Raw genomic sequence first — 62,762 nt, forward strand, 5'->3', positions numbered from 1 at the left:
AAACGGAATCGAATGGAATTGGAACGGCACGGCCACCCCGGGCGCAATGATGAGCGAAAAATTGACATGCATGTAATTAGTGACATAAGGACATCTGCATCTGGATCGCAGGATAGGCCAACGACTGCTGTTTGCCTGATGACCTCTACACACACACGCACACGCACACGCATACAGATGCCTATATGCATGCATGCATATATCAATTATGCCGTTTACGTCCTCGCTAACGGCCAGCTCTGACTTTTCGTTTGGGTAAAAATTAATTTTCGGTTATGCAATCAAAAATCAATAACGAACTCAGAAGCACCTACACATGGTTGGTCTGTTGCCAGAGCACAGAGTAAAATTGTTTCATTCCAGCATTCCATATTATTTATATTGTAACTATTGAATAGATTTCAGCTCACATCAACTTAATTCAATATATTCTGATTATTTAACTTGAGCTCATTAAATGTTCCATTCCAGCATTCCATTTAAGTGTTTCACTCTATTCTATTCTCATTTGCTTTTGCTTATATTTTGATAACTTTCACAAATACTTAACTTTATATGCAAAAATATACCTATTTAAGCCTTTTAAAGCTGTTCCATTTCCACATTCCATGTCAAGCGACACAGTTTGCCTACTTTCCACACATACTTGCTGTTCTAGTTCAGCATTTTAAGCTAGAAGATGCTATATTTGCAGATATTTGCTGTTCCATTCCAGCATTCCATATCAAAATATTCAATCGATTTCACACGCTTAAGATTATTATGAATATTTTATGGTTTTATTTTTAGTACAGTATTGAAAATATTCTCTCTGTTCCATTTCATTCCATTCCAATTCTTGATCTGACTCTAATTAGCTATGTTTTCAACGTTCTATATCTTAGATTGATGACTCAAACACTAGCTACTTTTCTGTGTTCCATTCCAGTATTCCTCTAGATAAATTATTAGCCAAACTTAAATCATCATTCATCCCATTTATGGCGGAACACTTGAATCTCTCCAAATGGAATGGAATGTACGAATGAACGTAATGCCAAGGCTTATGGCCAGAGAGCTGCAACCGCACTGTGGCGTAGCGCATATCAATATTTAAGCGAAAATGATGACAGTTACAACAACAACGACAACAACAACAACAACGAAAACGAGACAACAAGCAGGAGGCGCTGTGTCCAGCTGTCCAATGGACCACGCAACCAACAACTCAGTCCAGTTCGCCTGTCTCGTCAGCATCCGCGCTTGACGTCGACGTCGACGTCGCCGTCGCCGTCACTTGTCACATTCACGTTGACTCCTCTGACACGTCGACAAATTGTCAACAAGGCTGCCGCAGCGTTTACCCCATGAAAGAAAACCAAAGCAAAAAAACACAAAACAAAACAAAAATGAAAGAAAACTCGTGAAAAAAAAAATTGGGAGAAATTTCAGTTTTTGGGAAAAGGTGTAGGGACCAGAGCGGGGCTGGCTGTTGCTCTACGACCGAAAATGGTCATTCAGCCAGAGGCTGTCCTCTATTAGCTGCAGCTCCAACCAGCATTTGCACGCCGGATGACGCAACATTTTATGCCGCTCAGTGGATTTGCAACACTTAACAGCAGCAGCAGCAGCAGCAACGGCAGCAGAAGTGACACTGGTCTAGTCCTGGCTGCAACTGGCGTTGGCGTCTGCCACATTTATCAACGCCTCGTTCAGCAGCAGCAGCAGCAGCAGCTGTAGTCGTAGCCGGGGTTAGCCGGGCAGCCACAGCGACTGGCGCCAGCGCAGCTATTCAAGCAGCCTGCCTATAAAAATGTGCAGTTTGAATTTTGCTCGCTGTTTGCTGCTGCTGCTGCTGCGGCTGCTGCTGCTGCTGCGAAAAATGCAATTCAGCACGATTTGCATTTTCCGGGCGAAGGGCGTAGGGCGGAGGGCGGGACTCGACTACAATGCTGTTGGCCATGAACCGCTGCTGCTACTTGGACCACACTTCAGCAACAACTGAATGGCGCGTGCCGAGTGGAGAGCGGTCCCAACTAACATTGTCCTCTCCAACAACGATCAATGTGCATCATCGGACTAACATAAAAAAGAAAAACTGTGATTAAGTCAGCCATTAATGCAATTTGAAGCGAGCAATTAGTTCGTGTTTCGCTGTTATCCTCCGGCTAAAGTTCGATTGCTTTCACTTGCATGTCATAGCTGGCAGCAGCATCAACCTGAACTTGCTCAATAACTATTTGTCAGCTTAAAGAAATAGTGGAATGCAACCAACAACAGCTTGAGGCTGCTTTATGAACTAGACGATTTTCCTGATTCCAGATTTTTTCGTGTTCCTAGTTTCCAGTCTTAAATTTGTTCATTTTCGTTGCTACTCTTAAGTTTTTAGTTTTCAGTTTCTACCTTTGCGTTTCCAGTTTCCAGCTTTCATTTTATAGTTTCAAGTTTCTAATTTCTAGCTTTGAGTTTTTAGCTTTCAATTTTCAGCTTCCAGTTTCCAGTTTCTAGCTTTGAGTTTCCAGCTTCCCTTTTTCAGTTATTTATTTTCCAGTTTCCAGATTCCGTTTTCTAGTTTCCAGTTTCCAGCTTTCCTTTTATAGTTTCAAGTTTCTAATTTCTAGCTTTGAGTTTTTAGCTTTCAGTTTTCAGCTTCCAGTTTCCAGTTTCTAGCTTTAAGTTTCTAGTTTCCAGCTTGCGTTTTCCAGTTTTTTATTTTCCAGTTTCCAGATTCCAATTTAGAAGATTGCAGTTTCTATTTTCTTGTTTCCTGCTTCCAGTTTCCAGCTTTCGTTTTCCAGTTTCCAGTTTCTAGTCTTAAATTCCTTCTTTCCAGTTTCAAAGTCATAAAAGAATTTTAAGTACTAAAGCTAAAATACTCTTTCTTAGTTTGGATAAAGTGAGCAATAGACATGCGCCTTCCACGCCAATTTCTTTAATGATCAATCTCCAGCTCTATTGAGCTTAATCTCGAGGACATCTCAATTGGCTTGATCGTGGCTAAGGTTAATGCAATTGAATCTGAGTCAGAGCTAAGCATTGTTTTCTTTTGCTCTTTTCTTGGATAAATAATTAAGTGGACGGCGTAATGGCGAGTCCTTGCGAGTCCTTTCTGGCCGGGGCAGACAGCGCGATGTGCAATATTTTATCGCGTTGCGATTCTGCGCCCGTCACATTAATAAAAGCACAAAATGCAGGCAAATTTCCAGGCGAATGTGTTCCAAGTGCCTTTTACAGTTATACATTTTAGCACACACACCCGAGCACACACACACACACATGTACATGCAGGCAGTCTGCGGAGCTCGCAGTGTGCGCTTGCTACTTCAGGCATGCCACACGGCAATGGGGAAAGTGTCAAGTTAATGCCAACAACAAGCAGCAAAGCCAAAGGCAACACCATAGCAGACATGCCGCCTTTGACTGCCAGTGGGCGTGGCAGTGAAGAGCAGCTACCCAAGCATCTAATGACTGCGTTGACGTCGCATTTGCTGCGCAAAAAAACGCAACACACAGCGATAGAGATAGAGCGAGGAAGAAAGAGAGGGAGGAGTTAGTTACTCGCATAGATACAGTTAGAACTTTTTGCACTTGGCAAAAGTTTTAGGCTTGAATTCGTGAAATAGAGTTAACTCGAGAGTTGTTAGAGATTTGATACTTACACTAGCTAACACAAAACAGAAATATCTAACTGCGATAGATCATATATGTAAATCGAGTCAAGGTAGCAGAGCACCTTAAGTCTCAATTGATTTGTTCGATAAGAGCTCAAGTCTTAAGCCAAGAGCGAGCTCAGTTTTTGAATGGCTTCATTGAGCTTCCCTTGTTAGCCAACTCATAAGTCATTTAAGGCCTCTAAACTGATCTTATAAAACTATTCCATAAACTGTTATGATGACTAGGAAAATGGATTTTGTGACTCAAGCAACAGCTATAGCTGAAGAGGTCTGCTGCAACACGATCCAAGCTATAGCATATTAAACGCATATTTCGCTCAGTGCATGCTTAGTTTATAATGATGCTGCTGCTGCTGCTGCTGCTGCTGTCGTTTAGTTGCTAAGACGATGCCGACAGTTGGACCCAAGTCTTTAGACAACTCAAGCGAACTGAAGTTGAGTCACGGCCCTGCACTGACAATGATATGTGCCCGAGCTGAGAGTACTAAGCACTCACCTACAACCCCACACACACGCACACACACACAATGACAATTGCTGTCAAGGCCACACACACACACGCGAGCACATACAGGTTGACATGCAAACGCTAAGCGAAACAGCAACAAAAGTCGCTAGAGAGAGAGAGAGAGAGAGCGAGTGGGGGCAAGGGGATCACAGTGGAGACACTTTGCACCGGAAATATTGTTGACAGTTGTGGCATATTATCATACGGCGGTGTCCCAGGCACGCGTCACATAATTGCTCAACATTTGTAGCAGCCACACACACCACACACCCCGCACTCGCTCACAGAGACAAACTTGAGAAGAAAGTGGAGCGTACTTCCACATCGTTATGACTGCTCCACTCATTTTGCCAATTATTGTTTGCAAATGTCAATGCCTGAGCGAGAGTCTGGTATTTATTTAAAAATAATGCTTAAAGTGCTCACAGAGACAGAGGCTCAACCAACTCAGCAAAGTCATTCGACGCATGACAAGTTATATACCTGGACTTGAGTGGAGCCATGCCCTAGGCAAGGTTCTATAGAGACTATAGACTTAGCCTTTAGCATTAAACAAATTGTAGTAGGCTTGCCAGCATTCTCAACGAGAAAGTTCAAACGCTTCTAGCAAATTCAGTTACTAACTTACAGAGCTCAAGGCAACACCAAAAAACACGTTGCAAGTTCGAAAATAAATATATATATCTATATATATATACATATATATAAAGATAGATATATATATATATATATATATAGATATATATATATATAGATATATATACATATACATATACACATATATATATATATATATATACATATATATATCATCGAGGGCGGCAAATTTGTAGACTTAGAAATCGGCCAAGAGATGGCGCTAGAACAACTTTGCGGCATAAATAAGGCGCAGTTCATGAAGCCGTCTAACGATGCCAACGAGGCCTATGCAGACATAGAGATCAATAGATTTCTAACGGTGTTCGACAACCCCTACTCCTTGTTCGCGCCGCCATTCGATAATCCCAAGCAGCGGCTCGCCAAGCTGCTGAGGCGCGGCAACATGAAGCTGGAGATGTCGCATGGGACGACAACGCTGGGCTTCAAGTACAAGGGCGGCATTCTGCTGTGCGCCGATTCACGTGGCACCAATGGCAACTTCATCGCCTCGCAGAATATGCGTAAAGTGATACACGTGGACAGGAGAATCCTGGGCACGATAGCCGGCGGCGCTGCCGATTGTGTCTACTGGGATCGCGTGCTCTCAGTGGAATGCCGCCTCCACGAGCTGAACTACGGCCGTCCGATGTCGGTCATCTCGGCAGCGCGCATCCTCAGCAACATTGCCTACAAGTTCAAAGGAATGGGCCTATGCATGGGCATGATGCTAGCCGGCTACGACTTCGATGGACCGAAGCTCGTCTACGTGGACTCCGACGGACAGTGCGTCGAGGGCCATCTCTTCTCGGTGGGCAGTGGCTGCAACTGTGCCTTGGGTATCCTCGACTCGTTCTACAAATATGACATGGGCGATGAAGAGGCCTACAGACTGGCCATGCGCAGCATCTATCATGCCACCTATCTGGATACTTATACGGGCGGACTGGTGCGTCTCTACCACATGAAGCCGGATAATTGGTCGACCGTAACCGTCAAGGATTGCAGGGACTTGAGGGAAATCTTTGCACCAGTCAACACAAATGAATCAATCGAAGAGTTTTCCAAATTCATCAGGGAGGACTTCGTTCCCGACTCCGACGAGGAGCACGGTGGAGGTGAGGCGAAGGACACTCCCGCGCCGATACCGATACAAAAGAAAACAAAATAGGTTTCCAATTTTATATTTTTGTTAGTTGATCCAAATTTACAGATAGGTACAGTCCAGTCCCAGAAGGCAAGGACTGACATGGTTTCACGCTTTGTTCAGATTCTCATTCAACGAGTCTCTAAAATAATTCGAGCTAGCAGAGTTTTTATGGCTTATATATTTGACTTTATCCCAAATAAATATTTGTACTTTTATAAACAAACGTAAATCTCTATCAACTCAAGTATTCAAATTCTATGATATTACGGCTATCTAGAGCGTAAGTCTTAGTTCCATATTTTCTGTGGCATTTAAGCTGCGCTTTGGGAGAACGAAATAAACTGATCGATTCTTATCGATACTAGGAAAATGAGCTATCGAGTTAGCATGATAAATTTGTACCGAAGCTTCATTTGCAATATTGCTATATTGTTAGCTTTCCAACTAGATAAGATTTCACAATCCAGCTTAATTTTAAAATGCATTACAGATATTTTCTTTATCAAAAGTTTCATAGCTTAATTAAATAAGCTTTTGTTAAGCTTAAGCAAAGCTCAGCAGCAGCTTGCACAAGCAAAAGCTGCGCGTTAGCGCCATCTGGCAGCCAACTTGCAAACTTGCCAACTTGGTTCAAGTCTTCGCTAGACTCCAATGCAAAGCACACAAATTCAAATAGCAGGGAAATTAGTGAAAAGGATTTTCTAGCTGAAATGTCCTTGTGCTCAAATCGAACTGCTAAAGCAAGCCAAGCTATTAATTGGTCGAGTCATACAATTCAAATATACAAAAAGATATATATATATATATATGTTCATATATATATATATATATATTTAAATATATATATTTATATACATTAATATTGATAAACAAATATAGATTCAGTCGTATGCAGCAAGCCAGCAGCAGGAAGAACAAGCGCGCGCAACATCGAGCAACGCACGCACACACACATATATATGTATGAGTATATATGTATGTCTGCATGTGTAGTATATATGTACAGGAATATATCGAGCGAATCGGTAAAAGATGTCGATACTGAGCCGACAGGGCCTCATATTGGATACGCTCAAGCATAAGATACAGTTGGCCAAGCATGATCTGGATCGCTATAAGGAGGACTATAGCCACTGCCAGCAGAGGCTGCAGCGAGAGCTGCAGCGTCGCGGCCAATTGGAGGAGAGCTACATGGAGCTGCAGCAGCGCAATGTGCAGCTGGAGGATGAGCTGAAGCTGGCGCTGAACCGCGTGGCCAGACACCAGGCGACGGTGAGCGAGACCCGCGGCGCTCTCAACGAAAGCGATCGGCTGCGCAAGGCGCTGGAGCAGCGCGATCAGCTGCAGTCGGAGAAGATCGAGCTGCTCGTCTGGGAGCTGGCCAAGTTGGAGCGTCAGGCGAAGGAGGCCGACCGCACGGCCCAGTACAGCGGCCAGCGAGCCGAGCAGCTCTGCCGGCGCCTGACGAGCAGCGAACAGCAGCTGGAGGAGAGTCGCGCCAGCCAGGCCCTGCTGCAATCGGAGCTGGACGCAGCGGCCCAGAACTTGCACTGCGTGGAGCGGGCATTCGAGCATTCAACGCAGCAGGTGCAAGACTTCGATCGGCAGGTGACCAAGCTGAAGCAGCAACTGCAGGAGAGTGAACGACGCGCCCACCAGGCTGAGCTCACGGCCGAGCAGCTGCAGCTGACCTCCGATCAGCTGGAGCGGCGGCTCGAGGAGCGTTTCGAGTATCGCTTGCGCCAGCGGCTCCACAAGCTGGACCTGCAGCTCGTGGCCAAAGAGAACGCCTAAACAACGCCCCCAACATCACGTCGCCCCCCAAATTCTACAAGTTTAGTTTAGCCCAATTAGCGCTTAAGCCATTTGTTCTACGATATATTTAGCTTTTACAATAAAACTAAACAAAAAATAGAAGCAATGAAACAACAAAGAGTTGTGATCGACTATCAATGCATTGACTATCGATGAGTTCGACTTGAGCAACGTTCTTGGAATGGAATGTGAGAGAGTTATTTGGCGACTTTCTGGTATTTATCTGTAGAATAATTTGCCTCAATCTCTTATTGATACTGGAATTTCGACATAAAAAAAATTGTTTCTTGAATTAAAAATCGATCATAATCGATATTTTAGCATAAGCCTTGTACTTATTCTGTATATCGAATCGTTATCATATTTTGATGATGATCTGTTACCATATCTAGTATCTGACTAGCTCAAGCACTTAAGCTTCATGCTTGTAGAAGGAAGACATGACTTAAGCATAACGATGAACTCCTGATGGATCAAGGAGCTTTCGACTCTTCCCAATGTCAACACGATCGGGCATGGGAACTTAGTAAGAAACACTTGTGCCCTAGAGAGAATTAATCTGAAAAGAGTTTTCAGAGCAGCAGTCGCTCTTCGGAGTTTTGAATCGCAATCGAATCACACAAGAAACATATATCTATATATAACTTCATGTTCAAGCCAAATAAAGTCAATTAAAATTTTAGTTTGAAATTTGAGTTTTGAAACACAAAAAAATCATTTTGACATTTGAAAAGTCAGTTTCGGCAAAAGATAAAGAAATAAATCTATAAAAATCGGGAAGATTTTCTTTTAAATTAAAATTATATTATATTATATAAAAATTATATTGTATAAAAATTATATTATAAAAAATTATATTATAAAAAATTATATTATAAAAATTATATTATATAAAATTTATTTTGTTTTGTTTTTTCTAGAATTTCCATAAAGTCTGGAAACTTGTCTTGCTTGCTACAAAAGTTGAATTGAAACTGAGTCAAACTAAATCTGACATGAAAATGATTTAAGCTACCTGAGAGTCAGTTAGAATCTCTGTTAGAAAAAGAGCCAAAGAGTTGCTTAGAAACTTATTGTATAATAAACACATTTCGATGACTTCTTATATTTGCTTAAATAAAAAAAAAAAAAAAAAACAATACAAAAGCAAATGGAAAATGATTTGCATATCAAAGCAAATTTGATTGCTAAGAAATTACAGCTAATCTAATGATAGAAGAATGTAGAAAAAATATAGAGAAAAGATATTTAGCAAACATATAGAACAGACAACTAGAACCGATGCTGAAAATGAAGCGAATTTCGATTTGAGATTTGTTCACGTTGACAGCCTTCAGATTGCCAGAGCTGCGCTGGAACATTGTTGACTCCGATTAGGCTAGCTTATGAACTCTGGCGTGGCTGTATTTGAAAGTGTATCTGGTCGGCGTTGCGGAACTTCAGCGAGATGCCCTCAACGAACTGCAGCTGTTCCAGTTGCTGATCGCTGCTGAAGTCGAAGTTGGCTATCAGCTTGACCAGAAAGACCTTCATGATGAAGAAGCTGTAGCGGCGACCTGTGCCACGAGCAATTGCGTTGTTCAGCGTTGAGCACTTAATGCCAATGGCCAATCAGACTTACCTATGCAGGTGCGCAGGCCCTTGGAGAAGGGCAAGAAGCTGTAGGAGTGTCGGCGCTGTGTGTGCTTTGATTGGTGCTGCTGCTGCTGCTGCTCCTGCTCCTGCTCCTCCTCCCTCTGCTGCAGCTCCTGCTGATGTTGCAGAAAGCGTTGCGGCTCGAATTGCATGGACTTCTCGCCCCACCAGGCGGCATCGCGCTGCATGCTGAACGTGTCCAGCGCAATGATCGTGTTCTGCGGCACAATCGCATCGCGACCCGCCAGCTGAAAGTCGCGACTCACATGCCGCAAGTTCATCGGCACCGTCGCCAGCAGCCGCAGCGCCTCGTTCACGAATGCATCCAAATAGCGCAGCTGCTGCAGATGCTCCACGCCCACATAGCTGACGTCGTTGCCATGCGGCATGACGCTCTCAATTTCCGCGCGCAGCCGCTGCTGGCAGTCGCCCTTGTGCGTGGCCAAACAGAGCAGAGCGATCATGATGCTGTTCGAGACGGTCTCGAAGGACTGCAAGTGAGAGAGAAAGGAATATGTTTAAAAAGCGAGAAAGAGATGAAGATATAGAACATAAAAAGAGATGCCAGATAGATGTGGACATAGTGAAGCTTTCGACTACAGATACCCTATATATCATTGAAAAGCGACAAAAAGAAATATGAATTCACTAGATGTAAGATATATGTCGAAGAGGAATATCAAATATAGATGAAGAGCTGGAGGATGGGTAATAAAACTGAGTTAGATCAGAAAAGCTTTAGACTATATCAAAAAATAAAATATATAAAAAAAGAGGAGAGAGAGAGAAATGTATAAAAAAGAATTACGATAGCTCTACATATATGTATCCAATACATATATGCATAGGGTATGTTCTGGGTATATTCAATATGCCAAAGAATATGGAAAAGAGCATAGAAAAGAGGGAGACAGAGAGAGACAGAGACTTAGAGCGAGACAGAAAGATAAAAAATGATAGAGTATGAGAAAGAATGATAGAGATAGTGAGAGTTAGAAAGAGAAAGAGAGAATGATATTTAGAAAAGGAAAGTGATAGAGAAAGATGGAGAAATAAAGAGAAAAAATTATAGAGAGAATGGGGGGAAGTGTGAAGAAAAAGAAGAGACAGCGAGAAGGAGAAGAAAAAGAAGAAGAAAAGAATGATTAATAGAAGAGAGAGAGGAAGAATGATAAAAATATATAAAAAAGAAAAGAAAGAGAAAGACAAAAGATATACAGAAAGCAAGAGAAAGAAAGAGAGAGACAGAAAAACAGATGAATAAAAAAAGAAGAGAGAGGGAGAGATAGAAGGAGCTCTCCTGGAGAGAATGAGATACATAATAAGCCAGCTGTAAGTTTCCGACTCGTTATGTCTGATATACCCCACTTCCATGGCCAAAGGATATATTTTGTTCTATGAAACAAATAGACAAAAAATATATAAATTGATTAACTAAATATGACTCTTAAGTCACATGGGTCCTGACACACCTCACTTCTCTAATTACAGGGTATTTCTAAAGCAGCAATAATTATGGCAGCTCACAGAACTAGGCCAAGCTTAGCCAAAATCAATTTTAACACAGATGCCTTATTCCTTATCGCTGATCGCAAGAGATGAGAGCAGTTATGAGAGGATGTCGTTGGCATCATAAATTGAGGCATTGCCAATGCTGGCTGGGGCTAGTGCCACTTACCACCAGGACCATGGACTGGGCCTCGTCCTCGATGTCCTGCAGGGTTAGCTCGCCATTGGCGGCCAGCTGGAACATCTGCTCGATGAAGATGCGACGCTGCCAGGGCACATCGTCGTCGTTGTCGAGGGCGTTGCGCAGCTGCCAATTGCGATGCTTGCGCTGAACGATTTGTGCCACAAAATCGACGAGCAGCTGGTTGCATGCCGCGGCCTCTGCATACAATTGCGGCTCCAAAAGGCGATGCAGTAAATCGATTTGCAGCCAGGGCTTCACAATTTTAATGGCCGAGATTTCAAGTAGCCTATTCAAAAGCGAGCAGAGGGAGAGAGAGTGAAATTAGTGTGAGTCGATTGAGCTGCCAGCACTGGGACAGCACTCACCTTTTGTAGGTGGTGGCGATGTGTGCGTCATCCGCCTGCGTGAAATTCGTCGGTGTTCCCATAATGGTGACTGCAATAAAAGTTAACGAGGTGTTAAGCCGCAGAGACAGACAGAGAGACAGAGGGAGCGAGAGGGCGACAGCGTGTGTGACATTCAAATGTTGCCAGGTGACAGCAGCAAGGCAAAGCCAGCATAATTCGTGCTCAGCTTTAGAGCACCTAAGACACGGCGGTCTGGCTGCCTGTTTGCCTCTAGCCAACTGCTAATGGGCAGCGCTAACTGTTGTAGCCAGCAAATTCTCAAATCTCATGTAATTACATTTGGCCTTCAAATTGCTGCGCTGGCAGCCAAGGCGTAAGCCTCACGGCCGCAGGTGTCTGAGCTAACGGTATTTGCTAATGGAACATGTCGCTTCAATAGCTGGCAACGTATCAAAGCGAATTATTGAGACACATTTCATAATCATTTCAGTTAGCAAAGCCAAATGGCTTCCACTCATCCGTTGCAATGGAACTGAACTAAGTTTACTGATTTCGACAGACAGCTTGGCCCTAGACTCGAAATGCCCCAAGCTATCAAAGCTGAATTAACCAAGTTTAGTTGAGAATTAGTTGACTGCAAGCTGAGCTCCAAGGGGCACCTCCATAGAAGTCGGAAATCAATTCAAGCAAATCAAATTTACAACTTTCATTTGACTACTCTTGCTGTTACTAGGGTATTTTGTAGTCTGGCTACAGCCAAGTTGCACTCTTACTTTTTACAAGGTATCTCAAACGAGCTTAATCACGCTTACTTTCTATAGGGTATGTTCTAAGCCATCGTACTTGTTATAGGATATCTCTAAGTCGGTTCAGCTCTCAATAATATGTTATGCAGGGTATCTGCTAGTTGGGCAAAAACTAATTACTTCTTGTAGAGTTTCTCTTACGGTCTACAGCGACCTTTGGCACTTTTACTAATTACAGGGTATCTCCGAAACCAGCTGAGTCAATCTTTCTTTCTACAGGGTATTTTCTAAGCGACTTCTTATTATTATAGTATATCCCAAGTTGAGTCAACTCAATATTATAGGGTATCTTCTAGTTGGACTAGAGCGAATTATGTATTGTAGAGTATCTACAATGATCTCACTTTTTACAGGGTATTAAAGCTAATCGACCGTTGAGGATATCTCCCAGTCCGATCAGCTGACTATTATATGGTATAAAGGGTATCTTCCAGTTCAACTTAAACGCTCTTACTTGTTATGGCATATGTTTCAGACGACATGGAGCTGTCTTAATATGTGCAGGGTATTTTCTAGTCAAGCTAGATCAGTCTTACCTTCTAGTCGAACTATAACCAACTAATTTATTATAGGGTATTGATATGACGAGCTAGAGCAGTTTTACTTTTTATAGGGTATGCCCATAGCGAGTATAATACTCACAACTGATATACAGGGTATCGGCATAGGGTATTATGGCATATCAGCTATTCAAACACCTTAGTTCTCTGTTCTACAGGGTATTTACAACCTTCTAGTCGAACTATAACCAACTAATTTATTATAGGGTATTGATATGACGAGCTAGAGCAGTTTTACTTTTTATAGGGTATGCCCATAGCGAGTATAATACTCACAACTGATATACAGGGTATCGGCATAGGGTATTATGGCATATCAGCTATTCAAACACCTTAGTTCTCTTTTCTACAGGGTATCTACTGACGAGCTAGAACAACTCTACTTATCAATGGGTGACAGACTGGGGTCCACTTACTAACTTATAGGGTATCTGGAAGCACCCTCTGCCAACGCCTTATGCTGACTGCATACCGATTCATAACAGATTTTCGTGCTAATGCAGAAGCAATCAATGGCCAATCGACTAGTTTCTGCATAAGGCTAATCATAATTTATCGACATATCGATGCCCCGCCCGCTCGCAGCTGGCCAGAGGCAGTTCTTGCTTGCAGCCAAGACTCGGTGCTGACCCTCGAGTCTATGTGGCTGTGTCTCAATGGGTTCCGCGTACGTGAGTTGCATGGAAACTGGACAAACGTGTCGCAGTCGCCGTCGCCGCAGACACTTGGAATGTTTTTACTTTTGCTAACTGGGATTGGGCTAAGCGATTTGTGTGCGTGTGCGTGTGCGTGTTTTACTCACGGCAGGATACCTCCAAGACGGCGCGACTGAGCATATCCTCGGCATCCTTGAAGCGAACCGCCGCGCCGTGCAGATGCGACTGTGTGGCAAACTGCTCCACCAGCTGATTGCCCACCGTATTGAACACATCGAAGAAGCTGATGACAATGTTATGATTGAAGGCCGGATTCAGCTGCTTGCGGCGCAGCTTCCACTTCTGACCTGCAACGCAGACATAGTAGAGGACGTAACAAATGCTAGCTCAATCCGGCTGTGGCTTACCTCGCGCGTGCAGCAGGCCACGACGGGCAAAGAAGCCCTCCTGCATGAAGGTCTTGTCCAGGCACTCGGGCGCATTCAAGACGCACTCCATGCCCGCTGGATCGTCTATATAGAGCAGCGCGCGCGTTCCGATCAGTATGGCCAACGGGCGCTGGAAGAGCACACGCAGACGCGTCACCTTGTCCAGAATGCCTTTCCACACAAGAGTGAGGGAGAGGGAGAGAGAGAGAGAGAGTCAGAGGAGATTGGCTTAAGCACAACGCGTCTAGCTACTCAACTGTTCGGATGCAAATTGATGCAGAGCAGAAACCAGAGCAGCGGCTGCTGTGCCACGCCCCGCCAGCCGTTCAGCTGCCAAATGAGGCGCCAACATTTGCGTTGCTGCCAGCCCAAAAGCAGCGCCAAAAGCGTGCCACAAACCCACAAAGCCACATACAAATGCATTGTTGTTGTTGTTGTTGTCGCTCTGTTGTTGTTGTTGTTCTACTGCTGTTGTCTAATGCGGTGCTTTATAGGCAGCGCACAGCGTAAGCTTTGGTTCGGAACTCAACTCCCGACTCCGATTCCGGTTTTGATTTGGATTTGGATTTTTGATACTTTTTGGTCGATCCGTTCGCTTGGCCAGCGCAAACGCAACTAAACAAACATTCGATTGATCGAGCATTGCCCAATTGACAATAAAGAAATTTATTTTTGTTTTTCTTGATTATTATTAATTTTTATTTTTTTAATTACCTTTCAATGCACATTTGGCGTCCGCTTGGCCTGCCCTCGCAGTCTGTCTATCAGAAGCGGGCATGCTCAACTAGTGACTGCGTTTGTGCTTATAGAAGTGAAGAGATTGAAGAGGTGCTGGGCTCATGGCAGCTATTAAGTTTATATGATAATCTTCACAGCAGTAGATCTATGCATTTGAGTTAACATAAATAACAAACATTGTAAAAGACTGCAATATTTCCGACTTATTTTAACATAATATATATATTTTTTTTTAATCTATTTATGCTTAATCTATCTGCTGTGAACGGAGCGTTCTTTGGAACTAGAGCAACCAAAGTAGGTACATAGTTGTAAGTATAGAACTTCTTTTTATAAAAATAAATGATAATATACCTCCTCTAGTCCCACTGAACTCGTTAACTCTAAGATCTATATGCATGCATGTTGGTATATAAGCTTAGTTATACACGTTCTTCATATTCTAAGAGTTTCATAACAAACGCACTGTAAACCCAATAGTTATTTGATAATATTGCTCCGCCAATCCCACTGAACTCATTAACGCTTAGGTCTGCATACATGAATTTTGGTATATAAACATAGTCATATACGTTCGTCATATTCTGAGAGTTTCATAACAAACGCAACATAAAGTTAAAAGATATTTCATAATATTTATACTCCAGTTTCACTGAACTCATTAACGCTTAGATCTACATACATGAATTTTATCATGTAAGCTTATTCATATACGTTCGTCATATTCTGAGAGTTTCGTAATAATCGCAACATAAACACAAAAGTTAATGAGCAATATATATATAGTATCATCACACCTATTAATATTAGCCCTATATCGATGCGTATACTTTAATAACTTATCTATAAATTGCATTAATCCAGCTACAGGGTATCTTCACGCGCGCTTATCCCTGCTTAAACGTTATTATTTGTTTTGATTAAATTTCGCCTATTTTTATATCCATATATACGTAAATATTGATATTATTTGGGCAACGCTACGTGGACTTTGTGTCGTCGACTTGAGGCGTAGTAAATACATATTTTCAGCTGTAATTGGTTCGGTTCGTTAGCCAGAGTTGCCAATGGATATAGCAATATGCGTACAAGCAGCCAGCACAATAGCTTGGCAACAATTCAAACAGTAGACAGAGCGAATATATATATGTATTTACATGTATATATATATATATATATATTACATTCCTGATCGACCCGTAAATAGTTGAGTTGGCTTGTCATTTTTGTTAGTCACGTAACGTGACGTATTTGTTCCCAATCATTTAACCGAATATTAAGAGATTTTAAGTACTTTTGTAGCCTTTACATTGTGATTAACAGGAAGACTTTGTTGTCTATGAGATCATATTCTATTATAGACAAACGTAAATCAATATCATGCTACTCTGACTCTGTTTCCTTGGAGCTTATTAAAATTTTCATTACTTTAATATTACCTTTACTCAATTGACCTTCATCCAACTCCCACTTCATTTGAATCTCTCTCACTCTCTCTCTCTCTCTCTCTGTCTCTCCCTCTCTCTCATTCTCTCTCCATTTGCCTCCATCTTAGTTGACCCTTTCGCAACCACGCTTAACAAGAGCCCATAGAAAAGCTCAATAGCTTTATTAAACAGCGTGTCAAAGTCAATGTCAAATGCAACGTGCAGCGGCTCACCTGCCGATAGAAATAGCTGCAGGTATTCATTAATAAAGAAATGGCTGTCAAGCATTTTTTACTAGAGAATTTTATTAAAATTCCTGCGACAAAAGGAAACAGGAAAAAATTATGGACCGCAAAGAGGCAACGGAATGTCAAAGTCGCATTCATTGTCGAAAACAAAAGGCACGAAGCCACAATAGAAACGAGGGACATTAACGCCATTGATGAGATGACGACAGACCGCACATAACGAACGGGGGCGTCGACCGACAGATTGCCCGACTGCAAAATACCCTGTAACAATATATATATATATGTGAATACCACAAGCCAAATAATTCTCTAGCTCATGTGTAGTGAATCGATATTTATCGATTTGTCGTGAAATTAACATAGCTAACGATGAGCATGAAAAACTAATTTTTCTGAATTAGAGCATAATTCGTACATAAATTTGATGATCCTTTTTTAAATAAAATAAAAATAAGGAGTCGATATAAAAATCGATATTTATCGATAGTATGTGAAATGGGAATAATCATAGTTGATAATATACACATAACATATAACATATATATATACATCAATAGGATGTGAAAAGTTAAACATCGATACTTATCGGTAATATGTGCATTGCAATTCGAAAAGCTTAGCATAGAAACAGCGATTTACATATCATATTTCAAGTCTTCTACGCAAATAAAATATCAAAATCGATATTTATCGATTTCAATTGAGATATATGCCAAGTCGCTTGCCTGCCTTTTGCTGACTGTTACACAAACACACACAAGCCAACACAGCCTGCCACATGCATTTTTCGAGGGTATGGAGAAGGAATATATGGGGAGCTGGATGCATAAAGAATTTCTTGATTAAGTTATGGGGAATGTCAAGCACGATGCCAACACAGACGTCATGAGGAACGCTCGCGCCTGTCCACCTCCCACAGACACACACAATCTCCCTCTCTCATTGATCTGTCTCCCTTTCTCGCCTTTGTCGTGTATGTGTATGTGTGCGTGGGTCAAGTCAATAAAGCATACTGATTAATGTCAAATTGTTGTTGTGTCTCTTTTTGCATAAATTATGCATAAATCGCAAACATTTGCCAGCCGTTGTCCTTTAAAGCGCAAATGCCAATGACAATGGCAATGACAATGACGGTGACGATGTTATGTCCTTGTGTATGCCATACTCCATGTACTGTGTACCGTGCCTCCTGTCTTCTTCGTCTTCTTCTTCTTGGCAGACCCGAGCCCAGGCCCAGACCCAGACCCAGACCCAGTTCCGGTTCACAGTCACCGCCTCCTTCTCAGCTGACGGCACCAGCAGCAACAGCATTTAAGCTGTTTTAAGTCGCTTAACACACACTGCAAATAAGGAAATCAGTAGCAAGTCACGCATAGACCTTCGAATACCCTGCAAAGAGCTCAAAATAAATAAGCTGAAATTAGAATTTGCTAATTTGAAATTCGTTTATATAATAAATAAAATATTTTAATGATAAAATAATAATAATTTTAATAAAAAATAATAATAAAAAATTATTATAAGAAATAATAAAGAAATAATACTAAGAAATAATATTATAAAATATTAATCAAAAATAATTATAAATAATAATATTACAAAATAACAATATAAAATATTAATAAAAATGTAATAAAAAAAAATCCACAAGCAAAAATAATAAAAATTTAGAATAAAAAATAAAAATAATAAGAAAAATAATATTAAAAAATAATAATAAAAAATATTAGTATAATTATTAAAAAATATGTTATATGAAAAAAAAAATAACAAAATAACAATCAATAAAACAATAAAAATAAATTATACTAATACTTACATATCATATTGGCTTTTTAATCTGATTTGAATGTGAGCTTTAAAGCTTTTTAAATAAAGAAGAAAGTTTTCTTCAAAAGTTTCAGTCTCTGAAACTAGTTTTATGAACAAACAGCACACACATATATATTATATATATTAATAAACTATAATAAAAACTAAAAATGAAATAATATATCATATAGATAATTAAAAGATCAAAAAAAAAAAAAAAAAAAAAAAATATATATATATATATATATATATTATATATTAAGGTAATATATATATATATATATATATATATATATATAATAATATATAATATATATTTTTTTAATAATAAGCTCTGATGCACAAGTTGAATTCCAAAATTCTGAAACTTATATAAATAATAAAATTTGAATTTTTGAAACGAACTTCCATGAACTGTTTTATACGACATTCTTTGCGAAATTCCGCTTAAGATTTTACGTCGTATTTTGATGGCTCTATTAACATTCTTATTGGGTATTTAAGGAGCGTAACGATTGTGCTGAAACTGAAGCCGTTGTAGCTTAATTTCGCTGGCTGACTGAATGTGTCAGTCGCATGTTCTTGATTTCTTGCATGTTTTCTTTATCAAATACCCTGTAAACTTGCTGTGCACGCTGAATGGTGTGCTCACACATGAGATAGAAATAATTGCATCTGAATACATATTGAGCTACAAGAGTGGTCTTCTGAGTGAGTCGCTAGTTATAATGAAGTGCTTTTTATCTGCATAATCTTTATACAAACGAGATGTGTTCAAAAAGTATTGCTAACTAACTATTCAAATTAAAATTTGCAATATAAATAATATATAACAAAATAATATAATATATAAAAAAAAATAAATAAAAATAAAAAATAATATATAACAACTATAAACTACTCCCGTAGATTAAAAACAAAGGAAAAAATCGATATATTTTATAAGAAAAAATATGTTTGTAACTATGATTTCTCTAGTCTCTGTTAGAGCTATAATTTTTTATTTTTTTTTTTTTTTTTTTTTTGAAATATTTAGAAAAATCTTTAGACAATAAATATAAATTTAGTATATATATATATTACAATTATGATATACTGTAAGTCCGATCACGTATGTCTTAAATCGTCTTGTGACGTCCGAGCGTTCTCCTAGCGCCAATGCCCTATCCAGACTGTCTGGGTCTAGCTATGATATCTGAGTGCGATTCTGTTCCCGGTTCCCATGCTATGTAGAAAATGCAAAGCATCTATTAGTGTAACCGAATTACAGGGTATCTGGCAGTAGCGCCCAGTTCGCGATTTTTGTTTTTTTTTTGTTTTCCGCCGCTTTTCTGCTTGATGCTTGCAAATGCGGAAAAGCCGTCATAAAAAATGAAAATGCGAGACAGCAACAGCAACACCAACAACAATCAGGCACCAAAAATTGTGAATCTGTGTATAAATTTAATTTCCCCGCATGAGAATTTCACATAATCAAATTTTTTAAACACAAGCGATTTAAGGCCACGCTTAAGAACAAACGAAAAAAAAGGAATATATGAAATGGGGGAATGCCCCACATTAAAAAACAAGCGAATGGATGTTAGCGCGGCAGATGGGGAGTGGATGGGGTAGGGGTGCAGAGTGAGAGGAGGGAGAGGGTTTGTTGCTTGCGTTGACATATGAAATATTAACGGGTCCAATGCACAGCATACCAAAGTCAAGTGCAGAGGTATGATGGAGGGGGCGGCGGTCTGTGCGTGTGTGGGCGTGGGCGTGGATCGCGCCCAATTTGCCATCAAGCGTGAAAACAAATTTTCTTTAACGAGCCAACAATGCGTCAACAGCTGCAGCCGTCGATGGGGAAGGGGAGTCACCGGGCAAGGTGACAGCGTTACCAGACAGATGCGAGCATCATCTTGGCCGTGCTGCCAGAGTGCCAGACAGACGCACAGTCTCAACTCGCTGTCTGCTTGGGTTTTGTATATAAATTAGAGCACATCAAAAAGTTTCTGACATTAAATGCTGTTATTATGTAGTGTGTGTGTGTGTGTGTGTGTGTGTGTGATTGGTGTGCAGATAAATGTTTTAGCCAAATGCTGATGAAAATGAAAATGATGGCAGACTTGTAATGATGACACCCCCAACCTTCAACCTGCAACCTTGAGCCTCCCTAGCCCCTAGCAGCCACACACGTTTCTCACGCATCGCATAGTTCCACGTTTCACTCAAGTCCTGAAAACAGTAAGCAAAAAGGGAGGCGTGGCAGTAGCAGCAGCGGCAAATGGAGGGTAGGGGGCAGGCGCCACGAGTCGCTTGATTAAATGTGCTTTGCATGCGTGTGCGCAAATGCAATGGCAGGCAGCCAAAAAGGCGATTACACACGCACGCACACACACACACACACACACACACACACGCACACATGTAAGAGTGTGCGTATGGCTGCCTTGCAACGCCTTCTCACGTATTCATTTGAACGTTTCGCTGCGTTACGCGTGTTGCCACTTGACTTTTTGCCGCACCACAAATTTTGATTCACACACACACGCTCAAACGCACACACACATGTGTCTATGTATGTAAAATCTATATAAAGCTTTGTACAGGTCACGCTCTGGTTGACTGCTGCCAGCGCTTATCTTCCTTCATGTGGTTAATCAAATAACGCTAATGGAATCGCTCGAATATTCAGTGGTCCATCATTGAATCGCATGGAAAATCGCCTTACTATAAGCCGACTATATGGTCAAACTTTTATTATTACTGCAAATTTGTAAGTCTTTTGAGCGCAATGACAGCGTAGCTGACATGTCTTTGAGCGTGTCATGTACGGGCTTCACTTGACTTTTGCTTAATTGATAGCATATCGAATAGATACATTAGTGAAACTATGCAAAGTCTTAGATTCATATATCTAAAATATTTTCAATAGACTTCCTACACTATAGTTAATAATATCAAATATTTCTTTATATATATATATATATATATATATATATATATATATATATATATAGAAGCTATAGCATGTTATATATGAACAGCTTGGCACACAATGAAGCTGGGATTCCCCTTGTTATTATGACTTTGAATGATTTGTTAATTTATTCAGTTGTTTATTCTTTATTTTGTTTGGGGCAATTTATTTTTAGTTTGTGATGCTCGTTCACGAAGTGAGAAGAGTATATTGGTTGTGTGCGATGTTCGCCCTTCCGTCTGTCCTTCCGTCTCTTCTTCTGTTGTACTTTCGTCTATCCATTCATTCGTTCATCACTTCCTTCGTCTATCCGTCCGACGAGTGTATCACTTCCTCTCCCAGTCTATCCTTCCGTCTATTCATCCGTCGAGTGTGTCCGCTTGTCTCTTCGTCTATTCGTCCGTCGAGTGCATCCGTTATTCTCTCTGTCTGTCCTTCCGTCTGTCCAAGCGTCTGTGCGGCCGTTTGGCCCTTCGTCCATCCATTCGCCAATCCGTCCGTCTGACTGTCCGTATAAGCGGAAAAGCATTTCGCCACAACTGAAGCCAAAAATTGAAATATGGATTAGTATAGTATAGTATATGTATATCCATCCTTTTGTGGCGTTCGCATGTGCCACAGTTGAACAGTAACGTTACTGCGGACTCACTCTCTTGATATTTAGAAAAACTGATTCAGCGAGCATTATGCAGTCGGAAGCGCGCGAGACAAAAGTTAATCTGCAAAAAAGAAATGAGTGAGAATGATTCTTCGAAAGAAAAAAACATAATTACAATACAAGCGAACACTCGCGTCACGCGTCAGACGCTCTTCTCAAGCAAGTCTCAGCTCGTACAGCGATCAGTGCGAATTGTGAGTTGAGATGTGGCGGACGTGTTGGGTTTGGCTGCTATTGAGCGTGACGGGCGCTTTGGCTGTCTGCGACTTGCTTGTGGGGGAGCCGAGGCCGATCGTGGTGAAAAAGTTCGGCAGCAAAACGGCTGTGGTGAAGCACACATTGACAAACATCCAGTTGTCACCAAACGAGTCGATCACCATCCATTGTCCCACAGGCATCAGCATCTCTCAGTATAGTGGCCAGCCGATCAAGGTATATGCGGATACAACGGAGCTGCTGTGTAGTGAGAATGGCATCTATTTGGACGATCGCCAGATAATAGAGCAGCACAGAAGCGCTTCAGTCGCGTGCAGCGCCGGCTTCACTCAAACCCTATATGAAAGCAATCGCAGTCTCAGCGGCTGCGCTGCCGACGCAATGACTCTGATCATCGGCTACAAGCTTAATGGACTGCCGGATGTTAAAAAGTTGGGTGTGTGCTTCGATCTGGCCTCCTCGCGGCTGCTATTCATCAGCTACTTGGCGTATGCACCGCGTAATGTGCTGCTTGAGAGGCAGACGGGCCAGGAGTTGGACGGACTCAAGCTGGACACTTATCTGGGCAGCTTAAGCAAATACTTTAGTTTTCCCACCAAGACGGACTTCCAGCAAATGATCGATCGACAACAGCAGCTGGGCGCGCTGTACGACGGAAAATTGTTTGAATACGACAGCCTGCTGCAGGATGCCCCGCTGAACAAAGAACTAAGTAGCTATAGCGATATGCTGAGCATTGTATGGATGCGCGCGCTGCGCACGGGCAACTGGCTGAACTGGCTGAACGCTTTACGCGTTGCCAGCAACCATGCAGATGATGCTGTTTACAGAGGGCAGTTTGATGTGCGCTTAGGCCTTTCGGGCGTGGCAACGCTGCCCATTGCCGAAAGTTGCAATGCCACTCGTCCGTTGCTGCTGCTGGATAGCGCAGGCAATGCACCTTTGCCTGTGCCGGAGCACATCTGGGCGCATGTTCGAGCGCTCCAGCCAACGGGCACTGTCGCTGATGAGTTTGTTGTTGTCGCGCACAATTCACCATACGTAAGCCATCCCACTCTCTGCTCTCTTTCACGCTCTCTTTGCCTCTCTTTTAAGCTGTCCGCTCTCTTGCTTGCAGTACACTGTGCCGGAGCTTGGCTCGTTTTGTGCGGACATTTGCGCCGAGATACCCTGGCTGAGGGAGAGCCTCTTTGGTCAGCTGCATTTGGTACCCCAATATGGCGTCGTCCACTGCTGTCGCATGGACCAGCTACAAAAGCTAACTGACTTCTCGTTTCAAAAAGCAGCGACGCCGAAGTCAACGTCGTCGAATACAAGCAGCACAGCTTAGAAAACGGTAAATAACTACAAAGCGAAGAGCAAATTTACGCCGCGCCCGATCATGCATCGTGCTCTCTGCTGTGTCTAAAAATAACTTTACTAACCTTCGCTTTGTGTCTTTTCTATCGCAGCTTCGCGCTTGAAAGCTGCTTATCTGCTTGAATGCCAATATTTATAGAGCTTTTAATATATAATATAATAATAAGCAGAAACAATTTATTATGAAGCCATACAAATTAAAATGAAATGAAATAAAATGAAACATAATGAAAGCTCTCTAAAATATTTATAATACATATATATTTTGATATATTATTAAATATGCATATCCAGGCTCTGCACTTGTTAAGCAGGGCTCTACATACCCTATATATAAAGAGTTGGAAATACTTCAATCTAAGAATATATATATTAAATTGCTAATTACTGATCATTTTCTCATCTTTTGTTGTTTTGACAAGGTATCTCACAGTTAGGAAAGCTCACAATTTACAGCTTATTAAGTGATTATGTGCTGTTAACGCCCTTTATCCGTTTATTTAACTTGTTAACTTGAAATCTGGCCTCTTTACGACAAGCCCCAGAAACTACTTCAAATTAAAATAGTTTGAGAGCTGGGGCATTACGAGGCTATTGCCATTAAAAATCTGTCATAAAATAACGCTAAAGAGACAACCCTCTGTGGAGTCTGCTCGCTTTTAAGTGGAGTTCCAGGGCCACTTAAAAGGCGAGTGCAATGATTAAATGTGCATATAAAATACGTATCCGGGGCCGTAATAGCTGTGCACGGATTCCAATTTAGTTTGGGGGTTGTAAAGCAAAAAGAATAAACTAAACTAGAAAGAGAAGTCGAGTCTGAAATACCCTAACGATCGGAAAATTCAAGTCAAATAGATTGATAGATTGACTGATTGATATAAAGCTAGTTAGCAAGATTGATAGATATACTTTTAGAGAGATTGATAGATTGCTGGGTACATAGATAGACTGATGGATTGATTAATTGATTGATCGCTTTATTGCTTAATAGATTGATCGATTGATTTGATTGATTGATAGATATATAGGGTGGTAAATAGATTAATATATAGATTGATGGATATATTGATTGACTATTTGATCGATTGACACATAGTTGGAATAGAGAGATTAATATAGATTGATGGGATAGTTGATAGAGAGATTAATATAGATCGATGGAAAGATTGATAGAAAGTAAGGTATATGATACTTTTTAGGCTTGGTAGCAGTTGGTTAATTATAGCTAAGCAAAGTCGAATAAACATTGCAACGGAGATGGAAAATAGTTTTCACAATATATATCTATGTATAGATATTTCGCCTTCCTGTTTAGCATATATACCCCATAAGTCCTTCAGACATTACAATGCTAATGATCAAATTATGATGCCCTTTAGAAGAGCACAAAAAAATAAACGTAAATAATGTTTTGCAACGTTTTATATACGATTTTTATTTAGTTTTTTTTTGCAGCTTTGTGCGCGCCAATGAATATTAAAATATTTCTGTGCGGTTGTGTACGTGTGTGAGTGTGTCTGGGGTTTTTTTTTTTTGTTGCATGATTTCGTTTAAAAAAACTTTTAATTGGATTGCAACCGTTTTTAATACTTTCATAACGGCAAACGGCGTTCCTTCTCGTCGCACAAAACTGAAAATCAATTAAAATGCTGCATCGAAGGCTAAAATATGCAGACAGATTGGTATGAAACGAAATGGAATGAAATGGAATGGAACAAAGCAGACCCGGCCCAAAGGCGGCCAGCAGCAATGTATCAGTCAGTGCAAACTTTTAGCAAACGATTCAAAGCTTTTAACATGCATTTCAGTCAATTGCAATTCCGTCAGATGGAAAGGGTAGACAAAGCCCTGCCAGATTTCATCACAGTTAAGTGTCTTGATTAGTTTTGGTAGCCACTGTAGAATATATGTAGCCAAAGTCTCTACGACATATGAAACAAACTAAAGCCCAACTGAATTCTTATTTTAATTAAACATTTTTCAACCTTTTTATTTCTTCAACTTTATCTGAGTTTTATTAAAAAAAAACTTCTTCAAATTTTTTAAATATTTGATATAAATATATTTGCTGTATCTTGAAAAAAACATGTTCAGATCTTAAATTTGTTACCTTTGAATTTAAACATAAATGTTATAACATTTTCCTTTCAATAAAATTTGTTTCATCAATATCAAACATATATTTTCTTAATACAATTTAAAGTTCTGCAACTCCAAAAAAAAAAAAAAAAAAAAAAAAAAAAAAAAGAAAAAACTTTGTTAAAAGCTGAAAACTCCTTACTTCCTCTTAAAAAAACACACATTTTTTCTGGTATGGTGGTCATTTTTTATTAGATACTTTTTGTATACATTCCATTTTATATATAATATATATGTATATATAATTTTTTATGTTGTTTTTTTTTTTTTTTGGTTAGTTTTCTTTGTTTCCATTGTTTTATATATAAATTTCCATCTAGTACATATATAGGTTTTGTTTTTGTGTTTAGCCGTAGAACAATTATCACATCTTAAATATATATGTATGTAGCTACACTTAGACATATCCATTCAATGTTTTCTGCATATGTATTTTGTGTACATCAAATTTATTTTTATCATCTTTGGTTTTTTCATTTGTGTTTTCATTTTACCAAAAAAAAAAAAAAAAATTTACCAAAAGTCGCTATTGATCATCAGGAACAGCAACAACAATAACTTTGAAGCACGGGAAGGTTCTCAAAAGCAGTCGAAAGCTGTCAAACATACACAACATTCTCACTGTAAATTGAAACTGTATAACTATCGATACTATTTGATCTGTAAGTATCGATTCTGTATTCAAAGTCATCACTACTCTTAGTCTTCTCTTATACTCATCTTATATTCATTTCTACACTCGTATACTTACACTCAGCTGATCTTATACTCACTTCAACTCATACTCGGAAGAACTTATTCTCATTTACACATTCTCAGCTGATCTCAAACTCACTTTTACTCATACTCAACTGATCTTATGCCCACTTCGACTTATATTCAGAAGAACTGATACTCACTTCAACTCATCCTTAGAAGAACTTATAATCACTTCAACTTCTACTCGGAAGAACTTATTCTCACTTTCACACATACTCAGCTGATCTTAAACTCATACTTAACTGATCTTATACGGACTTTCACTCATACTCAGTTGATATTATACTTACTTCAGCTCACACTCAGCTGATCTTATACTCACTTTCACTCATGCTCAGCTGAACGTATACTCATTTCGACTCATACACACTTTAGCTCATTCTATTCTGCACTTATACTCATTTCATCTTATGCCCATTTCTTCTTATACTCTTTTCATCTTATACTCATTCATACCCACTCTCTCCGCGACTGCTCATCATGCATTGACGCAGTGACAGTCCATCCATCTCAACTCACATTTCTCACCCTAACCTAGAAGCAAACTTTGATATACCAAAATCAAATATCGATAAATGCTCACTATCGATAGCGTGTGGCAATCGCTTTGGACACATGCCTGGCTGTTGGCTATCCAAAAAAAAAAATAAAAGAAAATTAATTGAAATGGCAAAGAGCGAGTAAGTTGCACTTGACTCGATGTCTGGTAATTAGAGCTGGCTGGTGAGCAGGTGTGTGGGGTAGGTATGGGCAGATGGACAGGTGGACAGGTGGGCAGGGCGGCCTTTTTATCTTACACTCGTTTCGACAGGCTCAAAAGTTGACTCATTTATATTGTATAAACAGGGCCGTTAGCTTGCATTGAAAACTGTTTCAGTCCGTGGCCTCCGGCGCGCTGTCGCTTGCTTTTGTAGCAGCAGCAGCAGCAGCAGCAGCAGCAGCTTCTTCTCCATTTATTTTCCTTACGGCATTTCGTTTATTTTGTTTTGTTTCTCTGCTGCCTTTTCTCCCTCACATTTCTTTTACATTTTCCTTTTGTGTCATTTGCCGCTTCAAGCCGGGGCCAGCAGCCAGTCGGCAAATTTCAAAGGCCAACAATTCATTAGTTATTTAAAGAAAGTTTTTTTGGTTGCCCAACACCCAGCCGCCTGCCCCTCCTCCTCCGCCTCCTCCACTGGCTGCTGCCCAAACCCGCCCGCCAACCTTTTGTCTTTGCCATTTCAATTGACACTAAGCGTTGATGCTGATGTTCCTGATGACAATCGCCAAATACCACTATATAAACAACAACAGAAAAAAAATAGAGAAAAGAACATTTAGAGAGGGCCTAACGAACCCGCTGCCAAAAGCATGCCATTTGTAATCGCATGCCGCGACTCAAGTATGTGTGTGCGTGTGTGTGTGCGTGTGAGTGCCATGTGTTCATGCCCCGCCCCGTTTGCCGAAATACGTAATTGGAATTGCGTATCCGTTTGCTTTGCTCATTGCTCAACGCTCCTAGTAGATGCACTCGCCTAGCAAATCGCATTCGCCCTTCTCCAATGGCTTCAGCCATAGAGGATTGTAGTTGGGGCAGAGCTTCCGATGGATGGGTATTTTGATTTGGACTGGCGTCGGTGCCACGCCCTCCCAGTTGCGTCCCTCAAAGCGCTGGCCATCGGATCGGTTGCACTGCATGCTGAGCGGCTCCTGCATGTACATCGTATATAATTGGTCGACATGCGGCTGTGTCCATTCGATAGTCCGATAATTCGCAGAACGTGCCCCGTTCAAGTGTATGCCATGCTGATGTTCCTTCCTGGATAGAGACAGAGATGCAGTGGAAGAGAGGGAGAGAGAGAGGATGAGGAAATTCTTAGTTTCCAGTGTTGCAAAATGCCAGAAATTGATTAACACTGCCCACATTATATAAGACCTTATCAAAGAGAACCGCGAGAAAATTATAAATAAAATTGTATTGCGATAATGGAACAGTGAAATGAAATATTTGGATCTTACAAGAAAAAAGCTCATTCAAGAAAAAAAACGTGCGGAAAAGAAACATTTTGTGATCACCTTATTAAGCTTGAAGTTAATAATATCGAAGATTTTATGTGGGAAACAAATATAATATTTTGAAACACTGGAATGGAACATTGGCATAAGTACAAGCAGAGCTTGCTTTAACTAAATACTACAGCTAAAAAACTGAGTATGGAATGGCGGAATAAACTGTATAGCAAAAATATGTTGGAACTCGATGGGTTGGAACTATAGAATGAAACAAACACAATACAGTATGTTAAATACGAAGTAGCTAAATTAAACTTCGGTTGCATTCAATGATGAGATGAAACAGCTATAGCTTAATATATAAACTGAAACGATGGAATGAAACAAGTAAGAAGGAAAAAGCAAAATAAAATGAAGCGTGCTTAAAATGTTGAAATTAAACTTTTAGAACCCAACAACTAACAACTAACATCAGCTGGAACGATGGAATGAAACAGCCTTCATTGAAGCAACGTGTATTAACAGTAATATTAAATTTTGATACAAAAATCTCATGACTAAAACTTAAAACAGAAAGTGGAATGAAGTGGAAATGAAACACAATGAGCTATTTTTCAATTTCAACGCACTTTAGATGTTTTCTCGTCTTTGTTTTGGGTATCATAAATTTTACAAACACATTTCCCAGGCTCTTGTTATGGGAACTTAGAGGTGGCTATAGATATCTATCCCTTTGGCCTATTTGGCTAAGCTTTCTTTATGCCCGTCACAGCTTGCGGACACCTACGGATTTTACCTTTTTGTGCTACGTAAATTTTCATAAGTTTTCCCATTCTCATTCAATCAGCCGCCTTTTGTGCACCGCACCAGGCTTGAACCCAATTTTTCGGCTGCCAAAAAGTCTCACAAGTTTGCCAAGTCTCGCAAGTCTCTAATCTAATGCTCAAAAATAAAGAGCAGAAGAGTTTTCGCTTTTCTTTTGACGCTGGCTTCACAAACAGCGAACTAACAATGCGAAGCGCCTTCGAGGGCTTTGCCAGTTTGTTGCTGTTAGGCCTGGGCCCATTAACGCAGGCAATTAGCGTGCACCTTGGAAAGCGCGAACCGACGGACGGAGGAACGGCCGGATAGACGGACGAACAGGAAGCTGAAGACATTTCCGTTATGAATACGCTTAAAGCGCGGCAGCCGCAAACCGGAGCCACAACAAATGCCGGAATGCCAAACTTTTGCCTTTGATGGAAGAACGAACAGACACAGAGATAGAGATAAATATACAGAGAGAGAGAGAAATCGAGATGGAGCCATTAAGTTGCTGTGTCGCTGGTGTCGCTGGGGAAGTTTCTTACCTTACCCTACCCTACCCTACCCACTCTCACCCACAAGTCGCGCTCCCGCTGTTAACTCCAGCGCCTTCCTCACTCTGCGTCTTAATTGAAACATTAAGCACGCCCGCCTTTCATCCGCTTACCGCTTCATATAGATAAAATAATCCTCGAGTGTCTCCTCGGAAACGGAACTCTTGCACACCTCCAGCTTGGTGGCCGGATAGTAGTGTATATAGTTGACGCACATCTCATCGCTAATGGAGAAGCCGCCGAGCGTGGCATTCGCATAGCCCAGCGTATTATAATAGCAGGTGGTGACCAATGCATCGCCCTGCAAAGAGAGAGATGCAGAACGACAGAGAGAGAGAGAGGGAGTATATGGTATATTCAGAGAGAGAAAGACCTTAATGCTTACCGGCAGAACGCGCGGCTTGTAGTGCAACGTGCGCATCTCCTGAAAATGATGCGAATAGTAATCATCGCGATTTACCTCGCGCAACTCCTGCTCGCCGCGGAAGTGTCTGGTCAGGATGCGAACGCCCCGCAAATGCGTATGCAGCTGCGATCCAAAGATAATGATGCCCGTCTTTGGCAGCGCGGCCCGTGTACAGTCCGCCACACAGTAGCCACTCAGCGGAAAGGCCGTCTGGCCGGGTGGTATGGCCATTTTGTCCGTATACTCGAGACCCAATTCCATGACGCCAGCGTCGTACTGCCGCAATGCCTTGGATAATTTTATGCGAAATCCAGAGCTATCCATCAGACCTGCAGGGCGTATGATTAATATTAATGCAAGTGCACAGCAACTGAGGCAGACAGCAGTTCACTTGAAGATGCACACACGACTTCCCATTCCTCCCAGGCGCAAACACACGCACGACTCAGCATCACGTGCTAACGTGCGATAACTATATAAAACCAAAAACAGTTCGTGACGTGGCTGATAAAAAGAAATTTGAAAACAATTTATAGAATTTTAATTTGAAAAAAAAAAAAAAAAAATTAAAAGAAATTCAGGATTTAAACCAAGTGCGAGATTCCAATCTCAAACGAAAAACTAACTTTAAACATTAAAAAAATGAATTTAAAGTTTAATTAAGCAAAAAAATTATATTAATTAATAAATTAAAAATATTTTAGGGAATAAAAAATATATATTTAAAATTATAAATTATTTTTATAAAAGATTTAAAATTTTTTAATAATTTTTACAAACGATTATAATAATATTTTTAATAATAATATTTTATAAATAATATTTTTATTTCTTCAAAACAAAAATAAAAAAATGTATAAGCAGATATGTAAATAATAATACAAATTTTTTTAAACAAAATAAGATTATTTAAGAAATATGTAAAAACAAATCAAAATTATGGTTTATTTTTTATATAAAAAAATAACTTAAGATGTATAACAAAAACATTATTTTAATATTTAAAGAATTTTAAAAATAAATATATATATACATATTTTTACATATTAACAAAAGAAAAAATTTTTTTATACAAATTTTATAAAAATGTGTTGAGAAAAATTTACAAATTAAATATTGTAATATTAAAAAAACAAATTTTAAAAGGTATAAAGAAAAATAAACATAACAAACAATTTTTTTATATATAAAAAAAAATGACTTAAAAAATGTTTAAAGAAATATTAAATAAAAAAATTAGTTACTATAAAAATATAATAGATTTAAAAAAAATAAATAATATAAAAAAAATTACACACTTTAGACATAGAGAAATAATTTGAGCATCAAATGTGCAATTCCATAAATAAAAAAAAAAAAAAAACAAACAAGAAGTCGGACAGAAAAAATTGTATTTTTATAATTATGCGTGTATAACATGCGTGTTCTTGCTTTATTTTTCGTGTTCGCTTGGCTGGAAATTCGACCCATCTCTAGCTGTCACACACACACACACACCCAAACAAATAGACACCGTGAGTAAGACATTGGGCTGAGTGGTTCAGTGAGGAGACTGTGTGGCCATGCATTGCGCTAGATGAGGCCATCGACAAGGATGTGTAAGGATATAAGGGGACACAAGGACACTCCAAGCAGCAATAATGACATTTTGCGTCTGCTGTTTGTAGCAGCCACAGTCACTCCCTCTTGTTGTTATTTATACAAAAGTTTTAATGAAATCAACCCTATGCATACCCCTAAATGTATGTCTATATATATATATATATGTGTGTGTGTGTTTTTGTGTACTCTCACAAAAAAATAATGGAAGCAAGGAAGGACGGAAGTGAGGAACGCGTCACACAAAAGCAGCAGCTCAACAATCATCTAAATCGAATTACCCCTGGCAAATTGCCATTGTCAGTGTGACCACATTCTTGCCGCTTTCTACTTTTCATTTGAGGTTTTTCTAAAAACAGTGTTGGTAACTAAACAAAGATATCTATTGCAGCGTGAACGACGCAATGATACCCTAACCCTTGCATGAATGTGCTGCTGCTGAGATTTTCCTGGATATACTTTGATGTAAATTGGTTCTAGAACCAAACTTAAACTATTGATGGAAGCAAAAACCTAAAGGTGCCTAGGTTCCCAGGCTTTTCATACTTCAGGCTTTCATCTTGATCTGGAAATGAAAATTAAACTTCATCTGGATCTTGATGTTGAACTTGAACTCGATCTGGAGTCTCTTTGTACTCTTCGTTAATTTTTGTTTAGATCGAACTGTTGGCAACTCTTTTCATTATTCCCCATGATTTTTTTGTTTGCTTGGCAACTGCACTCACCCTCCTGTAGCTCTGGATTATTGAAGTGCACCTCGAGCCGCACGTAGGGATTGAAGCCGGGACCACCGATTGGCAGGCCAGCTTCTGGCGGATACGTAAAAGTGCTGGCACCCATGGCCCACAGTGCCATTACCTTGGAGCAGACCTTGGCTGCCAAGGGCAGCTGCTCGCAGTCGCCGTTGTACAGCGGTATGTCAACATGCTCGTCCGTCTCGCAGTGGAAGATCTCCATGTGATGGACAATGCCGGGCGACTTGATGATTGGCTCGAACTGGACAATATGCAAACGATTCTTGACGAACTCGTCCAGGCGCTGCACATGGCACCAGTAGGTGGTCTCTCGATTGGGCACCGGCGCTTGTTCCAGCGTTATTTCGATTTGTTGCAAGTCACTAGGGAATAGCCAAGAGCGTAACAGGGGGGGACGGGAAGAGCCTTGCTTTACTTACGTTTCGGGTATGAGTATCTTGTCGGCGCGTAGCAGCTGCAGCATCTTAAGACCCGCCTCGTGCGGAGCCGTCACATTTGGCAGCGCGAACTGATGATCCTCCAGAGCGAGCTCCGACTCGCCGCGTGCCCAGACCACGTACATGGTGCCCTCCTGCATTACATATAGCTTAGATTATACCAATTTTGATGTCTGTCATTCCACCTACATGCAAACGCAGATCGAGCGGATCGCAGGTATCGAACTTGCGCTTGAAGGCCAAGGTAAACTCATCCATTTTGAAGACCTCGCAGTCCTGCTGATAGTCCTTGCGCACCCAATGGCCGTCGGGGCTGGTGTAGGTGTCGGTGACCACATTGAAGAATCCATTCTGATTCTCAAAGAAGCAAATGTCGGCATCGGCCAAGCTGCCACGTTTCGAAAAGCCCAAATAGAACCAGCGATGCTGCTCATTGAAGGCATTCTGTAGATGGAAAAGCACCTCCTGCTTATACCAGTCGACCATCCAGCTCAGCTTGATTTCCTTGTCATCCAAAAAGATTTCGTGTAGCTTAGTGTCCGAGAGACCTGCAAATGATGATGAAAAAGAGATGAAGATTAAGGGATTGCCAGTTTTTCCTTAATCTAGGTATCCTCAAGATCCTAGACTCGTAGATCCAATGGCTCACAGATTGACTACTTTGAATGCAGCTAAAGGGAGTTAAATCGGTTGGCTGATAGATTTTTATCAACCAGGACCCTGGGCTCTAAGACGATAAAAACTATTATATTTAGTGTTTGGAAGTTTTCCTTGAATCTAGGTATCCTTAGGACCCTAGGCTCTAAGACGATAAAGTCAGTTACACTTAGGGGTTGGAAGATTTCCTTTAATCTAGGTATCCTTAGGACACTAGGCTCTAAGCCAAAAAGCGTTGCATTTGGTGGTTGGGCGTTTTCTCTTAACTTAGGTATCCCCAGGACTTAAGTCTCTTAGACCCTAAGAGTGGCCTGCCACGCGAAATTTTTATACTATCTTTACCTATGCCATAAGATCTTTAGCAGTTAGAGTCTTGAAATACTTAACAACTTCAGTTTTCAGTTGAATTTTCCCCCAACAGCAGGTTCCCAAGTTACTGAGCATAAATAGCTAATAATAGTCTAAGCTACATCTGTTTGGCACAGTCCTTGGCTTATTCAGGTTCTGAGTGGGCAAAAAATAACATTGTTAAGGCATGTTTCGCCTGCTGCCCGCCCAGTTGTCTGTTATTTGACTATGGCCTTTTGCTTTTTTGCTATTTTATAACAAGCTCAAAATGAATGATTGCAATACGAGCACAATTACGTGCTGGCCCTGTCCAGAAGTGGGTCGGAATGGGGCGAATTTGTAGTACAAGGCAAGATAATCAAGTTGCCTCTGCACTAATTACCAAAAAAAAAATAAAAATAAACAAAAATAATAAGGGAAAGCCAAGCCGAGGCATGGCAAGGCACTGGGCAGGACGAACGGCAAAGGAATTCAATCTTTCAGGCTGAACGTTATCTCCTCGACTTCGAACCGCAGTCGAGTCCAGTGCAGCTGTATGCGTAGCTCAGGTCATTAGATTTATGTTACCAAAGGACACTCGACCAGGCAACCGAACATCAATTACAACTACAACAGCATCTCAACTGAGCCGGGCCGGTTAGAGGGAGCAGCGACTCAGTGGAGCGGCAGTAACGAGAAAGAAAACCCAATAAAATGTCAAATCCAATTGGCAAGCACACACACACACACACACACACGCACGCACACACACAAGGACCCATCATGGATATCGTATAAACGTAGTTTGCAAAGTATATCAAACTGTTTGACAGCGGGCATGGACATGGTGTTGCGTGGCCGAGCTGCCGACGGTTGCGCTAGATGGAGTGCAAAAAGCGACGCTGCGAACACTCGATTACAATCAAAAGTGACAGCGATTCGCTGCGTTTCGCCAGTGAATTTATTGAGATAAACGAAAAACTGAGTGCCTCGAGCGCCCAGCTGAAATGCGGATGGAGCGGAGCTGCGGAGCTGTTGCTGCAACTGCTGTCCACTGCCTTTTTGCGTTGACATTTTAACTTCCTTTTTTTAGTGGTTTCACGAGTTGTTAAGAAACTATGTTGGCTATGACTGGACCAGGTTGGTAATGGTCTAAGTGAATTTAGTTGAACTCAATCACTTTGCTTGGATAACACTTCTATATATCAACTCGCAAAACTTCATGTTCCAAGTACATCAACTCTAAGCCTTGAAGCTCTAGTCTCTAGCTAACTGTAGATGGCAGCTCACAAAGCACTTTTATACAGCTTTGCTTACTCTTTTCGCAATAATTCCCAAAGTGTTTAGGCATAGCTAGAAACTAGGCTTAGCTAAACTCGATTTCTTCCTAGAACTTATTCAAGATGCTTAAAGCATCTCTCTTACTTACGAGTACTGGATTGAGAAGCCTGTAAAGAGCACTAGTCCACTTCCTGTCTCTATCTATTTTGAAGTGCCTTAACTGTAGATGGCAGCTCACAAAGCACTTTTATACAGCTTTGCTTACTCTTTTCGCAATAATTCCCAAAGTGTTTAGGCATAGCTAGAAACTAGGCTTAGCTAAACTCGATTTCTTCCTAGAACTTATTCAAGATGCTTAAAGCATCTCTCTTACTTACGAGCACTGGATTGAGAAGCCTGTCCACTTCCTGTCTCTCTATCTATTTTGAAGTACCTTAGCTGTAGTTGGCAGAGTCTAGAGACAATTGAAATGTTTTCTACATTTTTTGTTTTCCTTTGATACATTTGCATTTGCAGCTGTGACAGCTTCAGCTATCCGTGATATATAAATTACAATATCTCAAAGAACATATCTCACTATCTCAAACAATACTGTAAGCTGTCAATTCTCAGAGTTTCCACCTACAGAGCTTGGCACAGCGGAAGTAATATGTGCGCCCGAATTAGCCGATGTCCAGCGTGAAGGTGCAACTCCAGTGGGAGTTTTGCGTTTGGTTTGCGATGTCTGGCACTAAAATTGATTTGTTATCCTACATATGTCTCACACACACTCACACACGCACAACAAACAGCAGCATTGGCAGAGCCACTCACATATATCATTTGCCAAACGGTGTTCGCGCCAACTCGTTTCTGTTTGTTTTACAACCGCAAAAAAGTCGAAAAAAAAAAACACAAATAGAGAAAGTAAAAAAAGAAAATGGGAGCAGAGGAAAACGTGTTCTCACACCGAATTTCCATTTGGAAAATGCTTGCTCTTCTTCTTCTACTAGCTCGTCTACTCAGCATTGGCATTGTCGTCTCTGAAGTGGAAATAGCAACGCTTATAGCCAACAAATTGCGCTCATTGTTCAGTCTCTTCTCGCCCCATCTCTCCTTCTCTCTTCTGGCATTTTATCTGTTCAATTTATTATTCGCTTCACTTTCGAATAACTGAAAAATGTTACCAATTTGTTATCATATATGATTGCATTGCCTGTGCACACATCCGGCTGAGTTTGTATTATGCAAATGCCGAGCATATTAACTGAATCTACATAATTATTGAGGCTAGCTCAACTGTGATGTGGTCGGATTTTCCCATGCATAACAAACCTAATCATTGGCTGGATAATGCATAAAATGAGGACAGAGGGGGAGAGGATGAGAGAGCCAGACAGAGTTAGATTTAATACAATTAATATGCAGAAATTTATAGTTAAGCCAAGCTTTGATTCAAAATTTCATTGAGCCATATGTGAACTTGTTTAAACAAATGAGTTTTTGAGTTTTGTTGACAACTCTTCTAAAGCTGAGCTAAGAAAATGTTTCATAGCGTGACCAAATGAGAGCTATAGGCTAAGAAATTGCTGTGAAACAAAAGCATCTTAAGTCATGCCAATATTTTCAGTTAAGTCTTAAAGCCATATTCATGCCATTATAATTATAGCAAGACATTATGCAAATAGCCGCCTTGGCCAGGCAGTGAGTGCTTTGAGCCTGAGGCTTCATCTTGGCTGATTTGGTTCAATTGGCGTCTCGAATCTTGGTCGCTCTGAGCTCAGCTACACTCACGCAACTTGCAGCGCTTCTCTAGCAACAGTTGAGCTGGAATTTCGCGTAAGTTTTTCAACTATTCGCGAAGCAGCAACTGTTTCGTAATTAAATGGCCAAATTAATTGAATATTTTGTGAGCTATGTGTTATCGATAACTTTAACAACTGCTGAAATATTGTTATCGAACATAGCATCACTGCAGCTTGGTTATCTTTTGCTAGAAGGCAAAACTTTATTATAGAAATAGCACAATGCATTGCTCTGTTATCTTAACTTTAGTTTAATTAAATTGTAGTTAATTTGCCAGAAGGGATTTATATATATATATATATATATATATATATATATATATATATATATATATATATATATATATGTCTTCTACTTGTAGCTTCACTTAAAACTTAATGAAAAACCAAATTTCTCATGCAAGTACACAAAATGAAATTTAATTTGCTCTCAGCTTTGCTTTTCCTTGAATCAGAGCTAAATGTTTAGATCTAGGCCATATATATAGATGTAACTATATATACACATATATATTTATATATATATACATGCAATCGCAAATGCTCTAACATTTGTATTCATTTATTATTGAGGTACTCCACTCTTTATGTAGCCTACTTTTGAGCTGAGCTGAGTTGAGCTGAGTTGACAGTCCAATAAGCGCAAGTGACTATCTTTTAAATGAAATCTAAACATTTCAGATGTCTAATCTCAGCTTGAGATGCACACACACACATACACACCCACACACTCGCACACTTAGCTGGCATTTCGCCCATTCAAGACGCAGCGCAAAAAGTTTTAATTCTCTTGAAATTCGATTTGTGTTTTGCCTACTTTTCAGCTGAAGTCGCAAAGCAAAGAAAAAAATCAAGGTAAGAAAATTGAGAAAACTAGCTGGGAAAACGTTTGCTCGACACCTGCTGGATTTTCCCACTTCTTCTTATTCTTCTGCTTTTTTTCGACTCGCTTTTCAATTGCTTTAGTCTCGATTGCTTTGTCTTAACTTTTCAATTGCATTTTCATTCACACTTAACAGCTTTTATCCCGTCGGCAATTTAAGCTGCAACAACAACAACAACAGCAGCAACCTTGCATTGCACACATAACTGTAAATTTAATAAACTTGTTCGGAGTTTATTGCATTTGCTTGACTGCGCCTTGGCCCTCAGCCCAGCTCAGCTCTCTGCGCGACTCCAAATACCAATAAGCAAAAAGGAATATTTATATATATATATATATATATATATATGTGTGTGTGTGGATAGTATGAGTGCTTTAGTCGGGCATACTCGGCCAGCAAATACCCTGTCGCATGGCTATTCTCAGCTAGAGACTTGCATCTATAGCTGTGACTGTGGCTTTGCTTCTTCTCACTAAAACACTTATTTCGTAAGCCTAGTAAACAAGAACTAACATGCCTCTAATTTTCTAATTTTCGTATACCTTATGAGTAATACTAATAACAAATATGTAAGCTTTAACGTTTAAAGCAAGTGAGTTATCGATTTTAATCGATATCATAGTGCCACATGCCTATATCAAGTATACGTCTTTTCTCTTCTACTTGAACTAAGCAAATATGCCCCAAAATCATGTTGCAGCGTATGAAAAAAAAACGTGGAAATAGTTTTTTCCTGCAAACTTTTAAATATAAAATCAATTTAATTAAATTGAAAAACTTTTATTTATTAATAGTTGCTATGTAAGCTAGAAAAAGATGAAGGCGAAGAATATTTTGTGCAACTATCTGGAAAGCATAGTGAAACTGACACTGATCAAGTATGTATGAGATATATATATGAGATATACATATATATATATATATATATATATATATATATATATATATATATATATATATATATAAGTTTGTCTCAATTATAATTAGAGATTTGTGCTTTTCTTTCTATATCTATTTCAATTATAAACTGATTGGCCCATACAGCTAGATATTGTGTATACGCCATGCACAACTTATCTTACTAGGCATATTCTAGTAAAGATATACATATTTATAAAATATATATATATATATATATATATATATATATATATATATAACAAAAAAGACTAATATTGAGTAGCTTATAATGTATTAAAGTCAGCTCAAAAATATTTGACTAATTAAATCTTTTTTCTTGATAAATCTTAACCAAGTTCAAATAGCGCCTTGTTATTTGAGCTTAAAGCAGTAACAGAGGCACAGCTTACACTGGCTAAGCAAAGCCTTATATAGTCAACATAGCCTATGTCAGGTGCCTATACTCTACCTATATGAAAACATGAAAAACTTTTTGCTTTCTTCTTTTTTTTTTTGACGTTGAACTTGAAAGTCAGCTTTTGACGCTTAGCTTTGAGGTGTGTGTGTGTGTGTCTATGTGTGTATAAGTATATGACATTCCGCGTTGTTTGTAGTGTTGGCGGTTAGCCTCAATGTAGTACGTGAATGCGATGCAGAGTTGTTGGCTGCATAGTTGAGCATTTTTGCCATTTTGCGAAAGTGAATGAATGAATGAGTCAATGAGTCAATGAGTCAATGAGTGAGTGGGTGGATGGGTGTCAGGACAGATGGCCGACTCATAGTCTACAACGTGGTTGGATGATGAGCATTTGGCATGCCAAGGCATACAGGAATTTTCTTATTATGCGCTGCATGCGAGTAGAAATATTTTTTTTTCTGCTTAGCCTCAGCGTCGGCGTGGGCCGAGATGCTTTTGAAAGTATTTGGAGTATTTGTACAGACGCCGTTTGCTTTCGCTGCGCATAATCCATTTGGTTGGAATTATTCTGGGCTAGCTGCACAAATCTTCAATTGCTTAAACCCTATCGCTCTCGATGCCGTCAGCTATTTCTTTTCTTACGTCTCAAGTGCTGCCATCAGGGGAGCAGAATAGCCAAGCTTAGCACGCAGTCACCTCACGCCTCTCTCCCTATCTCTCTCTCTCTCTCTCTCTCCCTCTTTGGTTCTCAGAATGCTTTATTGAATTCCCTTTTTAGCGCTTTGCTCCATTTCGATTGCCTTGACGACTGCCGGCGAGTGCTGCGGAGCAAGTCTCTTAATATAAATTGACTGCCCCGTTGTCCGGTTCTTGTCACATTGAGTTATGAAAGGGGGCGTTGCGGGGCGGCGTGGCATAGCGCAAATTGTTCCCACACTTTTGGCATGGTTTTCGCTTGATTGAGACAAATATTTGTACAAAATTTTGCTTTTCGTTCGGGTCAACGTTGCGGTCGCCCAACTCTATAAATTATTGGGGATTTATTGTGGCCGCTGCTTACATAAATCAGCTTCTCTACATATAAACATATACCTCTCTCTCTATCTATAGAGATCTCTCTGCACTGGCATTGAAGCTGTTGGCCCTTTTGATGGACTGCCTGAAACGAGCTCACGTTCCATGGGCAGGTTAATATAATTGCTGTGGCAAGTGCTTCACTGCTTCCCCTGACACTTTCCACTTCACTTTGACATTTTTGAGTAATGGGCCCTCAAGTCGACAAGTCTTAGCTGAAGAGCCAAGTAAAATATATTGAAGCTCTCGACACTGTCAGTCAGTGCATTTTGCATTGCCTACACAGAGACGAGGCAAATGCAGGCGAAGCGAGAAGCGCTTTGATAAGTTATGCGATGAGCATAACAAATTAGGGAAAGTGAGAATGGAACAGCCAGCAGAGAGAAGCCGAGAGAGAAACTGAGAGTAGAAGGAAGAAAGTGTATGCGAAGCGAGAAGCGTCAAGATAAGTTATACCTTTGTCTATTGAACAAATAAGAGAAATTAAGCAAGAAGAAGCGAAGAGAGAAGAAAGGCTCTTCTCTATTAAGAACTACGAAAAGTCAAATATTAAAAATATAAAAGAGAGAAGCAGATAAAAAGTAAGAAGCAAAGTCAAATTACGAATAATAAATGAAGCTCTGCAAAAAGTAGGCTGAGCAGGGAGAAGCTAAGCCTAAAGCGAGAAGTTCAACAATTCAAAGCAGAGAAACAACTTTATCAAACAGCTAAACAGAAAGCGAGGAGAGAAGCAAAGCTAAAAATCAAATGTGTTTGATTAGAGAAGTTAAGCAAAAAATTAGAGGCAAGAAGAGAAGTAAAAAGCTGAAAAGTAGGCAAAACTTCTGCAATGAAAAGGGCGAAATGAAATAACTAAAGTGAAGCGAGAAGCGAAAAGGCAAAGAAGCAGGCGAAGCAGCTAACAGTTAGACACAAAGACTAAGAGAGAAGCAAAGCAGTAAAACTCTAAAGTTCAATTAGCCATGAATTAGAAGGCAGAAGAGAAGCTAAAAGCTAGATAATAATAGGTAAAACTTCTTCAGTGACAAGCGAGAAGCGCAGATAAGTTAGGCGCTTGACAGCTGTATAAAAAGTAAGGTGTTTGTGGCCATACCCATGTATATTATCTAAAATCGAACAGCGAATGACAGCTAACGCTTCTCTCTTCAATTATTCAATAAGTGTTGAACTAACATGGAAACCCTATTACGGAACGGAAATTTTAATTGATTATTGCTCGTGTCTCTATGTGGAGTACATGAGTAATACATTAGCGTGTGCGGGAATATAAATCAAATTAAATTGCTCACATTTTGGACAGCTGTGATCCATGCCGAAAGCCGTGCAATGAATGCTGCACACGCAGAGGACATGCACACATTAATGTGTTCCATGTGTGTGTGAAGGATGTGCGTAGGGTCATTTGCAAGCGTTGTGCGGCGCCATTAACATCACTCGGCTGCATAAACAAGAGCCAAACAAAAAAGAAACAACAAATTGGCAGCCCCGACTCCAATTGCAGTCCGTGACCCTGGCCAAAATATTCGCCAGTTGCGGTGCGCCGGCTGCGGCTGTGACTGTGGCGATGGGCGGTGCGGCTCCAGCTTCAGCGTCGGCTCCAGTGATAAATAAATTAAAAGGCACACGCGAAACAGCAGGATGCCCAAAAACTGCCCAAAGCTGAAAACGCAGCCTAATAAAGACTGACCAGGCCCTGACCAAGCACTGACCACGCAGCCCAGGAGCAGCAAGGCACGCCATGTGGCGGCAGCTGGGCCGACGACCGTCTACCGCCGAACACACGTGTGCCAATGAGTCCCGAAAGAAAAGCCAAGCCGGTCGGGCGTCACTGACTGCCGTTTGCCTCTGCCAAATAGCTAAGCTCGAAAGGTATAGCGATCCCAAATGGAAGCTGCTCACGCCGCATATGCTCCCTTTGCACCTTGCGAACGAGCATAAAAATGAAATCCAGCGGTTTTTGTGGCCACGCTCAGACCCAAAACTGTCGAAACGAGCCAGCGCAATGCGAGCTGGCAAGCCACATAGCCCGAAACCAAATTGATAAAAAAAAAAAAAAAAAAAAAAAAAAAAAGAGCAAAAACCAACTTCACAGCGCCGTAGCCGTAGGAGGTGCGGCAAGCAGGCTCAATTTAGAGCGAAGCTGTATAGGGATAGGGATAGGGCTACGGAATGTTTGTTGTTCGATGAGAAGTCGACGTAATGTGTGCTGGGATTTCATTTGTGCATAACAAGCGAGAACATAATGAAAAAAGATCAAATTAAATTTGAGCTCAGCTTTAATGGTGAACTTTGGTATGCTGCCTATCGTCGGCAATCGATAGTTATCGGTTCGAAACTACATTTATTGGAGCTAAAGTCGAAGCCTGCAAAAAGGTAGTACAAATGCTTTTCTATAGATAATACATATTTAAAATATACTATATTTATCGATAGTTATCGATTTCAAAAGCGTTGAATCTGACCCATATTACTATGCACAATCAGCTCAGCTCAGAAAATAAAGATGAAAAAGCTGAACAAAACTGAACTGGAGGGCGCTTATAAGATGATATCGATAGTTATCAATTTTTCATAATATAATAAATATAATATATAATATAATATATAAGGATTTTACGCTGAAAGCTTATATAATTATTGAATCAGAAATTGACGCCTATCGATAGTTATCGATACTGTAAAGCTAAAGCTTAAAAGCATTAGAAGTTCAACTTGCAATTGAAGACTCCTATAGAAATTCATAAATCCATTCATTCTTATCGTTTAAAAAAAATATCGATAGTTGTTTCCAGAAATCGATAATCCACATGAGCAAGGCGAGAATTAAGTTGAATTCTGCATTCATGAATGCGCATAGCCAGATATTAAATCCAAACCCTTGTACGAGTTGATGTTTCAAGCCTTTAGCTGAACTATCGATAACTCTTGTGTGATTTCCGATAAGGCGATTAGCCTTTTTCGTATGCTTAACTGCCGCAGTCATATGGTTATACGAGACTACTGAAAGCTGCAGCATTTTGAGCTTCAGCTTTATCGATTTTTGCTGTAAATACAGAAATATCGATAAATACTTAAATTGCATTAGCTTGGCAACACTGTGTACTGTGAGCAGCTGCAATTGTGAACTGATGCGATTCGTTTGCTTAGATCTGTTCAGCGGTTCGACGCTTAGTTGAGCTCGGTTTCTGGTTCAGTTTTGGTTTGGTTTGGTTTGCTATTGTTGCAGGCTGTTGCCAGTTGCTGCCCCCAATCAGTTTCGCTTGTGGCTAACGCAGCATGTGTTCGTGAGTGTGTGTGTGCGGGTGTGTGTGTGTGTGCGTGTGTGTGCGCGTGCTTATGGTGTGCCGGGTCCAAATTAGGTTTCATCTGCCAGTTGCCTTTTTCACTCTGTTTGCAAACTAATTTACCGTTAGTTATTGCGATTGTGTGCGTGCACACACACACACACACACACATTTATATATATATATTTATATCTATCTGCGTATAGATGTAGCCTGGTCCCAAACCCAAAGGCAAGTCCTGCATATGCCGGCCATTTGTCTGCCACGCCTTGGCCATAAATTATACGCTCTTGGCCCAGGCAATGAAAACACGGCAAGATGCCCAAAGATACGCACACACGCCCGCAACACACACAGCGAGAGACAGAGCTGGCAACAACAAAGTTGTCACTTATAAATGTGCAGTTATTTCCATTAAGTTGTTGTCATCACTCTGACATTCCTTTGAGTCTCATCTACACACATAGTCTTTCTCCCTCTATGTCTCCCTCTCTCTCTCTCTCTCGCTGTCTGCCTGTCTGGCTTAGTTGTCGAAATTTGTTGGGCCACAGGCCAAGCTAGGTAATCTAGGCCTAGTTAGAGTGGGCTGAGCTGGGCGCTTAGCTCTTGCGGGCAACCGACTTAATCACAAGTAAACGACGTCTCTCTCCACCCGCCAGCCCCCCTGCCGCTTCCCTTACCCCTCCCTGCCCTTTAACTCAACCAAATCTGCAGCGTCAGCCATTCATTTGGTTAATGACATTGTGTGGTGGCCGCTGCGGCAAAAGTTACACACACACACACACACACACACACAGCTGGCAGCTAGACGCGGCAAGTATCTGTAAGATACTTTTGCATAGCTCGCCCATAAACTTTAGTTTTCTTCTATTTTTTTTTGCTGCACAGGCTGTCAAGTGGGCACAGCCAACCCCTTGCCAGGCCCACTCAACACACACACACACACACCTCCCAGGCTGACTGTTGTTTTGTGCATTGCGCATGCAGCTGGCCGTTTGCGCGTTTTGCTTGAATTATTTTAGCCGCAGACTCAGCCCCAGCCCAGCTTTTGTGCTAATGCCGCATGTGGCATGACCACCCGCCACGCCTTCTGCCTCCTGCCTCCTGCTTCTAGCCACATGTGCCTGCGCGCACTTGGCGCAGCAGCCGCACAGCAAAAATAAAAATGAAATATAAATTTTTAAAATTAAAAAAGAAAAAAAAAGACAAATTAAATTGTGGAAATGTAACTAAATTAAATGAAATGAAATGTTGCTATTGCCACAACTGGCGGCTGCGGTGTGTGTCTGTGTGTGTGAGCGGGTGTATGTGTGTGTGAGCGGGTGTATGTGTGCGGGTGTGTATTTAGTATCTGACAGCTTGCTTTTACACATTTGCATACACTCGCTGTCAAAATAAACGTCGCACCAGCCGCATTTGCATCGCAAATTTTTGACGTTTCAATTGCCATGTTTCGCTCAAATCATGTAAATTGAACGTTTTGCGAGTGTTTCATTTCAGCATCGTCTATCCTTAATCTTCTCTCTTCTATCATACATCTTGTCTCTTCTCTCTTCTATCATACATCTTGTCTCTTCTTTCTTTTCTCTTCTTTACTTTCTCTTCCATCTTTCATCTTCCATCTTCCATCTTCCATCTTCCATCTTGTTTATCGATAGCGCTTATCGATAACTTTTTTACAACAATTGTCACATAGTTCAATAGACATGGACAACATTATTTTTCTATTGTGGTCTGTGCTTTGCTGCGATCCAAGTGCCAGTTAGTGCCTTAATAATGTTTTACCATTAGCATAGCTTATGTAACTGTACATATGAGATACCCTCCTACACACACGAACTGTATTTACACATTCCTTATGTAAATACGAATCGTCTATGCCGCACTTTGATTCAATTTGGTTCAAGTTTTTATCACCCACATGGCAGTCAAGCCTAAGATGATGGCACACACATACACACAGTTACACACACACTCGCACTAACTGAGTTTTCACTAATGAGTTTCAAATGTGAATAGGACTTGACGCTTTCGCCACACTTGAGGCCTTTCCCCACTTGGCACTTGATGCATTGCACTTCAGCGTTGAATCTGAAGAGTTTTCCATTTCTATCATTTTTTTTTTATTTTATTTCTGCCATCGTTTTTCATTTCTAATGCAGTCACTCGTTGACCCAATTCGTCGATATTTTTTGGTTAATATCAAACGGCATCAGACGCAAAACGATAAATTCAAATGCAATGTGACGAGAGCAAGTCCCAAATGAAAGGAATTCACAATTGAAGTGGTTCCATTTTGCATATCACTTATATAAAAACAGCGTATAAGAGAGATATATTAACAAATAATTGACTGGAATTAAGGGAATTGCTAAGGTGATGTATGCTGTGGGAACTTAGATGATTTCTAATATCTTAAAACACTCTCAAAATACTTTTCTGATACCTTTTTATAGCAAAAATTAGTGCTGATTCCAACGAGTTGCCGTCAACTGAACCCAACTTGATCAAAATTCACCTCAATCCCAATTTAGCTAAGCTCATCGCAAACAGTTTCCAACTCACCTAGAATTAGTCTTATTTCAACAAGTTCACAAGCTCACTTTACGTAACCCAATTCTAATTGAAGTAAAGTCACCTCGACAAGCGCAAAACTCACCATACCCAGGCCGAACGTAGTCTACACTTAACCTAAGCCATGCTGCTGCAATCGTAAACTCAACTCAACAGACCTCAGCTCTAGCTACTCTTAACTCACCTCAACTAGGTCCAAACTCAACACACCCAAGCCAACTCTCCTCACTCTCGCGCAGCCTCCTCTTAAACAGACAAATTGGAAAGTCTCATAACTTTTTTTTAGCATTCATCTAAAATTTAAATATAAAATTATCAGCTGGACAGAAATAGAGAGAGTGAAAGAGAGAGGAAGTAGAGCACAAAGCCATTATTCATGCTCCTGATGGCCATGCCGGAAAAGCTAAGCACCTACGCAGAACAAAGGCGTGTCCTGAAGCCTAACAACTGTGGTAAGCCGCAGCTAATGAGTTATGCACATTTCACTGCTTCACTCTCTTCTTCCTTTTTTTTATTTTGTGTGAATGTCATTTTTATGAGAATGGAATAGAAAAGCCCCACAGCGCCTTTCATAAATGGCTGGCAGACGAAAATGAAATGAGAATCAAGAATGAGCATGAAAATTAAAATGAAAGTGAAAATCAAATTAAATTATGCCACAATGTGGCCAAATGAAATGAATATATATATATAGGATATATAGGATATATATGTAAGATTTGCCTATGGTTTATAGACTAACAAATGCCCTGTAGCAAAGCTTGAAAGGCTTAAAAGTTAAATATACTCTAACGGAAATGCTTAAATCGTTGAAGAAGCAGAACACGTAGAGCTTTCAGCTCTTAAGCAAAGTTGTATAGACTAGCAAATACCCTGTAGAAGCAGAGAGTTAGGAAGCCTTAAACCTTTAAGTAAAGAGAGGTTGACTAAAAACCTGCATGTTTTTAAATCTCAACTACTGATAGACTAGAATATACCCTGTAAAATATATTGATAGCTTAACCATTCCAAATATGTCGCCAAGTCGCGCATAGCCGCAGCTTATGAAATTATGAAGAGCATTTAATGAGCTGTTGCTGCTGCAAATTTAATCAAGCTGAAATCAATTTAAAATAGATTCATTTTAGCCGCTAATTGATGTGCCGCTGGCTAATTAACAAATATTTACCAGCAGCCAACAGCCAACAGCCAACAGCAGAAGAAAGCAGCTAATTAAACACTTTTCAGCTCATTCGGCGAAGGGCTTTAAATGTTTTCGTTAAGACATTTTGTCGAGCATAAGCAAATTGCTTGGCAACAACGTTTTGACACTTTGCCCAGCGGCTCTACTCGGAGCCTTTGATGGTCCCTTTAACGTAACACCAACAACAATAGCAACAACAACAACAACATCTAGTTAACTACAACAATGCGAAATTTCTTTGACAGCTCTTGCGGGCGCTCTCAACTTGCGGCACGCCGGCGAGCATAATATAAGATAAATAGTTATAATTAAAGATAACAAATACCCTCGACTCGAATTCCTATAATGAAGCACATATTGATGTAGTTAAGAACTTGAGAACGTCGGGCACTCGCCGTTAACCAAGCATAGCAAATTTTGATAGATACCATGATGCCATCTCTTATGACAGCTGAAGTTTGCCTAGGATGCCCCTGCGCTCGTTCTGACTTCGAAGTGTTCTTGGCTATCTCCCAAGGCAATTCGTATTATCAAAGTTTGTGTCTTACTAAGCTGAAGTTGACTGACTGATTGACCGACTGATTGACTGACTGACTGACTGATTAATTGACTGACTGATTGACTGACTGACTGACTGCTTGACTAACTGATTGACTGACTGATTGATTGACCAACTGATTGACTGATTGACTGCTTGACTAACTGATTGACTGACTGATTGACTGACTGATTAACTGACTGATTGACTGACTGATTGACTGATTGACTGATTGACTGATTGACTGATTGAGTGACTGACTGACTGACTGACTGATTGACTGACTGACTGACTGACTGACTGATTGACTGACTGATTGACTGACTGATTGACTGACTGATTGACTGACTGATTGACTGATTGACTGATTAACTGACTGATTGACTGACTGACTGACTGATTAACTGACTGATTGACTGACTGATTGACTGACTGACTAATTGACTGACTGATTGACTGACTGATTGACTGATTGAGTGACTGACTGACTGACTGACTGACTGACTGACTGATTGACTGACTGATTGACTGACTGATTGACTGACTGATTAACTGACTGATTGACTGACTGATTGACTGATTGACTGATTGACTGATTGACTGATTGACTGATTGAGTGACTGACTGACTGACTGATTGACTGACTGATTGACTGACTGACTGATTGACTGACTGATTGACTGACTGATTGACTGACTGATTGACTGACTGATTGACTGATTGACTGATTAACTGACTGATTGACTGACTGACTGACTGATTAACTGACTGATTGACTGACTGATTGACTGACTGACTAATTGACTAACTGATTGACTGACAGATTTATTGACCGACTGACTGAAGAAGAATGAGGAATGAAGAATGAAGAATGAAGCATGAGCCAAGCTGACGCATATCTTCACGTACAGCTTGTTTAAGGCGCTCGCAATTAACGCCGTCCACTTAATGCCTTCAAGCATTGCCACCTGACAATGTTTGGGGCACATCTGGCTGCCTCGGGAAATTGCCTTTTAAGCACACTCAATATTTGACTGGCAGCTAGAGCAGCTGTTGGGGCTTCATTAATGTTGTGTAACGGAGCAATTAATACAACTTTTGACAACTATTGACCGTGTGGCAACCCCAGTGACCCAACCAGTGTTGCCACCTGTGTGCGTTACAGTTGAAAGCCAACGTAATGCGATTCTAAGCGACCGTTAGATGACAGTTAGATGAGCAAATGTGCTTGCTGTTGCGTAATGCGCACGTAATACCCAGAGCAGAGCTCCCATTCTGGCGAGTGTAAAGCCGACATAACTTGCAAGTGTGACCAGTCCGATGAAAAGTCTTGCGCCACATTAAACAAATCTCAATTTGTAGCTGGCCCTCGCCCTTTGTCGCCCTGCTGCAGGGCAAAAAGGAAACATCAAATAAGCAGGATAATGCTATGAAGGTGAGCATTAGATACATATGTAACATGTCACCTGGCTGTGCCAGCTAAGTGGTTTCCCCTAAGCTTCCCCCACCTGCCCAACTGCGCATCGATTGCCGAAAGCAGAAGCAAAAGCAAAATTCAAAGAGGGAAATCTTTTTGGACAGCATTTGCCTCAGCGCACTTTAAGTGACAGACACGGCATATGTTGGCGCACACGCATACACAGGGGGGTGTGTGTGTGTGAGAGTGTGTGTGGCTGGCCTGGGAAAAAGTGACTGGCGCTTAATAAAGCCACACGAAGCGGAAATGAGCATGTAATGTTAACGGAAATGCGTTCAACGACGCCATCTTGCCGAAACGAGAATCCGCTGCACGGAACACACAACGCAATGCAGCATGCAGCATGCAACATGCAATCTCTTCATATATATCTATATATACCACACGTTGGGGTGGCACGGGGCAAGGTATTGCTGCTGCCAGCTGAAATTGAAATTGGCTTGGCTTATTCTAAAATACCCCAGAGCAAGAGCAAAGTGTTAAATTGTGTAGCGAACGAACGCGCTTGTCTCTTTCACTAAATGAAAATACAACTAAAAAAATGGCTCATGGCGCATTGAGTGCAGCTGTGACTGACTACGAACTACCCTGTAGCGAGCTTTATAGGATAACAAAACTCTCTCACTCTAACTCTCGCTATCTCTCTCTTCATCTCACTTTGTCTCTCACTCACACTCTATCTCTCTCTCACTCTTTCTATATTTCTCTTTTTCTTTCTCACTCATTTTTTCTCACTCAGTCTGTATCACTCATTCTCACTCTAGTTCCGACTCACTCCATTACTCCCTATCTCACAGCCTCACAGTCTCTCTGTCTCTCTCTCTCTCTTGCCCTCTCTCTCATGCTCTTACTCTGTCTCCCTCTCACTCTCTCGTTCACTCACTCTTACTCACTGTTATTTTAACTCTCTCTCTCTCTGCTTCTCCCTCTCCTCTCTGCCAGTCCTTTCTATATCCATATCCCAATCTATTAAAAAAAAATTTCATTCATAAGCTTCGACTGCTATTCAGGATGCCACACACCAAAATTCTGGCTACTAGCTCTTATAGTTCTCGAGCTATGTTCCCCAAAAACCAAGTCTCCAGATTGAAATTGTCGTTCCATATCAAAGCAAACTTAAAGCAATATATATATACATATAGAAGAAAGAAACAGTGCATAAGGACATTCAGATCTTACAGCAAAAATAACCCAGCTTATCATTGTAGATCCAAAAGAAATATATATATATATATATATTTCTGTCAGAGATGTCAGACACACAAAACAAGCATACCCCTTAGAAAACATTTTTAATGGTGTGTATGAAAAAAAATGTTTACAAAATAAGTAGAGTTTATTTAGCTCTAGTTGCTCGACTACAGAATACCCTGCATACAGAGCTCAACTTTTTTTATATAGACGCGTTACATGATAGATGGGTCTTCAGTCTTTTTTAAACCACAAATAAACTAGAAAACTTATTTTCTTTTTTTATCGATATATATCGATTTTAAGCTAAAGCAGAAGTTATTGATAAAAAGTGATAAGTTGACAAATAAGTCTCTATTTGAAGTATTTAATTGGTTCTAAATGTCAATTTAAGAGCCTGAACAGCTAAGAATTGTGAGGATATATATATATATATATATATATATATATCAGTTTATATAGATATATATATATAAACTGATCTGAAGCAGTGCTGTGTTATTAAGAAATACTTTATGCAGCTTCCTGTAACACAAACGCCGCCAATTTGACGCGACTCGCTGCGAGTGTACAAAGCACAAAACGTATAGAAAGAGATAAAAAGGAAAGCATGAAAATGGAATGGAATCAAATCGAATGAAAATCGAGGCATGAGCATGGGCTGGTTGCAGCAGTCAGCGATGCACTCTGGGGAATCCCCCGACGGAACGTGAATGGCAAAGCTAAAAGCGTGCGAGTGGGATGAACTACGCTAGATACGATATAAATACATATATATCTATAGACACATATATTAAGAGATATGGTACAAGGTGCTGAACGAGCTGCGAACACACACACTCACACACACACACACAGAGATACTCTTGCATCATTGGTTATTTATTGGTTTCCACTAAATAAATCGACTCGAAATTGGCAAACGTCGCAAAATGGACATTATTGGCCTCTATTGGTGCGCCACGTTCCACATGCACATCATCAGGGCAACTAACACGTTCAACACTCGGAATCTGGGGCACGAAATGCTACCGAACACGTTCTACTAAATCAAAATGGCTCTGTCGACACGAGATCCACAAGACTTTAACCCAAATACTACTTATCCAGCAGCAGCAACAACAACAAAATGGGACAGAAAATGGAACGAAATGTTGTCAAGCAACACGGACACATGTTTAAGTATATTATTTATTTAGTCAACTTTTCACTTGGCACAGGCACAGTGGAGCAAAATGAGGCTTGTTGCCTCAGAGCAGAATAGTGATGGAACTTAGAGAGAGCTTGTGGATAGAGAAGAGTATGGATGGATGAGGCAAAGACGGGAAGAGTGGAAAAGTAGGAGCAGGATAAAGAGTCCACAGAGAGAGAGGGAGAGAGAGAAAGTAAAAGAGAGAGAGAGAGAGAAAGAGAGAGAGAGCTAGAGAAGTCCATAGAAGTAAGGTAAAGTCTAGATATGAAGAAAGTCTAGCAATGGAAGAGATCGTTGATATACATAGAAGGCTTCTTCAATCTTCAGACTCTTCAGACTTTACCTTCCTTCTATATACGAGAGAAAGAAGAATCCATAATCAAAAATTTTGAGAGATGAAAATGTGTATAAAAGAAGAAGTTAAGCAGAAGAGAGAAGAGTCTATGAGACAGAGTCCACAGAGAGAGAGGGAGAGAGAGAAAGTAAAAGAGAGAGAGAGAGAGAAAGAGAGAGAGAGCTAGAGAAGTCCATAGAAGTAAGGTAAAGTCTAGATATGAAGAAAGTCTAGCAATGGAAGAGATCGTTGATATACATAGAAGGCTTCTTCAATCTTCAGACTCTTCAGACTTTACCTTCCTTCTATATACGAGAGAAAGAAGAATCCATAATCAAAAATTTTGAGAGATGAAAATGTGTATAAAAGAAGAAGTTAAGCAGAAGAGAGAAGAGTCTATGAGACAGAGTCTAACTGGAAAAAAAAAGAAGAATGAATGCGAGGAAAGACAGAGTCTATAAAAAATAAGTCTATAAGCAAAAGTGACAATAGACGGAGCTGTAGACGAAAGAGCCTAAAGCCATACGAGCAAAGAATCTATAAACTATATAGGACAGAGTCTATGCATGAAATGATCTATGAAGAAGAAGTCTATAGAGAAGAGTCTATAGAGGAAATAAAATACATAAAAATGAAACAGAAAACTCTAGCTATAAGTGTAAGTCTAGAAGGGAAGAGTCTCATATGAGAAACAGTCTATAGAAGAAAAACAGAAAGTAAAGGCAGACACTATGCAGGGGATATGCCTTGAATCGAAGGAAGAGTGAACACTATTGTGGAAGGAAGAGTCTATGTGAAGAGAAGGAAAAGGCAAAGGAAAGAGGACAGCAAAGTCTAAAGAAATAAGAGTCAATACAAGAGAAACATTCTGTAAAATAAGCCATAAAGCTGAGCAGCAACAAGAGGAAAGAAAAGTCTATCAAAACGAGAGTCCTTATAGCAGCTATAATCGCAATCTCCGTATCTCCGACTGTTTCCTCGGTCTCAGACACACGCGCACGCCCGCCCACGCAGTCATTTAAATTCACATTCTCACATATCCAAATAGATTTGTATGTATTAGCCAAGTGTGTGGAATATTTGGTCTGGCCCCATTGATTGTCGGCATCGGCTGGGTTCGGCCCGGTCGGCTCATTAGCCAAAATGCGGCGGCTCATTTTGCGTGTAATTCGCTTGATTGTCGGCTGATTGCAGGCAGAGCAAATACTTTTGCATACTTTTGGGCCAAGGGCCATGGGCCATGGGCCACGGACTGTGGGCGTCCCCAAAGATTATGGGACATGATTATTAGACAGCATTTACCGATGTCACGTGAAGTTGGGATCCCCTAGCTCCTCGCTCCTTCTCCCTCTCGCTCGCTCCCTCCATCTCTTTTGCTGTTTTCCTCATCGTCGGGAAGCTCTTTTCAAAACTTGTTATGAGCAAGCAAAAAAATACTTTTATTTTATTTGGTCTACTGTCAGGGGATTTGGCTTTGACAGGCAAACACAGCCGATGCGAACGATAAGAGCGGCAATAACTTTAAAAGTCGCTGCGGGCTGCCGTCGCCCCCTTCGGACCCAGCCGCCCCAGCAAATGGGCACAAGTTTTGGGTGTCTCCGTCCCAGTGTTTGAGTATATTTTGTGAAAATCATTTGACATAATGCTTGTGCCATACTCGTCACTGGCCCAAACCTTTATTTACAGCAGATAAATAGAAAGAAAAGGTCATGCCATGATAAGTCTTGTCCCATAAATACTTCCATTGAGTTGATCAAACTTAAGCGAAGCAAATGCTGAAGCAATGGAATGTCAACCACAAATTTCGCAACTTCATGGAAACAATGGAACTGAAACAGCAAAGTTGTGCACAAGCAATGAAAGAATTGCCACAAAACTAGAATTTACAGCAAACAGAAAAGTCCATTGAAAGACCTTAAGCTCAGCTGGCGAGCATTTAAAGAGTGGAACTGAAACAAAGGAAATGAAACAGCTTTAATGAAGAATAGTTAAGTCACAACGTCTCACAAAAGCCGAAACAAAAGCTCAAGTGAACAGCTTTAGCTCATTGAAACATTGGCTGGCTACCTGAAACATTGGAATTGAAACGTTTGAATTGAAATGAAAATGAATGGCTACTTGAAACATTGGAATTAAAACAGAAAAGTTAAACATCGCGATCAATTGACAATGAAAAAAGCTTTCATCTTTAACTCATAGAAACATTGGAATAGAAACATTGGCATTGAAACATTGGAATTGAAACACTGGAAATTAAACAGAAAAGCTTCACATAGAGCTCAAGTGACAATTTTTTTTCTTTTTTGTGTTTCTCAATTATTGAAACATTGGAATTGAAACAGAAAAGTTAAGCATAAAAATCAAATGATAATGAAACAACTTTCTCTCTTATAGTTGAAATTGATTTCATACGCAACATCATCAGGTAGCGTACTCTTGCTCTGCTACCTGACACTATGATCGATAACAATTTCTCAGCAGTTGTTAAAGTTATCGATAACACAGAACTTACAAAATAATCAATTAATTTTGCCATTTAATTACGAAACGGTCGCTGCTTCTCGAACAGTTGGAAAACTAACGCAAAATTCCAGCTCAACTGTTGCCATAGGAGCGCTGCAGTGCTGCAAGTTGCGTGGAAGTAGCTGAGCTCAGAGCGAGCTTCGTTTATTATGGCCTAGTCTGCAGTAAATGTTGTCAAGCTTAGCACTTTGACCAAGATTCGAGACGCCAATTGAACCAAATCAGCCAAGATGAAGCCTCAGGCTCAAAGCACTCACTGCCTGGCCAAGGCGGCTATTTGCATAATGTCTTGCTATAATTATAATGGCATGAATATGGCTTTAAGACTTAACTGAAAATATTGCTAAGACCCAAGTTATTTTTGCTTCACAGCAATTTTTTAGCTTCTTACTCTTATTTGGTCACTCTATATATGGAATTAAATTTAATATATATATTTATATATATATATATATATAAATATATATATATATGTATATATATTTATTTATTAGCATTCTACAGTTGTGAACAAGACTCTGCTCTGCCACTTGATGAAGCTCAACTCAACTAGAAGGAAATCCATTTAGCTACTTTATTTTTATGAACTTGAAGCAAACCGAAAATAAAATACAATTCAAATGTGCTCGAACAACAATTTGTTTTTGGTTTTTTTGTTTGTTTATTTTTTTTTTAGTTGTGTTTAGCTCAATAAAAGAAGAAGAACACAAAATAAAACTAAGAGCAAGTACATGCATAGAGAACAGTTCAATCAGTCGTAAATCTTGGCAGCCAGTTGAGCAGCCTCAGCTGTCACAGCTACCCCAGGGGGGCAACTGATGGGGCAGCTGGGGGCATATTCAGTAAGCTCACTGCTGTTGGCCCAAAGTTGGGTAGCAACGAACTTTAACGGGGATTTGCGCCCAGCCAGCTTAGCGTCAGTCCAAACAAAAACACTTTACAAACAGCAGCAACAACAGCGGCAGAGACTGGGGACTGGGACTGGGGCTGGGGCTGGGGCTGGTTCTGCTGGGTCTGCTGGCTTGGCCATGCACATAGTAGAGCAACTGCAGCTGGGCGCGCTCAACAACAACAAAAGCTAAAGCCACAACTAAAGCATAAACAAAGGCGCAGCACGGAGCGGCGCTCGTAAAGCTTTCAATTAAAATTAATAAAAATTTACGCGAATTAAATAAACACAGGGCAGGTGGGCGTGGCTGCTTGAAGCGCACACAAATCGACTGACTTAACTCTATATATATATATATATAAAATATATACTCTATATATATATATATGTCGCTATTTACATAGCTGTGCTGGGCATATTAACATGAACAGCGACAGGCTTAAATAAATTGAATTGTTTGGCGCAATATGGGCCCAGCCATTAAACAGCTGTGGGCTCTTGGCTTTGGCAGCAAGAAAAACAAAGCCAAGTTAAGCCAGGGCAATCGACGATGCACATAGAACAAAAACCAAAAAAATCGCTGAGAACAAGAAGCAGCGAAGCTGGCAAACAACTCAATAAAACAAAGAAAAATCCAGCAACAACAAAAAAATATTAAAGCCAACAAGTAAACAGGATTAGCAAAGGCAAGCCGAACACCTAATGCTCTAGTAAATTATAATTTTATAGTATACTCTGCGATCTATCATATATCATTTATATATCATCCTTATATATCATATATCATTTAGTATATCTATGTCTAGATCAGGGTCATCATATCATATAGTATAAAATCTTATATCTATGGTAGATGCTAAATGGTATACCATACGTAGAATACCATATCTATATCTATATAAATCGTATTGCTGATCAAGAAACCATTTTCCAATTAGCCAAGAATGTAAAGTGAGAGAAAACAAAGCCCCTTTCATATAAAGGATCTTATATTAAGATTTTAGATATAGATATGGCAGATTTTAGATATAGCAGCTATATTTTACTGATCGACGTGATATCTATATCTATGAGCTGAGAGAGCTTTGCTCTAAGCTGTTTCTATATATATATATATATATATATTTATATTTATCATATAGGATATATATATATATATATATATATATATATATATATATATATATATATATATATATATATGTATATCACATCTGGCAGACATTCAGTTCTGTACTTCTCACATGGACTAACAAGCCTGGACGACTCTCTACAATAACATTGAAGCACAGCTAGAAGTGCTCAAAGGTAAGATGCACGACTGGAGAATACCCTAGAGATCTTTTAGCACTGCGACTTCTCTAGCAAATCAGAACAAATCACTTTCTACTGTTATAAAACACTGCTAAAAGTTATCGATAAGCTTAACTCATGTGTAATGCTATCGATAACATTGACATTTATCAAATGTAATTTTGATAGTTCTTTAGCTGTCGGCTTTAACTGAAATAATTATCGATCTGTGCTATCGTACTATCTATTTTTCTGCACTTATCGACTACAATACTACATATATCGATAGTTGTTAATAGAAATACATTTTAGCCCTATCTCAATCTAGCTAAGATCTTATAGTTAATCTAATGGACCTGTTGTAAAACCAATTTCAAACTGGATAAATATCTTCTATTCTTTTGGCTACAAAGAGTCGCCAGAACTGAGGTTCTTGTAGTTCACAGGCTCGAGAGCTAGGACATTAGCGCAACTTTATTATACCCACACCGCCTATGCGATGGGCGCGCATTTATAGGGTATAAAACAGAAACGAAAACAGGCAAATAAAATGGCTAAAGAGAATGGAATGGGAAGGACAACTGGCTAAGGACGACAGGACAGCGGGACAGCGAGACAGCGACGCAAAGCCACATGACGAAGAGACTGTGATTTTGTTTTAGTTGAAGGACCATGTTATTGTGTTTATGAAGCACTTTGCTGGCTTGACAAACACTCTGCGCTCGCACGGCCTTTGGTCGACGCTAATCAGTCGCTCGCTCTCAACTAGTGGGCATTAGCGCTGTCCCATTTAGCTTGCGAACCTATAAAAACCAGCCACCACCCACACAGACCGGGACAGAGGACGTAATGTAGATATATATATTCATTCGATTTGCATTTAGACATTAAATTGATGTGCTCATAAATCGATGCATAAAGCAGCGAAGCATATGCGATGTATATCTATCAGTCAATCTGTCAATCAGTCAATCACGCATATGCTTAGCAGCTCAAATTGATGGCTTGTTGGGAAAGCAACAAAAACTTGTTGCATATCTTTAAAGGATTCTGTGCTAGCAGTTCACTATGAATAGTTATCGATAACACTTGCCAATAGCAAATAGTATAAGAAGTACGTGTTTTAAATACAAATATGTTTATCGATAATACATCACATTAGTTACCTCTATTTCTAGGCTCTTAAAACAATTTATGTTAAAGCTTAAAGTTATCGATAACACATGTGTCATATTGGTTTTATTTATAATTAAGCATAACATTTGCTATAATAGCAAGTATGCAGTAACTTTACTATGTAACATGTATTTATCGATAACACTTACATGCAGTCTAAATTCATTAAGCAAACATCTCTATGCAGAAGTGAGTTATCGATCACAGCTTTAACAAGCACATACATATCATAAACGTCAAGTGCGTTCATCGATATGTTATAATAACAGTGTCATTGCTATCGATTACAGTTGTATTTGTCAGAACTCTATTAGCAATTACACTTCTCCAAAGCTAACCATATTTAATTTTCATTACACAACACTTGAAAAGTACAGTACAAGCAGCAATGCAAATGTATCGCTCTATAATCGTTATCGATCAATGTCAAAGGACACACAGACACTTGGATGTGTATATGTATAGCCGCACCTGCACAGCTTCATTACATTTACTTGCTGTGCAGCGAGCCAAAGACGGCGCCATGTAACTGGTTTTTGTTGCTGCTGTTGTTGTTGTAGTCATGCTGCCCTTTGTAACCGAAGAAAGGATACATTTGTAGGTTGTATTGATTTTTAATGCGCGTCTTGCTGGCAAGCAAGCCATCGCGTCATCATTGGGCCGTTGGGCGAGCCGGAGCCAACTACTTTGAACTTCTCTTGCTGTGGAAGCTGTCATGCAGCTCCTTCAGTAACACTGCTTCTGGCTGGCTGACTGACTGTCTGTGTGTGGGTGGGAGTGTATCTTTTAGTGCTTGTAAAAAAGTAATGCACAAACAAACAAACGTGTCACAAACATACACAGACACCGGCAGTCGTGCTCGTCCTTTTCAACATTGGCATTGTCTTGTGATAACTTAATACCACACGCATGCTTTTGCATGTGAGAGTGTACAAGGCGGCGTATGCGTTACTTCTTGCTTTGCAGCTATCGCAAAGTGGCAGCCGCCATAAACACTGAACAACATGCTGAAGATACGCAACGGAATTGAAAATAAGCCAAACGGCACCCACTCCTCCAGCTTAGCTCTGCTCGCGACTAAGTTGTGGGTGCACATGTACTGCGCTCTTATTTATGTTTGTTGAGTAAGTGCTAAGACGATCCCACTCGTTAGCATGGTGAATTTGTCTAGAGCTAACTTATTTTGTAGCAAAGCTCTGCTTGCTCTGATACTATGCTGAAGCGCCCTCTCTTGCTCACACACACACACACTGTTTACTTTGTATGCAGTTAGTTAAACTGCCAGCAGACACACCACAGCTGTACTCTGCTGCTCTCACAACTAAGCTGTGAGAAATACGCTCTATTTGTGTCTGTTATGTAAGCGCAAAAAGATCGCTCTTATGGTGATTTGGTGTCTGCTGCTTCCACCACTCTCTCTCTCTCTCTCGCTCTTTATCAGTCTTCAGCTGTACTGTTGAAATTAACAGTTAGTCTATGCTTGGCTGCGGGCTTGAGCTCGTAACTGAACAGTGTATATATATATGTATGTATGTTGGCACTCTTTTCCGCTCTCTCTCTACGCTAAGCTCTGCTTGGTGACTTTGTATGAAGCTAATTATATTTATGAGTTATTAATTGAAAAATGAATTGTTGACTGCACAGCACACAATGTATTTGCACAGTTACCGTGATTTAAATTTGCTTTACTTTTAAGAGAAATTGTTTACAATGTGCATCTTAAAATTTTGCTGGCGAAGCACAAATTCAAATTAAGAATTTAATTTTCATTTTGTTTCCTATGCAGTTTAATGGCAAACAATAAGCAAGGGAAAAGGTAAATAAACTAAGCTTAATTTAATGAAAGGGGGATAGAGAGAGAGCAACCGCCAACTGCATTGGCAAAGGTAGTTTCGTACTCATGTCAATGTCAGTCGATCAAACAGCGCGTTCTCTTCAATTCCCCCTCTCTCAAACGAACACCATCTCCATTTGCTTTCGTTGTACTTACGATTTGAGTGAACGCTCAGTGGCCGCGTGAACAGCGTCAGCAGCAGCAACATCAACATGACCGGCAGCAGCTGCATTGAGCGACGTTGTCGTTGTTCTTGCTTTTGCTGCGGCAATTGCGGCTGCGGCGGCGACTGCGGCTGCGACGGCGGCTCTTGCTGCTTCCCTTTGTGCTGCTGTTCCTTGCCGACATCCATTTGGCATTTGCCCGATTGAACGCTTGGCTGCAGCGACATTGGTCCCCCTGATGCGTTGATCGTTAATCGTTTATCGTTCCGTTATCGTTGACTGCCTGTGAAAGTTGTTGTTGTTGTTATTCCATTGTAAGCACTCAGATAGTTGAAATCAAATTTAACATTATACGAAGTTTGTCGCATTTAATACTTGTTGTTGTTATTGTTATTCGCCCTGTTGTCTGTTTTTGTTGTTGCGACACACTTTTTATGGCTTAGCAATTGGCAACATTGCAAGCACAATTTGTGCAGCATACTTTGCAGCGCTCGCAATTTTACGAGCCCGAATTTGAACTCTCGCCCGAGCTTCAACTTTAACTTTAACTTATTTAAAAAGTTTTCAACGTGCCAAAGCTACGTGAAACTCATTTTATGACCAAAATAACCACGGACCACTCTCTCTCTCTCTCTCTCTCTCCCTTTCTCCGGCTGTCTGTTTTGTTAGGTGCATTTGGCCGTATGATGGACCCAAAAGTTTCAACTGAATGGCCATAGGGTAACGATACATTTATCATGACTAAATCTTGATAATCAAGTGCAGCCACGCATACACACACACACGCACACATACATATATATATATATATATGTATATTTGCATATGTGTTTACATTTATCTGTTATTGCCATGGCAATAGAATATGAGCTTGATTAAAATGACTTTCAATTTGTTTGCTGCGCATTTTGCATGTGAGACTGAAGCATAATCAATCAACGGAATTAAATGCGTTAAGATTGCTTGATTGATTGATTGATTGAAGACTTGTGTTCAGCACAAGCTATGGCAGTTGGCATACTGTCAATTTACAGTTATAATTGATGCCTTAAATTTAAATTTTCTAATGGAAATGGCAAATAGGTAAAAAATTGTTGAAGCAAAAAAAAAAAAAGTAAATGTTTAAAAATACGTAAAATATATATTTATTTCTATATAAAGACTGACTGATTGATTGACTTCTTGTTTGAAGAACCAATTATTTATTGACTGATTGATTGAATAGCCTTTGAATTGGTCTATATGAAAATATGTAGAATACATAACTGACTGATCACTTATTGATTGATTGACTGACTGATTGATTGAATATAGTGCTATTGATTGTATAACTGAACATTCACTGATTGATTGATTGAATAACTAACTAATCACTGATTAATTGATTGAATAACTTACTGATGTCTGATTGATTGATTGATTGACTGAGTGAATAGCAGACTGATCAGAGATTAATTGATTGATTGATCCAATCAATAGCAGAAGCTGTAGTTAATAGATAACTCAAATTTCCAAAAGAAAGAAATCCACGTGGAAACGTGAAAAAAGAGTGGAAAAACGACAACTTTTTAATGGCAAATTTGTTGTAAAGTTTCACCTTTAGTCGCACTCGAACAACTTTGGCCATTCAGGCCACACAATTAGTTTGGTCTAAATGCTCACCTGCTCAGTGCGGTTTAGGCCATTTATACCCTAATGTTACCAACTTCCTCTTGCTCTTCTTCTTCTACGCCTGTTCTGTTACTTTAAAGCTTGTATACAGTGAACGAAATGGAAAGCAAATTAAAATGCAATTTCTAACGCATATAATTTTTTTTATTCTTGCTTTTTTTTCGTGCTTCTTTAGCCAACTTTTGTTTTGGCTGGAGTGGCGAGGGCCAAAGCGAAATACTTTCGAAAGTGCTTAAATTTGAGGCAAAAACTTGGCAACTTTCTGTGCGTGTTGCTGAGAATGCAATTTCCATTTTGAAACAGCAAGATTTTCCAGCGAATGTGACAGATTCAGACATTGTGCAGTAATGCGGCTCAACCTTGCCAACGCCGCCAACGCCCCCACTGGCTGCCGTCTCGGCTTAAAAAGGACTTCAATTCAATTGCTTCTCCTCTGTGGTCGGTGTTTTATATATCTTCCCATTCATTTTTCTTCCACTCTTCTTCTCTATTTTTGTTGTTTTGCGGTGCAAATTCTTTGTAAAGTATATACGTTCTTCACATAATTAAGCTGCCACAGCAGCCATATAGATTAAGAGCCAAATCTGCTTACGGAACCAACAGAGTGCCAAAAATCTTTATTATCCTCAGCGTCTTCTGTTTTCTTTATGTGAATATTGAAATAATTTAATTGAATTTAAAGTTCGCAATCTTCGCCTTTTACTTGACTTCTTTACCTAACTCTAAGTTTTCTTATTAATTTTTTCCGATTTTTATACGTATTACATATATAAAATACAAATTTCTACGTTATCTGCGAATATCTTTACGTATTTTGCACACAAATATTTACGTTTTACGTATGTAATACTTTACGTATGACGTAGGAGAAGTTTATATTATTTCATTATTACGTGTAGGACAGTTACATGTAACGTATATCTTGCGTATACGAAGAGCTTACGTGTTAAGCATCGGGATGACATCGTATTATGTATACAATAGTGGATTTGGATAGACGGATACTTAAATGTTAAAATCACGTTATGCATACTCGTAAAAATTTTCGTTTTATATTTATATAAGTTCACGTATTCATTATTTTAAAGTTTATTTCTTACGTAAAACTAAAAATTTTACGTACGAAATTTATTACGTATACGAAGTTTTATATATTACGTATTTGTTAAATTTACGTATGCCATCCACAATATTAAAACAATTCTTATAAGCAAAAGTTTACGTGCTACGTATTAGCAGTTTGTCATCTAATTTATTACGTGCACGAAAATTACTTATAACGTATATTTTGCATATACGAAAAATGTTGCTTACGTATTACGTATACACAAATTTACATATTAAGCTCATATGCATTTTCGT

At 40.0% G+C, this 62,762-nt stretch overlaps 4 protein-coding genes, 1 long non-coding RNA gene and 1 pseudogene across 6 annotated transcripts; 3 read left to right on the forward strand and 3 right to left on the reverse strand.

Moving 5' to 3' along the window:
* The first annotated feature begins 4,952 nt into the window (after positions 1 to 4,952).
* Positions 4,953 to 6,137, forward strand: LOC111598841 (annotated as a pseudogene).
* An 842-nt stretch (positions 6,138 to 6,979) lies between these two features.
* Positions 6,980 to 7,741, forward strand: LOC111598854 (tropomyosin-like). The gene has a single exon (XM_030223476.1). The coding sequence runs from the start codon at positions 6,980 to 6,982 to the stop codon at positions 7,739 to 7,741; it is 762 nt and encodes a 253-aa protein (XP_030079336.1).
* Positions 7,742 to 9,130: 1,389 nt separating this feature from the next.
* Positions 9,131 to 14,329, reverse strand: LOC111598859 (probable cytochrome P450 318a1). The gene is made up of 7 exons (XM_023314301.2): positions 14,145 to 14,329; positions 13,867 to 14,058; positions 13,606 to 13,806; positions 11,456 to 11,525; positions 11,076 to 11,376; positions 9,384 to 9,888; positions 9,131 to 9,318 (listed from the first exon to the last, which is right to left on the reverse strand). Exons 1-7 carry the CDS (start codon positions 14,308 to 14,310, stop codon positions 9,146 to 9,148), a joined length of 1,608 nt encoding a protein of 535 aa, XP_023170069.2. The 5' UTR covers positions 14,311 to 14,329; the 3' UTR covers positions 9,131 to 9,145.
* Positions 14,330 to 21,284: 6,955 nt separating this feature from the next.
* LOC115482963 lies at positions 21,285 to 21,883 on the reverse strand. Its single transcript, XR_003944184.1, has 3 exons — positions 21,848 to 21,883; positions 21,724 to 21,793; positions 21,285 to 21,613 (listed from the first exon to the last, which is right to left on the reverse strand). It is a non-coding gene; the product is annotated as an uncharacterized LOC115482963 (long non-coding RNA).
* Positions 21,884 to 21,925: 42 nt separating this feature from the next.
* On the forward strand, positions 21,926 to 23,509 carry LOC111598836. Of its 2 annotated transcripts, XM_023314274.2 has the most exons (3): positions 21,926 to 22,989; positions 23,066 to 23,284; positions 23,400 to 23,509. In XM_023314274.2, exons 1-2 carry the CDS (start codon positions 21,937 to 21,939, stop codon positions 23,276 to 23,278), a joined length of 1,266 nt encoding a protein of 421 aa, XP_023170042.2. In that variant the 5' UTR covers positions 21,926 to 21,936; the 3' UTR covers positions 23,279 to 23,284; positions 23,400 to 23,509. The 2 variants fall into 2 exon arrangements, with proteins under 2 accessions (XP_023170042.2, XP_023170041.2); XM_023314273.2 differs by having other exon boundaries at positions 23,066 to 23,509.
* A 3,667-nt stretch (positions 23,510 to 27,176) lies between these two features.
* On the reverse strand, positions 27,177 to 59,824 carry LOC111598821 (tyramine beta-hydroxylase; the record flags this gene model as incomplete). The annotated part of the gene is made up of 7 exons (XM_023314251.2): positions 27,177 to 28,003; positions 29,669 to 29,856; positions 29,941 to 30,290; positions 32,286 to 32,677; positions 32,735 to 32,886; positions 32,942 to 33,300; positions 59,722 to 59,824. Coding segments are annotated over 7 exons (1,845 nt in total), but the record flags the coding sequence as incomplete, so codon positions are not given.
* Positions 59,825 to 62,762: the final 2,938 nt, after the last annotated feature.

Source organism: Drosophila hydei, unplaced genomic scaffold, assembly GCF_003285905.1.
Source record: "Drosophila hydei strain 15085-1641.00,03,60 unplaced genomic scaffold, DhydRS2 tig00000215-arrow-arrow-pilon, whole genome shotgun sequence".
NCBI lineage: Eukaryota > Metazoa > Arthropoda > Insecta > Diptera > Drosophilidae > Drosophila > Drosophila hydei.

Excerpts from the sequence above, each read along its gene's own strand:
- LOC111598854 (XM_030223476.1), top strand. The coding sequence starts at position 6,980 with ATGTCGATACTGAGCCGACAGGGCCTCATATTGGATACGCTCAAGCAT.
- LOC111598859 (XM_023314301.2), bottom strand. The coding sequence starts at position 14,310 with ATGCATTTGTATGTGGCTTTGTGGGTTTGTGGCACGCTTTTGGCGCTG. Across the intron at positions 13,807-13,866 it reads TGGCCTGCTGCACGCGCGAG|GTCAGAAGTGGAAGCTGCGC; the intron begins GTAAGCCACAGC and ends TCTGCGTTGCAG. Across the intron at positions 11,526-13,605 it reads CGTCTTGGAGGTATCCTGCC|TCACCATTATGGGAACACCG; the intron begins GTGAGTAAAACA and ends CTTTTATTGCAG.
- LOC111598836 (XM_023314273.2), top strand. The coding sequence starts at position 21,937 with ATGTGGCGGACGTGTTGGGTTTGGCTGCTATTGAGCGTGACGGGCGCT. Across the intron at positions 22,990-23,065 it reads TCGCGCACAATTCACCATAC|TACACTGTGCCGGAGCTTGG; the intron begins GTAAGCCATCCC and ends TCTTGCTTGCAG.